The following is a 72,089-nucleotide window of genomic DNA, read 5'->3' as shown; positions in this document are numbered from 1 at the left end:
CACTTACTCTAGTACTCATGGTGTCATTTTGGGACATTTTTACTGTAGGAATTTGAAATAATGGCATACCAAACTTGAGTAAAGTGTGTACTTGGTAGTGTTTACACTACATTTAAAGTCCAATAAAATAAATAAATCAAATTGTTATCAAGTGCCACCCATACAGTCATGAAGAACCCTTACTCTAGTACACATGGTGTGATTTTGGGACATTTTTACTGTAGGAATTTGAAATAATGGCATGGCAAACTTATGTAAAATATCAATTCAGTGGTGTTTACTCTATTTTTAAAGTCCAATAAAATAAATAAATCAAATTGTTATCAAGTTCCACCCATAGAGTCATGAAGAACCCTTACTCTAGTACTCATGGTGTGATTTTGGGACAATTTTACTGTAGGAATTTGAAATAATGGCATGGCAAACTTATGTAAAATGTCAATTCGGTGGTGTTTACAGTACATTTAAGGTCCAATAAAATAAACACATCAAATTGTTATCAAGTTCCACCCATACAGTCATGAAGAACACTTACTCTAGTACTCATGGTGTGATTTTGGGACATTTTTACTGTAGGAATTTAAAATAATGGCATACCAAACTTGAGTAAAGTGTCAATTCGGTTGTGTTTAGACCACATTTAAAGTCCAATAAAATAAACACATCAAATTGTTATCAAATTCCACCCATACAGTCATGAAGAACACTTACTCTAGTACACATGGTGTCATTTTGGGACATTTTTACTGTAGGAATTTAAAATAATGGCATACCAAACTTGAGTAAAGTGTCTATTTGGTAGTTTTTACACTACATTTAAATTCCAATAAAATAAATAAATCAAATTGTTATCAAGTTTGACCCATACAGTCATGAAGAACACTTACTGTAGTAATCATGGTGTGATTTTGGGACATTTTTACTGTAGGAATTTAAAATAATGGCATGGCAAACTTATGTAAAATGTCAATTCGGTGGTGTTTACAGTACATTTAAAGTCCAATAAAATAAATAAATCAAATTGTTATCAAGTTCCACCCATAGAGTCATGAAGAACACTTACTCTAGTACACATGGTGTCATTTTGGGACATTTTTACTGTAGGAATTTAAAATAATGGCATACCAAACTTGAGTAAAGTGTCCATTCGGTTGTGTTTAGACCACATTTAAAGTCCAATAAAATAAACTCATCAAATTGTTATCAAGTTCCACCCATACAGTCATGAAGAACACTTACTCTAGTACTCATGGTGTGATTTTGGGACATTTTTACTGTAGGAATTTAAAATAATGGCATACCAAACTTGAGTAAAGTGTCCATTCGGTTGTGTTTAGACCACATTTAAAGTCCAATAAAATAAACACATCAAATTGTTATCAAGTTCCACCCATACAGTCATGAAGAACACTTACTCTAGTACACATGGTGTCATTTTGGGACATTTTTACTGTAGGAATTTAAAATAATGGCATACCAAACTTGAGTAAAGTGTCTATTTGGTAGTTTTTACACTACATTTAAATTCCAATAAAATAAATAAATCAAATTGTTATCAAGTTTGACCCATACAATCATGAAGAACACTTACTGTAGTAATCATGGTGTCATTTTGAGACATTTTTACTGTAGGAATTTGAAATAATGGCATGGCAAACTTATGTAAAATGTCAATTCGGTGGTGTTTACAGTACATTTAAAGTCCAATAAAATAAATAAATCAAATTGTCATCAAGTTCCACCCATACAGTCATGAAGAACACTTACTCTAGTACTCATGGTGTGATTTTGGGACAATTTTACTGTAGGAATTTGAAATAATGGCATGGCAAACTTATGTGAAATGTCAATTCGGTGGTGTTTACAGTACATTTAAAGTCCAATAAAATAAACAAATCAAATTGTTATCAAGTTCCACCCATACAGTCATGAAGAACCCTTACTCTAGTACTCATGGTGTGATTTTGGGACAATTTTACTGTAGGAATTTGAAATAATGGCATGGCAAACTTATGTAAAATGTCCATTCGGTGGTGTTTACTCTATTTTTAAAGTCCAATAAAATAAACAAATCAAATTGTTATCAAGTTCCACCCATACAGTCATGAAGAACACTTACTCTAGTACTCATGGTGTGATTTTGGGACATTTTTACTGTAGGAATTTAAAATAATGGCATACCAAACTTGAGTAAAGTGTCCATTCGGTTGTGTTTAGACCACATTTAAAGTACAATAAAATTAACAAATCAAATTGTTATCAAGTTCCACCCATACAGTCATGAAGAACACTTACTCTAGTACACATGGTGTCATTTTGGGACATTTTTACTGTAGGAATTTAAAATAATGGCATACCAAACTTGAGTAAAGTGTCTATTTGGTAGTTTTTACACTACATTTAAATTCCAATAAAATAAATAAATCAAATTGTTATCAAGTTTGACCCATACAGTCATGAAGAACACTTACTGTAGTAATCATGGTGTCATTTTGAGACATTTTTACTGTAGGAATTTGAAATAATGGCATGGCAAACTTATGTAAAATGTCAATTCGGTGGTGTTTACAGTACATTTAAAGTCCAATAAAATAAATAAATCATATTGTTATCAAGTTCCACCCATACAGCCATGAAGAACACTTACTCTAGTACACATGGTGTGATTTTGGGACAATTTTACTGTAGGAATTTGAAATAATGGCATGGCAAACTTATGTAAAATGTCCATTCGGTGGTGTTTACTCTATTTTTAAAGTCCAATAAAATAAACACATCAAATTGTTATCAAATTCCACCCATACAGTCATGAAGAACACTTACTCTAGTACACATGGTGTCATTTTGGGACATTTTTACTGTAGGAATTTAAAATAATGGCATACCAAACTTGAGTAAAGTGTCTATTTGGTAGTTTTTACACTACATTTAAATTCCAATAAAATAAATAAATCAAATTGTTATCAAGTGCCACCCATACAGTCATGAAGAACACTTACTCTAGTACTCATGGTGTCATTTTGGGACATTTTTACTGTAGGAATTTGAAATAATGGCATGGCAAACTTATGTAAAATGTCAATTCGGTGGTGTTTACAGTACATTTAAAGTCCAATAAAATAAATAAATCAAATTGTTATCAAGTTCCACCCATACATCCATGAAGAACACTTACTCTAGTACTCATGGTGTGATTTTGGGACAATTTTACTGTAGGAATTTAAAATAATGGCATACCAAACTTGAGTCAAGTGTCAATTCGGTTGTGTTTAGACCACATTTAAAGTACAATAAAATTAACAAATCAAATTGTTATCAAGTTCCACCCATACAGTCATGAAGAACACTTACTCTAGTACTCATGGTGTGATTTTGGGACAATTTTACTGTAGGAATTTGAAATAATGGCATGGCAAACTTATGTAAAATGTCAATTCGGTGGTGTTTACAGTACATTTAAAGTCCAATAAAATAAACAAATCAAATTGTTATCAAGTTCCACCCATACAGTCATGAAGAACACTTAATCTAGTACTCATGGTGTGATTTTGGGACATTTTTACTGTAGGAATTTAAAATAATGGCATACCAAACTTGAGTCAAGTGTCAATTCGGTTGTGTTTAGACCACATTTAAAGTACAATAAAATTAACAAATCAAATTGTTATCAAGTTCCACCCATAGAGTCATGAAGAACCCTTACTCTAGTACTCATGGTGTCATTTTGGGACATTTTTACTGTAGGAATTTAAAATAATGGCATACCAAACTTGAGTAAAGTGTCTATTTGGTTGTTTTTACACTACATTTAAAGTCCAATAAAATAAATAAATCAAATTGTTATCAAGTTCCACCCATACAGTCATGAAGAACACTTACTCTAGTACTCATGGTGTCATTTTGGGACAATTTTACTGTAGGAATTTAAAATAATGGCATGGCAAACTTATGTAAAATGTCAATTCTATTGAGTTTACACTATATTTAAAATACAATAAAATTAACAAATCAAATTGTTATGAAGTTTCACCCATACAGTCATGAAAAACACTTACTCTAGTACACATAGTGTTCTTTTGGGACAATTTTACTGTACAGATTTGAAGTAATATGATAACAAACTTGAGTAAAGTGTCTATTTGGTTGAATACAGACCCCTATTTGAAGATCAATAAAATTAAAAAGTCAAATTGTTATCAACTTCCACCCATACTGTTATTAAGTACACTTACTCTAGTACTCACTGTGTTATTTTTGGACAATTTTACTGTAGGAATTTAAAATAATGGGATGGCAAACTTATGTAAAATTTAAATTCTGTTTTGTTTACATCACTTTTTAAGTCCAATAAAATTAACAAATCAATTTGTTATTAAGTGCCACCCAAACTGTCATAAAGAACACTTACTCTAGTACACATCATGTAATTTTGGGACAATCTTACTGTAGAAATTTAAAATAATGGAATGGCAAACTTATGTAAAATGTTTATTCGGCTGTGAGACCACTATTTGAAGATCATTAAAATTAACAAATCAAATTGTCATCAAATTGTTATGCCACCCCTACATTCATAAAGAAAATTTACTTTTGTATTTATATTGTGATTTTGAGACAATTTTACTGTAGGAATTTAGAGTGACAGGATGGCAAATCTACATAAAGTGTATATTCAGTTGTGTTAAAACCACATTTTTAAATCCAATAAAAAACAAAATCAGTTCATCAAATGCGACCACTAGGATCATAAAGAGCACTTACTCTAGTAAGATCAATAAAATAAGCAAATCAAATTGTTATTAAATACCACTCTTACATTCATGAAGAACAATTAATCAAGTACTCGTTTTGTGATTTTTAAGACAACTTAACTGCTGAAATTTGGAGTAATAGCATCACAAAATTGCATAATTGGTTTTGTATAGACCTTGGGGGTCCAAAGTTTTAATAATCTGAAAATTGTGATAAACCATTAACAAATGATAAAATGAATGTAATACTACATGCTTTTAACAAAGTAATATTTAATTAGTACGTGTGTAATTAATAAATAAAATATTAACAAAAAAAGCAGTTGATATTTAAGTATTAATGTAATATTGTCATTTACTAATCAGTAAGTGACTGGTGCTTATAATGATATTTAATAAATTAAATCAGTGAGTAAAAAATATTTAGATATTATACTATATATATAGGCAAATAAACCCATTAAAAAATCAAAGCAAAATAAAGAGCATCAATGGAATTTGTCTGTCTATAATTATTTTTATGATTATTTATGTATGAATATATCTAAGTAGATATATATATATATATATATATATATATATATATATATATATATATATATATATATATATTATATATATATATATATATATATATATATATATATATATTTATATATATACTGTATATATATACATATATATACATATATATATATATATATATATATATATATATATATATATATATAGTATATGTATAATATCTATAGAATAAACTTATATAGATATAATAAAATCTAAAAAAGAATAAAAGTCCAGTCGACAGTTTAAAGTTTACTAAAATAAACAAATCAAATTATTAAATTACATAACTACATTTTAAAAAAATTACTTTTGTATTGAATAATTAAGACTTGAATAATCAAGTCATAATTCTTTACAAATATAGTTTAATTAAATGTAAGGGAATTCAAAAAGTAGTTCTAAAACAACCAAATAGATACTTTACAAAGGTTTGCCAACACATTAATATAATTTCCTACAGTAAAATGAAACTAATATTTCTAGTACAAGAATACATCTTCTACAGATCTTAGTGGTTTGACTTGATAGCAATTTAATTTGAGTATTTTATTGGACTTCAAAAATTAGTCAAAACAAAACTGAATACAAACTTTACATAAGTTTGGCAAGTCACTACATTATCAAATTCCTAGACTAAAAAATCTGAAAATGATAAGATGAGTACTAGCAAACGGGTTATTCATGAAGCTGGGTGGTGGGGGGCTCTTGATGACAATTTGATTTTCTAATTTTATTGGACTATAAACACAATCAAATAGAGACTTTAAGTACCAGTCCATTATTTTAAATTCCCATTTTAAATTCCTACAGTAAAAGTTTCCCAAAATCACAAGATACAGTTGGGCCAAAAAGTATTTAGTCAGCCACTGATTGTGCAAGTTCTCCTACTTAGAAAGATGAGAGAGGTCTGTAATTTTCATCATAGCTACACTTCAACTATGAGAGACAAAATGAGAAAAGAAATCCAGGAAATCACATTGTAGGATTTTTAAAGAATTTATTTGTAAATTATGGTGGAAAATAAGTATTTGGTCACCCACAAACAAGCAAGATTTCTGGCTCTCACAGACCTGTAACTTCTTCTTTAAGAAGCTCTTCTGTCCTCCACTCGTTACCTGTATTAATGGCACCTGTTTGACCTCGTTACCTGTATAAAAGACACCTGTCCACAGCCTCAAACAGTCAGACTCCAAACTCAACCATGGCCAAGACCAAAGAGCTGTCGAAGGACACCAGGAAGAAAATTGTAGACCTGCACCAGGCTGGGACGAGTGAATCTACAATAGGCAAGCAGGTTGGTGTGAATAAATCAACTGTGGGAGCAATTGTAAGAAAATAGAAGACATACAAGTCCATTGACCATCATCTCCCTTGGGGTCAAGGTCTTATCTCGTGGGGTCAAAATGATTATGAGAATGGTGAGCAAAAATCCCAGAACTACACAGAGGGACCTGATGAATGACCTGCAGAGAGCTGGGACCAAAGTAACAAAGGCTACCATCAGTAACACACTACGCCGAGAGGGACTCAAATCCTGCAGTGCCAGGCGTGTCCCCCTGCTTAAGCCAGTACATGTCCAGGCCCATCTGAAGTTTGCCAGAGAGCATATGGATGATCCAGAAGAGGATTGGGAGAATATCATGTGGTCAGATAAAACCAAAATGGAACTTTTTGGTTAAAACTCAACTCGTCGTGTTTGGAGGAAGAAGAATGCTGAGTTGCATCCCAAGAACACCATACCTACTGTGAAGCATGGGGGTGGAAACATCATGCTTTGTGGCTGTTTTTCTGCAAAGGGGACAGGACGACTGATCCGTGTTAAGGGAAGAATGAACGGGGCCATGTATCGTGAGATTTTAAGCCAAAACCTCCTTCCATCAGTGAGAGCATTGAAGATGGAACGTGGCTGGGTCTTCCAGCATGACAATGATCCCAAACAAACCGCTCGGGCAACGAAGGAGTGGCTCCGTAAAAAGCATTTCAAGGTCCTGGAGTGGCCTAGCCAGTCTCCAGACCTCAACCCCATAGAAAATTTGTGGAGGGAGTTAAAAGTCTGTGTTGCCCAAAACATCACTGCTCTAGAGGAGATCTGCATGGAGGAATGGGCCAAAATAGCAGCTACAGTGTGTGCAAACCTGGTGAAGACTTACAGGAAACGTTTGACCTCTGTCATTGCCAAGGTTATGTTACAAAGTATTGAGTTGAACTTTTGTTATTGACCAAATACTTATTTTCCACCATCATTTACAAATAAATTCTTTAAAAATCCTACAATGTGATTTCCTGGATTTTTTTTTTCTAATTTTGTCTCTCATAGTTGAAGTGTACCTATGATTTTTTTTTTTTTTTTTTATTATTATTATTTTTTTATTATTTAACCTTTAATTTTACTAGGCAAGTTATTAAGAACATGTTCTTATTTACAATAACAGCCTGGCAAGTAGAAGAATCTACTTGAGGAAGAGGACAACAACAAGGAGAAAAGAAGGAAAAAACGAAACAAAAATTATAATCATAATAGTAAAACAGTCAATTCATAGTTAAATCAGGGAAAGAGCCGGAGGCATACAGGATTGTATCATCTGCATATAAGTGAATGAGAGCATTTCCAGCAACAAGGGGAATATTATTAATGTATACAGAAAACAATGTAGGTCCTAATATTGACCCTTGAGGGACACCATTAGTAACCCAACGAGGGAGAGAAGAGACATTTTCTAATTTCACAATCTGTGACCTTAGAGAAAGATAGTCTGTAAACCAGGCTAAGGAATGATCTGTGATCCCTATGTTGCCCAACCTTTTTATCAGGATGGTGTGATCAACTGAATCAAAGGCTTTGGCTAAGTCAATAAATATTGCAGCACAATATTGCTTAGCATCCAGTGTAGATATAATATCATTTAAGACTTATGAAAATTACAGACCTCTCTCATCTTTCTAAGTAGGAGAACCTGCACAATCAGTGGCTGACTAAATACATTTTTGCCCCACTGTACATTCTAGAGTAAGTGTAGTTTATGAATCTAGGGGTGGCATTTGATAACAATTATACTTATAATTATAACTTGTTAATAATTAATTAGATTACATGAACACAACCGAATAGACATTTTACAAAAGTTTGTTATCACATTACTCCAAATTCCTACAGTAAAATTGTCCCAAAATCACACTATGTGTACTAGAGTAAGTGTTCTTTATGACTGTATGTGTGGAATTTGATAACAAGTTGATTTGTTTTGTTAATTTCATTGATCTTTAAATAGTGGTGTGTAAACAACCAAATAGACAATTTCCTCAAGTTTGTTATCCATTACGCCAAATTTATACAGTAAAATTGTCCCAAAATCACACTATGTGTACTAGAGTAAGTGTACTTACTGCCAGTATGGGTGGAACTTGATAACAATTTGATTTGTTAATTTTATTGATCTTCAAATAGTGGTCTAAACACAACCAAACTGACATTTTTCTTAAGTTTGACATCCCATTATTTTAAATTCCTACAGTAAAATTGTTCCAAAATCACACCATGAGTACTAGAGTAAGTGTTCTTCATGACTGTATGGATGGCACTTGATAACAATTTGATTTGTTAATTTTATTGGACTTTAAATGTAGTGTAAACACAACCGAATCGACATTTCTGTTCAGTTTGACATACCATTATTTCAAATTCCTACAGTAAAATTGTCCCAAAATCACAATATGTGTACTACAGTAAGTGTTCTTAATCCCAGTATGGGTGGAACTTAATAACAATTTGATTTGTTAATTTTATTGTACTTTAAATGTACTGTAAAAACTACCAAATAGACACTTTACTCAAGTTTGGTATGCCATTTTTTCAAATTCCTACAGTAAAAATGTCCCAAAATGACATCATGAGTACTAGAGTAAGTGTTCTTCATGGCTGTATGGGTGGAACTTGATAACAATTTGAATTGTTAATTTTATTGTACTTTAAATGTACTGTAAAAACTACCAAATAGACACTTTACTCAAGTTTGGTATGCCATTTTTTCAAATTCCTACAGTAAAATTGTCCCAAAATCACACCATGAGTACTAGAGTAAGGGTTCTTCATGACTCTATGGGTGGAACTTGATAACAATTTGATTTGTTAATTTTATTGTACTTTAAATGTGGTCTAAACACAACCGAATTGACACTTTACTCAAGTTTGGTATGCCATTATTTTAAATTCCTACAGTAAAAATGTCCCAAAATGACATCTTGTGTACTAGAGTAAGTGTTCTTCATGACTGTATGGGTGGAACTTGATAACAATTTGAATTGTTAATTTTATTGTACTTTAAATGTACTGTAAACACCACCGAATTGATATTTTACATAAGTTTGCCATGCCATTATTTCAAATTCCTACAGTAAAATTGTCCCAAAATCACACCATGAGTACTAGAGTAAGTGTTCTTCATGACTGTATGGGTGACACTTGATAACGATTTGATTTGTTTATTTTATTGGACTTTAAATGTACTGTAAACACCACCGAATTGACATTTTACATAAGTTTGCCATGCCATTATTTCAAATTCCTACAGTAAAATTATCCCAAAATGACACCATGTGTACTAGAGTAAGTGTTCTTCATGGCTGTATGGGTGGAACTTGATAACAATTTGATTTGTTAATTTTACTTTACTTTAAATGTGGTCTAAACACAACCGAATTGACACTTTACTCAAGTTTGGTATGCCATTATTTTAAATTCCTACAGTAAAAATGTCCCAAAATGACACCATGTGTACTAGAGTAAGTGTTCTTCATGACTGTATGGGTGGAATTTGATAACAATTTGATGTGTTTATTTTATTGGACTTTAAAAATAGAGTAAACACCACCGAATGGACATTTTACATAAGTTTGCCATGCCATTATTTCAAATTCCTACAGTAAAATTATCCCAAAATGACACCATGTGTACTAGAGTAAGTGTTCTTCATGGCTGTATGGGTGGAACTTGATAACAATTTGATTTGTTAATTTTACTTTACTTTAAATGTGGTCTAAACACAACCGAATTGACACTTTACTCAAGTTTGGTATGCCATTATTTTAAATTCCTACAGTAAAAATGTCCCAAAATCACACCATGTGTACTAGAGTAAGGGTTCTTCATGACTCTATGGGTGGAACTTGATAACAATTTGATTTGTTAATTTTACTTTACTTTAAATGTGGTCTAAACACAACCGAATTGACACTTTACTCAAGTTTGGTATGCCATTATTTTAAATTCCTACAGTAAAAATGTCCCAAAATGACACCATGTGTACTAGAGTAAGTGTTCTTCATGACTGTATGGGTGGAACTTGATAATAATTTGATTTATTTATTTTATTGGACCTTAAATGTACTGTAAACACCACCGAATTGACATTTTACATAAGTTTGCCATGCCATTATTTCAAATTCCTACAGTAAAATTGTCCCAAAAGGACACCATGAGTACTAGAGTAAGTGTTCTTCATGACTCTATGGGTGGAACTTGATAACAATTTGATTTATTTATTTTATTGGACTTTAAATGTAGTGTAAAAACTACCAAATAGACACTTTACTCAAGTTTGGTATGCCATTATTTCAAATTCCTACAGTAAAAATGTCCCAAAATGACACCATGTGTACTAGAGTAAGGGTTCTTCATGACTCTATGGGTGGAACTTGATAACAATTTGATTTGTTAATTTTATTGTACTTTAAATGTGGTCTAAACACCACCGAATTGACACTTGACTCAAGTTTGGTATGCCATTATTTTAAATTCCTACGGTAAAAATGTCCCAAAATCACACCATGAGTACTAGAGTAAGTGTTCTTCATGACTCTATGGGTGGAACTTGATAACAATTTGATTTGTTAATTTTATTGTACTTTAAATGTGGTCTAAACACCACCGAATTGACACTTGACTCAAGTTTGCCATGCCATTATTTCAAATTCCTACGGTAAAAATGTCCCAAAATGACACCATGAGTACTAGAGTAAGTGTTCTTCATGACTGTATGGGTGGAACTTGATAACAATTTGATTTGTTAATTTTATTGTACTTTAAATGTGGTCTAAACACAACCGAATAGACACTTTACTCAAGTTTGGTATGCCATTATTTTAAATTCCTACAGTAAAAATGTCCCAAAATCACACCATGAGTACTAGAGTAAGTGTTCTTCATGACTCTATGGGTGGAACTTGATAACAATTTGATTTATTTATTTTATTGGACTTTAAAAATAGAGTAAACACCACTGAATTGATATTTTACATAAGTTTGCCATGCCATTATTTCAAATTCCTACAGTAAAAATGTCCCAAAATCACACCATGTGTACTAGAGTAAGGGTTCTTCATGACTGTATGGGTGGAACTTGATAACAATTTGATTTGTTAATTTTATTGCACTTTAAATGTGGTCTAAACACAACCGAATAGACACTTTACTCAAGTTTGGTATGCCATTATTTTAAATTCCTACAGTAAAAATGTCCCAAAATGACACCATGAGTACTAGAGTAAGTGTTCTTCATGACTGTATGGATGACACTTGATAACAATTTGATTTATTTATTTTATTGGACTTTAAATGTAGTGTAAAAACTACCAAAAAGACACTTTACTCAAGTTTGGTATGCCATTATTTTAAATTCCTACAGTAAAAATGTCCCAAAATGACACCATGAATACTAGAGTAACTGTTCTTCATGACTGTATGGATGACACTTGATAACAATTTGATTTATTTATTTTATTGGACTTTAAATGTAGTGTAAAAACTACCAAAAAGACACTTTACTCACGTTTGGTATGCCATTATTTCAAATTCCTACAGTAAAAATGTCCCAAAATTACGCCATGACTACTAGAGTAAGGGTTCTTCATGACTGTATGGGTGGAACTTGATAACAATTTGATTTGTTAATTTTATTGTACTTTAAATGTGGTCTAAACACAACCGAATTGACACTTTACTCAAGTTTGGTATGCCATTATTTTAAATTCCTACAGTAAAAATGTCCCAAAATCACACCATGAGTACTAGAGTAAGTGTTCTTCATGACTGTATGGGTGGAACTTGATAACAATTTGATGTGTTTATTTTATTGGACCTTAAATGTACTGTAAACACCACCGAATTGATATTTTACATAAGTTTGCCATGCCATTATTTCAAATTCCTACAGTAAAATTGTCCCAAAATCACACCATGTGTACTAGAGTAAGTGTTCTTCATGACTGTATGGGTGGAACTTGATAACAATTTGATTTGTTAATTTTACTTTACTTTAAATGTGGTCTAAACTCAACCGAATTGACACTTTACTCAAGTTTGGTATGCCATTATTTTAAATTCCTACAGTAAAAATGTCCCAAAATGACACCATGTGTACTAGAGTAAGTGTTCTTCATGACTCTATGGGTGGAACTTGATAACAATTTGATTTATTTATTTTATTGGACCTTAAATGTACTGTAAACACCACCGAATTGACATTTTACATAAGTTTGCCATGCCATTATTTCAAATTCCTACAGTAAAATTGTCCCAAAAGGACACCATGAGTACTAGAGTAAGTGTTCTTCATGACTCTATGGGTGGAACTTGATAACAATTTGATTTATTTATTTTATTGGACTTTAAATGTAGTGTAAAAACTACCAAATAGACACTTTACTCAAGTTTGGTATGCCATTATTTCAAATTCCTACAGTAAAAATGTCCCAAAATGACACCATGTGTACTAGAGTAAGGGTTCTTCATGACTCTATGGGTGGAACTTGATAACAATTTGATTTGTTAATTTTATTGTACTTTAAATGTGGTCTAAACACCACCGAATTGACACTTGACTCAAGTTTGGTATGCCATTATTTTAAATTCCTACGGTAAAAATGTCCCAAAATCACACCATGAGTACTAGAGTAAGTGTTCTTCATGACTCTATGGGTGGAACTTGATAACAATTTGATTTGTTAATTTTATTGTACTTTAAATGTGGTCTAAACACCACCGAATTGACACTTGACTCAAGTTTGCCATGCCATTATTTCAAATTCCTACGGTAAAAATGTCCCAAAATGACACCATGAGTACTAGAGTAAGTGTTCTTCATGACTGTATGGGTGGAACTTGATAACAATTTGATTTGTTAATTTTATTGTACTTTAAATGTGGTCTAAACACAACCGAATAGACACTTTACTCAAGTTTGGTATGCCATTATTTTAAATTCCTACAGTAAAAATGTCCCAAAATCACACCATGAGTACTAGAGTAAGTGTTCTTCATGACTCTATGGGTGGAACTTGATAACAATTTGATTTATTTATTTTATTGGACTTTAAAAATAGAGTAAACACCACTGAATTGATATTTTACATAAGTTTGCCATGCCATTATTTCAAATTCCTACAGTAAAAATGTCCCAAAATCACACCATGTGTACTAGAGTAAGGGTTCTTCATGACTGTATGGGTGGAACTTGATAACAATTTGATTTGTTAATTTTATTGCACTTTAAATGTGGTCTAAACACAACCGAATAGACACTTTACTCAAGTTTGGTATGCCATTATTTTAAATTCCTACAGTAAAAATGTCCCAAAATGACACCATGAGTACTAGAGTAAGTGTTCTTCATGACTGTATGGATGACACTTGATAACAATTTGATTTATTTATTTTATTGGACTTTAAATGTAGTGTAAAAACTACCAAAAAGACACTTTACTCACGTTTGGTATGCCATTATTTCAAATTCCTACAGTAAAAATGTCCCAAAATTACGCCATGACTACTAGAGTAAGGGTTCTTCATGACTGTATGGGTGGAACTTGATAACAATTTGATTTGTTAATTTTATTGTACTTTAAATGTGGTCTAAACACAACCGAATTGACACTTTACTCAAGTTTGGTATGCCATTATTTTAAATTCCTACAGTAAAAATGTCCCAAAATCACACCATGAGTACTAGAGTAAGTGTTCTTCATGACTGTATGGGTGGAACTTGATAACAATTTGATGTGTTTATTTTATTGGACCTTAAATGTACTGTAAACACCACCGAATTGATATTTTACATAAGTTTGCCATGCCATTATTTCAAATTCCTACAGTAAAATTGTCCCAAAATCACACCATGTGTACTAGAGTAAGTGTTCTTCATGACTGTATGGGTGGAACTTGATAACAATTTGATTTGTTAATTTTACTTTACTTTAAATGTGGTCTAAACTCAACCGAATTGACACTTTACTCAAGTTTGGTATGCCATTATTTCAAATTCCTACAGTAAAAATGTCCCAAAATCACACCATGAGTACTAGAGTAAGTGTTCTTCATGACTGTATGGGTGGAACTTGATAACAATTTGATTTGTTAATTTTACTTTACTTTAAATGTGGTCTAAACTCAACCGAATTGACACTTTACTCAAGTTTGGTATGCCATTATTTTAAATTCCTACAGTAAAAATGTCCCAAAATGACACCATGTGTACTAGAGTAAGTGTTCTTCATGACTCTATGGGTGGAACTTGATAACAATTTGATTTATTTATTTTATTGGACCTTAAATGTACTGTAAACACCACCGAATTGACATTTTACATAAGTTTGCCATGCCATTATTTCAAATTCCTACAGTAAAATTGTCCCAAAAGGACACCATGAATACTAGAGTAAGTGTTCTTCATGACTCTATGGGTGGAACTTGATAACAATTTGATTTATTTATTTTATTGGACTTTAAATGTAGTGTAAAAACTACCAAATAGACACTTTACTCAAGTTTGGTATGCCATTATTTCAAATTCCTACAGTAAAAATGTCCCAAAATGACACCATGTGTACTAGAGTAAGGGTTCTTCATGACTCTATGGGTGGAACTTGATAACAATTTGATTTGTTAATTTTATTGTACTTTAAATGTGGTCTAAACACCACCGAATTGACACTTGACTCAAGTTTGCCATGCCATTATTTCAAATTCCTACAGTAAAAATGTCCCAAAATCACACCATGAGTACTAGAGTAAGTGTTCTTCATGACTGTATGGGTGGAACTTGATAACAATTTGATTTGTTAATTTTATTGCACTTTAAATGTGGTCTAAACACAACCGAATAGACACTTTACTCAAGTTTGGTATGCCATTATTTTAAATTCCTACAGTAAAAATGTCCCAAAATCACACCATGAGTACTAGAGTAAGTGTTCTTCATGACTGTATGGGTGGAACTTGATAACAATTTGATTTATTAATTTTATTGGACTTTAAAAATAGAGTAAACACCACTGAATTGATATTTTACATAAGTTTGCCATGCCATTATTTCAAATTCCTACAGTAAAAATGTCCCAAAATCACACCATGAGTACTAGAGTAAGGGTTCTTCATGACTCTATGGGTGGAACTTGATAACAATTTGATTTGTTAATTTTATTGTACTTTAAATGTGGTCTAAACACCACCGAATTGACACTTGACTCAAGTTTGCCATGCCATTATTTCAAATTCCTACAGTAAAAATGTCCCAAAATCACACCATGAGTACTAGAGTAAGTGTTCTTCATGACTGTATGGGTGGAACTTGATAACAATTTGATTTGTTAATTTTATTGCACTTTAAATGTGGTCTAAACACAACCGAATAGACACTTTACTCAAGTTTGGTATGCCATTATTTTAAATTCCTACAGTAAAAATGTCCCAAAATGACACCATGAGTACTAGAGTAAGTGTTCTTCATGACTGTATGGATGACACTTGATAACAATTTGATTTATTTATTTTATTGGACTTTAAATGTAGTGTAAAAACTACCAAAAAGACACTTTACTCACGTTTGGTATGCCATTATTTCAAATTCCTACAGTAAAAATGTCCCAAAATTACGCCATGACTACTAGAGTAAGGGTTCTTCATGACTGTATGGGTGGAACTTGATAACAATTTGATTTGTTAATTTTATTGTACTTTAAATGTGGTCTAAACACAACCGAATTGACACTTTACTCAAGTTTGGTATGCCATTATTTTAAATTCCTACAGTAAAAATGTCCCAAAATCACACCATGAGTACTAGAGTAAGTGTTCTTCATGACTGTATGGGTGGAACTTGATAACAATTTGATGTGTTTATTTTATTGGACCTTAAATGTACTGTAAACACCACCGAATTGATATTTTACATAAGTTTGCCATGCCATTATTTCAAATTCCTACAGTAAAATTGTCCCAAAATCACACCATGAGTACTAGAGTAAGTGTTCTTCATGACTGTATGGGTGGAACTTGATAACAATTTGATGTGTTTATTTTATTGGACCTTAAATGTACTGTAAACACCACCGAATTGATATTTTACATAAGTTTGCCATGCCATTATTTCAAATTCCTACAGTAAAATTGTCCCAAAATCACACCATGAGTACTAGAGTAAGTGTTCTTCATGACTGTATGGGTGACACTTGATAACGATTTGATTTGTTTATTTTATTGGACTTTAAATGTACTGTAAACACCACCGAATTGACATTTTACATAAGTTTGCCATGCCATTATTTCAAATTCCTACAGTAAAATTATCCCAAAATCACACCATGAGTACTAGAGTAAGTGTTCTTCATGGCTGTATGGGTGGAACTTGATAACAATTTGATTTGTTAATTTTACTTTACTTTAAATGTGGTCTAAACACAACCGAATTGACACTTTACTCAAGTTTGGTATGCCATTATTTTAAATTCCTACAGTAAAAATGTCCCAAAATGACACCATGTGTACTAGAGTAAGTGTTCTTCATGGCTGTATGGGTCGAACTTGATAACAATTTGATTTATTTATTTTATTGGACTTTAAATGTAGTGTAAAAACTACCAAATAGACACTTTACTCAAGTTTGGTATGCCATTATTTCAAATTCCTACAGTAAAAATGTCCCAAAATGACACCATGTGTACTAGAGTAAGTGTTCTTCATGGCTGTATGGGTGGAACTTGATAACAATTTGATTTATTTATTTTATTGGACCTTAAATGTACTGTAAACACCACCGAATTGACATTTTACATAAGTTTGCCATGCCATTATTTCAAATTCCTACAGTAAAATTGTCCCAAAAGGACACCATGAGTACTAGAGTAAGTGTTCTTCATGACTCTATGGGTGGAACTTGATAACAATTTGATTTATTTATTTTATTGGACTTTAAATGTAGTGTAAAAACTACCAAATAGACACTTTACTCAAGTTTGGTATGCCATTATTTCAAATTCCTACAGTAAAAATGTCCCAAAATGACACCATGAGTACTAGAGTAAGGGTTCTTCATGACTCTATGGGTGGAACTTGATAACAATTTGATTTGTTAATTTTATTGTACTTTAAATGTGGTCTAAACACCACCGAATTGACACTTGACTCAAGTTTGGTATGCCATTATTTTAAATTCCTACGGTAAAAATGTCCCAAAATCACACCATGAGTACTAGAGTAAGTGTTCTTCATGATTTTTTGGGTGGAACTTGATAACAATTTGATTTTTTTATTTTATTGGACCTTAAATGTACTGTAAACACAGCCGAATTGATATTTTACATAAGTTTGCCATGCCATTATTTCAAATTCCTACAGTAAAATTGTCCCAAAAGGACACCATGAGTACTAGAGTAAGTGTTCTTCATGACTGTATGGGTGGAACTTGATAACAATTTGATTTGTTAATTTTATTAATCTTCAAAGACAGGTATTTACACAAACAAATACACACTTTTTTTCATAAAAGAGCTGTTAAATGCTCTATGCATAGATTGTAACACACTTTTGTTTCTGCTACACTTTATGTGCATCAGAACTCGGTAGTCATGTATATGAAGCTGTAAATAGATTATTTCATCTTCGCAGCTGTATTACCGTATAATACGGTTTAAACGCGCAGTAAAAAATGAAGTGCAGATAGCGTGACCGAGATTTTTTAAAGTGCAGATGGCGTGACCGCGGTTCGGATTGAGTGACGAAACGTATCTCTACAACAAACCTGTGTCCAGATGAACTGATTCAACTTTGTGGATTTGTGTACCTGGATTATTGAGCATGCATCAACAGATTCTCATTTAAACACACAAACTGCTAGCTGCTCCGCTAACTGTTAGCATCACACATGATTCAGTACTGATGAAATGTAGAGCCAGAACTACAGCATGTACAACATATTGTGCTACAGAAGTAACAATGTAATTTATATAGCAGCAGTGATGTTAAAGAAGAACGTGCTAAAGTGCAATATTGTGCAGACATGCAGCTGATAATAGTCACTGAGTAGTGGAGTGTGTTTTTGGTGCTGTGTGTGTGAGTTTTGTGTTTAAGTGTGTGAGTTGGTGTTTTTGTATAAGTGTGTTTCTGTTTGTGTTAATGATTTTATTACAACACTTGCTCTTTAATATTATGTTTTTAACAAAGTTTAAAATCGATGATGATTTATAGTTTATTCCTTCATTCATTCACCTGATTGTAATCAATCACTTCTCTTTATTAGATTCTTTTATTATTTTAGATTCTCTTTTCATTTATTTAGATCTTAATTACTAGCTTTGTTTGATCTCATCTGTAAATCACTGTGAAGAATTGCGGTATATAAAAGCTTCTATATAAATTAACTTAACTAGATTAAGTTCTATTAGAGATCTTTTCTGCCTGATGCTGCTCAGTTCCACAATAGTTTTAACATTTTCACTATGGCAGGCCTTTACAACATCAAACTGGCTTCACCACCTTTACATTACAGATATCTGTAATTCATTTATGACTAGACATATTACTTCATTATATTTCGACTAGGTAAAATACCAGTTTGAGATATCTCTAATTACATTCTGACTAGTATAAATGACATAAGATTTACCGCTGAGTTGTATGGAGGCTCCAGTTCAGGATATCTGCTATTAATTACTGACTATCTCAAACGCACATTTCAAATATCTACAATTAAATCATGACTAGTCATAAAGTAAATTACACATATCTGGCTTTTTGTTCTGATTGGTCATAATTCCAATTAAAGATTTTAAATCTCATTATTTAAGATAACTTAAATGTATTGTTAGATATCTGAAACTAAGATTTGATTAGTGCAGATTAAATTAAAGATATCTTGAACATTTATTTTATCTAGACGGCTTTTGTGTATGTGTTATCTTGAATTATCATTCTGAATAGTCAGAGCGTGTTTGTAGATATCTTGAATAATTATTCTGTCCAGTCAAAATGTCCCAGATTTACGTAGCATTTTAGCGCCAAGTTTATTAAGCATCTTGGGATTGTTTGCATTTGCTAATTCTTGTGTTTTTAACAGGATTTATAAAACGGATAGTTCCGGTCCTAAAATCTGATTGGCTGAGCCGCGTTCAAAGCCGTTGTAAAATCCCCGATAAACGCACACCTAGGACCACCTCACATCATTCCATATTAATACGTCACTGAACAGAAAAAGTGAATGATATGTGCGCCCTCATGTTGCCTAGCAACACTGTTAATCGGACTAACTTGCGTCGCGGAATAATGCCGTATTGTAAGTTTATACACAATAAATACATTTATGAATTAAACATTGTTGTATTTATTGTGTTTTATGTTGACCGCCGTTTTATAAAAGCAATAAGCCACTCGAGACCGTGCATTACTGCTCTGATTTTAGCACGGGGAAAGAAGTTTTGGCCACTCCGCTTCGCGTTGTGCCAAAAAACGTCATCCCCGTGCTAAAATCACAGTAATGCACGGCCTCTCGTGGCTTATTGCTTTATTTTAGTGCTGCAGCACGTGCTCGAAAGGAATTAAGCAACACGTATCAAATGGTTTTACATCAATAAAAGAATTCACACGAGATTTATTTAAGATTAAAGATTTATTTATGAGCGCTGTACAATTAGCACATTTATTAATCTTCACTATGAATAAATAAATGTATAAAATGCATTTTAAAAATAAGGTTTGTAGTAGGTGGGAGAAACGAATGTGTGGTTTGACTAAAATAAATACATCATGTCAGACTTTAATAGATTTATTTATGTCCAATATAAAAGTATTATGGATTTATTTATCATAACTATAAATTAAAATATAAAAGTACTTTCTATAAAACAAGATTTGTAGGATGTGTGGGAATTTAATTACAGATCATCAGACGAAAGCCATTTCATGTTCAGACGGCCTGCCATATATTCACCCTGTTTACAGCCTCACGGCTTAAACAACAGGCAGTTAAAACAGTCTGAAAGACTTTTTTCCTGAATGTCCCTTTAACGAGGAATAAAATACATCCATCTATCCATCTGTCTATTAGATCTGTAATAATGCAGTCAGCAGAAGAGGGACACGTCACCCTGGAGGATCTACAACATGAAGGATTCCAGAAGAAACGAATTAAAAAGGAGGATGAAGATGATGATGATGATTTCTTCTGTAAGTAAATGTGGAGCACTTTTCCACCAAACAGTGGAGTGTGGTACAGTACAGTGTGGTACGGTACAGTGTGGTACGGTACAGTGTGGTACGGTACAGTAGTGTGGTACAGTACAGTATGGTACAGTGTGGTACAGTACAGTGTGGTACAGTACAGTGTGGTACAGTACAGTATGGTACAGTACAGTGTGGTACAGTACAGTGTGGTACAGTACAGTATGGTACAGTAGTGTGGTACAGTAGTGTGGTACAGTACAGTATGGTGCAGTACAGTGTGGTACCGTACAGTATGGTGCAGTATAGTACAGTATGGTACAGTGTGGTACAGTACAGTATGGTACAGTAGTGTGGTACAGTACAGTGTGGTACAGTACAGTATGGTACAGTAGTGTGGTACAGTACAGTGTGGTACAGTACAGTATGGTACAGTACAGTATGGTACAGTACAGTATGGTACAGTGTGGTACAGTACAGTGTGGTACAGTACAGTATGGTACAGTACAGTATGGTACAGTAGTGTGGTACAGTAGTGTGGTACAGTACAGTATGGTACAGTGTGGTACAGTACAGTATGGTGCAGTACAGTGTGGTACAGTACAGTATGGTACAGTACAGTATGGTGCAGTATAGTACAGTATGGTACAGTAGTGTGGTACAGTACAGTGTGGTACAGTACAGTGTGGTACAGTACAGTATGTTACAGTACAGTATGGTACAGTACAGTATGGTGCAGTACAGTGTGGTACAGTACAGTACAGTGTGGTACAGTACAGTGTGGTACAGTACAGTGTGGTACAGTATGGTACAGTACAGTATGGTACAGTACAGTACAGTGTGGTACAGTATAGTGAGGTACAGTACAGTGTGGTACAGTATAGTGAGGTACAGTACAGTGAGGTACAGTACAGTGAGGTACAGTACAGTGTGGTACAGTACAGTGTGGTACAGTATGGTACAGTACAGTGTGGTACAGTACAGTGTGGTACAGTACAGTGTGGTACAGTATGGTACAGTACAGTATGGTACAGTACAGTATGGTACAGTACAGTACAGTGTGGTACAGTACAGTGTGGTACAGTACAGTATGGTACAGTACAGTATGGTACAGTACAGTGTGGTACAGTACAGTGTGGTACAGTATGGTACAGTACAGTATGGTACAGTACAGTATGGTACAGTACAGTATGGTACAGTACAGTACAGTGTGGTACAGTATAGTGAGGTACAGTACAGTATGGTACAGTACAGTATGGTACAGTACAGTATGGTACAGTGTGGTACAGTACAGTGTGGTACAGTACAGTGTGGTACAGTACAGTATGGTACAGTACAGTGTGGTTAGTATTGGAGTCACTAATCAGTAGAAATAATAAGAGAATGTGGATAGTGGGATTAGAACCTGTACTGTACCGTACTGTCCTGTGCTGATACACTCCAGTCTGGATTTAAGTTTTAATCTAACTAGAATTTATTTGTGATTGGAAAATCAAACCCACAATCTTCAGTTTCCTCCAGTTGTTGAGTTTCTTCTTCACATTGATGAATTTCAGGTGAAGTATCTTTAATCCCGGTGGAACTCGTCCCTTCTGTGGAGCTGCTCTTCTCAGAGAACCAAGTGTGGAGGTTTCCAGATGAAGCCTGTGAAGAAGGAAGAACCTGAAGATAAAGATGAACTCAGTAAGATATTTTTATATTTTGAGTAAAATAAGAACATCTCTAATCCGAAGGTTGTATGTGGAAGCAAACGAAGAACCACTGAACATGAGACTGGTTTATAGTACATTACAGAGAAGATGCTCCAATCTGTCATCAATGTAAAGAAAGACTAACAATAAAACACATACTGATAGCATGCAAAACACTACACTCAGAAAGACTGAGGTTTTTTAAGGAAATACAAAATGTGCTTAAAGCTGCAGCACCAGGGAAAATAATGAATTTTTTAACATATTTAAATCTAAAACATCTTTTATAATTTGTTTAAATGACACAAAATGAAAAAACAACTTGAGTACCGCCGTATAAATGACCCCAGTGTGTCGGTATGGCGTTAAAAACTAATCAATCAATCAATATAGTACATTACTAAGTTAAGAGCTAACAAGCAAAACCAACTTACCTTCTGTTAGGGGTTGTCACAGCCAATCAATCTTCTCCATCTTGCTCCGTCCTGAACATCCTCATCTGCGCAAACCCGAACCATGTCCCTCTAATAAATTCACTCCCAATGAGAATCACAGCGTCTTCCTCTCTGGCATTTCCAGCTCCGTCTTCTGTCATTTAGTCAGTGCCACTGTCTCCAAGCAATCTAACCTCCATCTCTCCAGGCTCAACTTAACCTGCACACTTCTCCTGCTACAGATCACAGTGTCATCAGCAAACATCATATTCCTGTCTGACCTCGTCTGTCAGCCTCAAATTCCTCATACCCCAGTTCCTCTCTCGGCACTTTATCATGAGCTTCCTTTAGAAAAACACACATAGTGCAGCAGCTCCTTCTGTCCTTCCCTAAACTTCTCCATCAACATTCTCAAAATGCAAACATCAAATCTTACTCACAAATCCTGCTCCACAAACTTGTTTTCTTAATCTTCCATCACTCTTTCCCAGATCTTCATACTGTGGCCTGTCACCTTGATGACCCTGTAGTTGCAGCAGCTCTGCAGATCACCATTATTTTAAAAATCTGAACCATTACGCTTTTTCTCCACTCCTCAGGTATCCTGTCACTTTCAAAGATTTTGTTAAACAATCTATTTAAAAACTCCACGGCCGTCTCTCCTAAAGCTTTCCATGCTTCCACTGGTATGCGGTCTGTGCCAACTGCCTTTTTACTCTTCATTTCCTTTATAGCTGCCCCACGTCCTCCTTGTTAATCCAAGACTCTCCCTGGCTTAATATTTCTCATCAAACCTTTATTCATCAGCTCCTTAAAAAGACAAGTCATCATTTGTCAGTATGTTCCCATCTGCATCCTTCATCATTCTAACCTGCTGTACATCCTTCCCAGCTCTGTTCCACTTGTCTGGACAATTGCCTCAAGTCCTTTTCACCTTCCTTAATGTCCAACTTCTCATCTAGTTCAGCAAACACCCTTTTCTTTGCCCTTACCACATCTTCTTGTACTCCTGCCTCTTTGTCTCTGACTCCTCCTTCTTAAACTTTCCTGCATTTCACCTCCAAATCTCCCTTTCTAACTTTCTCTGTACAGATTTTACACAAAGTAAATTCCTAGCTTAACCACTTTGTGGTCATTGCCCAGTTGTCTTGCTCCCCTTCACCACCACCTAGTTCCTGTCTCACCTCTGAATTTGACACCAGTCTTTATCATTTACCTTCCCCATATCTGATCCTTGGTTCACCCTTCTTCCTCCTCCTCACCTCCAGAACCATCCTTTGGACCAGCATCTGGTGCTGTCTAACCACACTTTTTCCACCTTACAGTCTCCAGTTTCTTTGATGTTGCTTGTGCTGTGTAGTGTATATAGTCCACCTGTGTGCACCTTTCCCAATGAACCAGGACCAGGATACCGTTGACGGATAAGGCAGTACTTGCAATGGTGTTATGTCATTCTGGATTTGAGGCCAGTATTCAAAGCTAAACAACTTTATTAGGTTTTTATTCTACCCAAATGATCTTGTTCAAATTTAAAAAATAATGTGTCTCTGAGCGATATAAGAACTACTTGTTTGAATGTTGCCTGTCTGCATTTGGTGTGCAGCTGCACAGTTGTCCATAGTAGATGGTAACATAAAATATAATAAAATACAACAATGTTCAATTTATAAATTCAAAAAGCATTCTTCCGTGACCCCAGGTAGTTCGTTAAGTGTTGTTAGGCAACATGAGGGCAAACATAACATTCACTTTATCTTTTCAGTGGCGTGTTAATATGGAATGATGTGAGGTGGTCATAGGTGTGCGGATTTTACAGCTTTGAACGCGGCTCAGCCAATCAGATTTTAGGACCGGAACTATCCATTTTATAAATTCAGTTTTTATTAGGGATGCACCGATCCGATATTAAGATCGGATATCGCTCCCGATATTACCAAAATGAGCTGGATCAGATATCGGATAATTAGGCCGATCCATCGGTCCGATACGTTCACTTTAGTTCGTATGCGACGCGTGCTAAGCCCATACAGGACGTGCTGCTGACGTATGGCGTAGAACACAAACAAAAACAGCAACATGGAGCGAGCCAAAGAGTCAGCTGCATGGAGGTATTTCATGCTTGCTATGCCAACAAGTTGCCTCGCTGTCTTACTGTCTACATAAGCGGCTGCCTCAGTAGAGAGGATTCTAATAAGTCATCAACTTATAAGTCAGGTTATTCGAACGCGCTACTTACACAGCGATTCCATCGGGTTTAGCATTTAGCATCTTGCCATTAAAACCAATGAACTGAGGTAGCACAGCACTAACGCTAACGTCAATATTTCCCTTTATGTACCGATAACCGTTAAATTTCCTGACAAGCTTGAACTTGCAAATAAAAACACTCAGTACAAGTTTATACAAGTTAAAAATCAGTAATATTTTATTTACGTTTGATAATAACTCCATTCGTTTCTCCGCCCCGTCAGCCATGTTTATTCTTCTGTGAGAAAAGCGCACCCGACCCGCAATGAATGCTGGGATTGCTTTGGTCACCAAGGCAGTGTCGGATGCTCACTCGTTCAGTGAAAATAACAGAAATATTAAGATGCCTGTTTATTATTTTATTGACAAATAAATAGCAGTTCAGTACATTTATATCTGTGTTAATTATATTTTGTTTTGCAAACTTAGTAATGTTTAAGTCGATCCTGATGCCTTAAGTCTTTCCCACATAATAAAGTATACGGTTTATTAATTCAGGTATCGGATCGGTATCGGGTATTGGCCGATATGCAAAGTATATGTATCGGAACTGAAAAAGTTGGATCGGTGCATCCCTAGTTTTTATACTGTTCAGAGAGACGTGCATCTTGCCACAGAAGTTATAAATTCATGTCAGTACTTTGGTGTTTGATAATCTCCTCCCAACAGACCTCCTGTCCAGTCATTGACTGATACACTGGAACATCACATCTCTACTCTTGTGTCAGTTCTTGACGATGAGTCCAGCACAACATTGCTCTGACCCTTGCGATATCTAACTTTAAACGCTGAACTGAGCCAAGCATGTTGAGCAAGATGATGTTCAGGGTGATAAAAGACCCATGTAGACTGTTTCTAAAGCTAAATAAGCTTGCTCGGCATTACTTAGAGCCAGCATGGATCCAAGACCAATGTCACTCCCATCAGCTTGTATTATGAAAAGATAAAAGGTTAGGGTTGGTTTGCACTTTTTGAAGTGCTTTTTTCAAATCCCTAAAAGCATTCTGACACTGATGTAACATCCCCAAACGGAGCATGAAGAGGGGCAGCATTTTCAGAAAACTGTTGTCTGAAGCGATGCCAACGGACAAACCCTAGATTTTGCTGGGTAACAGAAGGCTTTGTACCGCTTCAACTTTTGTTTTAATATCACATTTATAAATCTTGGGACTTCAGGATCTTCTCCTTTTTTCTTACTAGATTATACTTTTTGTCTCACCGCTTCCAGCACACCAAACACCAGGTGATTGCTCACTGATGTACATGAAACAGAATTTTCCAACATACTTTTTCAACACTGTTCATCAGTGTCCGAAACGTGGCGGTGGTGATTGACAGACGTGTAAATGTGTACGCTGTTCTTTACAGCACAGACCATCTTGTGTAGATTACTCTGTATGTTCTGTATACCTCCACTCTTAACGATTTATGATTCTTTACTAATTCTGAAAAATTCTAAAATGTTGTTTACATATGATGAACAGAACATATAAATCTTATACGAATGCAGGCCGGTTTTCAACTGAATGGAATCACAGTGGAACTTCATGAAGGTGGGGGAGGGGGTCTGATGTAAACGTGTCATGTTGTAAGTGTGAGTGTTTGTACTGGGTTGATCACATTACAGGACTTTAGCCTCAGATCTCAGTTTAACATTTACTAATAATCTTTATTATTTATAATGTTATAAATGTATTTTATTATTTATAATGTTATAAATGTATTTTATTATTTATAATGTTATAAATGTATTTTATTATTTATAATGTTATAAATGTATTTTATTATTTTCTGCTTCAGAACTGAACAAGGATTTCTCCTGCTCCTCGTGTCCACGTTCCTCTACAACCCAAAATCACCTCCACAATCACATCAAGAGCTGCAACCATGATAAATATGATGCGCTGGTGAAGATTAAGACTGAACATGAGGATCTGATGCCCACCAGAAGCTCCAGTAATCAGCAAACGTCCTCTGGTACTGTCAGCATTAACACCTCTCTCAGTCCCACACAGGAAGAAGGAAACGTCTGCTCACAGTGTGGGAAGAGCTTCATGTACCTGAGCAGACTAAAAAGCCACCAGCGCATTCACACTGGAGTGAAACCATATCAGTGCTCACAGTGTGGGAGGAGTTTTACTCAAGAGTGCTCTCAAAACCCACCAGCACATTCACACTGGAGAGAAACCGTATCATTGCTCACAGTGTGGAAAGAGTTTTATTACACAGAGTGTTCTCAAAATCCACCAGCGCATTCACACTGGAGAGAAACCATATCGGTGCTCGCAGTGTGGGAAGAGTTTTATTACACAGAGTATTCTCAAAATCCACCAGCGCATTCACACCGGAGAGGAACCACATCAGTGCTCAGTGTGGGAAGAGCTTCAGGTTCCAGAATGTACTCCAAATGCACCAGCGCATTCACACTGGAGAGAAACCATATCAGTGCTCACTGTGTGGAAAGAGTTTTAATACACAGATTCATTTAAAAAAACATCAGCACATTCACACTGGAGTGAAACCATATCAGTGCTCACAGTGTGGAAAGAGTTTTAATACACAGAGTGAGCTCAAAAAACACAAGCGCATTCACACTGGAGTAAAACCATATCAGTGCTCACAGTTTGGAAAGAGTTTTAATAAACAGTGTAATCTCAAAAGACACCAGCGCATTCACACTGTAGAGAAACCGTATCAGTGCTCGCTGTGTGGAAAGAGTTTTAATGAACAGAGTGCTCTCAAAACCCACCAGCGCATTCACACTGGAGAGAAACCGTATCAGTGCTCACAGTGTGGGAAGAGTTTTAATACACAGAGTAATCTCAAAAGACACCAGCGCATTCACATTTTACAGATATGATGCTCACAGTGTGGGATCTGCTTTGCTTATTTATCAACACTTAGACACAAGTGTGACACATCAGATTGTACCAAACAAGTTAAAATATATAAATCCTCCTTGAGTGAGTAAGTGTCGGTGGAAAAAGTTAGCAATGAATTAATTATACTGTGTAATTAATTGCTAATAATCCATTACAGGGCACCACTGTCAGTTTTAAGGGAAATTACCAGGAAATCCAGATTAATAACAGATCAGTCACTTCCTGTAGGAGTAAAGTGATCTGCATGCTGCATCATTTGTGGGTGATTTAAATTTTGGAGGAGCTCTAAACTCCTAACTTTGAATAACTGTGTTGCCTCTTTTCAGCTCATATAAAGAGGTGTGGGGTGCAGGAGATGAACTTTCCTTAAGATCATGTGATGAAATAGGTGCTGCCCACCATGCAGGTTACTCACTTGTGGTCAGTAGGTGATGCTAAAGGCAACATTTTAAGTTGGCCCACAAAAGAAACTGATCTGATTGTAGAAGTGAACTCTTAATATCACTAACATAATAACAGAACTAAATCTAAATACTGATATATAGATTAAACAGCTCTAATACACAGAAATCAATACAGATGTGATTTAAGCATGCAGTACTAATGTTCTTTAGACTTGTGTACAGGATATTGGTATAACATCATTCCTAACACTATATCTTCAGTCACACACACTATTAAAATAGAAACGATACATAAAGTATATTTATGTCTGAGGCAAATTCATAGACATTGCAACAATTGCAGCAATCAGATCCCAATTCAGGTCACTGGAAAAATTGACATTAACAAATAAATTCATGGAATAGTTCTTCAGCGGTGTTCTGCTACACAAGTGTCTCCAGATAGATTGATGCTTTTTATCCAGCCAACTGTGGGGAAATGAAACACAGCACACTTGGTATTTTTTGCTCCCCAGTAAACTGAACTTTATTACTTTGCTAACATGCTAAAAGTTTAAATGTAAACCATTCTATGTAAAACACCTTAGTGGTAAACCGTGAAAGTCTCAATATTTAGGGATGCATCAATCCAAATGCATAATGTGCAACACGACATTAACCCATGTTAGAAATTCGGCATACAGGAGTCAGGAGACCGGGTCGTCATCCTAAGAGTCTTTATTGACACATAGAGATGTATGGCCGCAGCTTGGAAGACCAACAGAATCTGACTAGACATATTTTGGGGACACTTTATCTACATCAGAAATGAGGGGAGGTATTAAAAAAAGAGGAGGTTAAGGGGGGGAGACATTGGAACAAAGATTGGGGTAGTGTGATAAAAAGGGTGTTGGTTTTATAGCGGGTAATACAGGATGAAAGGATCAAACGGGGGTTCATTTCGGTATACAAAAAGGGGTGAGGAGGCCGCTCAGGTGGCGCAGCGGTAAAGTACGCTAGCGCACCAGAGTTGGGTTTCTAGATGCATCGTATCGAAACTTAGCTCTACCTTTCCGACTAGGTTGGGCGGCAGTATGAACAACGTTTGGCTGTTGTTCAGGGGCTTAAGGGTAGAGTCGGATCATAGGTCCTCATAACTGGTACAACTGCGGGTTGACTGACGGCGCCTGCACAGGGCTGAGGAATAACATTGAGGGGGGTGTGACCCTCCATGCGCGGTGTCTCTCGGTGTATGAACTCGGCTCGTGCAGGTGTAAAATGCAGGCTGTACTGATTGCGTGCCGGAGGGGGTGCAAGTCAGTTGAGTGGCGTCCTCAGTCGGCGGCAAAAGGTCGAACCAGTATAGAGGACATAATCAGGGTAATTGGACATGACTAGAATAGGGATAAAAATTGGGGGGGAAAAAGTGGGGAAAAAATAGATAATTAAAAAAAAAGGGGGTGAGGAGACAGGATTTAGGGGTATGAGGGAGACGGAAAAAGGTGAGGGGTGAATCTCTCACCCAAGATCTAAAACATAATTAAACAGTGTAAACCCAAATAATCATGTTATTTTGGTGTAGAATATTATTATTATTATATTAATTTTCTTGATCATAGGTTAGTCTCCAGTTTTAGTGCATAGACTTCACATAGTCTTTATTAACCAGAAAGTTTGTTCAGACTGTGTTTGCACCAGTTTTTATTCAAACCAATTATGTGTCTTCAACGGAGGGCTCTGCACAGTGAAAGAGTATGGAACAGTAGTAGCAAGATGGCGGAGTGTATACATTATGCACTCTGAGAGCGTTTGTGCTGTTGATTAAGATAGGAAAGCCTACTTACACAGTCAGGGTGATCCTGACCTGCTTAAATAAACTGTTTTTACATGTTGACACAGATGTTACTAATATAACTTGTTTTTGCATACAGCAGTTGCTACAGTTCAGGCAAATGGTCACCTGTTTATTTGTAGTAGATCTTGGAGTGTGTTTGCGTCAGTGGAAGAGTGGGTGTTTGGTCAGCGCAAAACCTTTTCCACTCATGCAAAAAGACGCTTAGCGCACAATCAAGTTTGGTATAGAAGTTAGGGGTCCATGTCAGCTTGTCAGAAACTCACCTGGGAGTGGACGCACTGGCCAGGATTTTTCCTGATCAGTTACTGCCAAGACTGCACAGGCCTCCCAGTCTAGAAGTGGCAGGATGATGATTGGTGAGGTTTTTTTTTTTTTGTCCTTTTGTAATGTGTTGCATGGATTAGTATTGTTATGGTCACTTATGTGTCATTTATGTATTTTGTTTGTTATTGGTTGTTTGTTAATAAAATATATAAATACATATCAAACCTTAATCCTCGATCTCATTACTAATTCCTAAAAGCTTCTGCCCTGTTTGAGGTAAAAATTAAATTTGATATTTGTTTTACTCAAGCAAAGTAGTGTGTGTGTGTGTGTGTGTGTGTGTTTGTTTGTGTGTGTGTGTGTGTCTAAGTTTGTGTATGTGTGTGTAAGTTTGTGCATGAGTGTGTGTGTGTGTATATATATATATATATATATGTGAGTGTTTGTGTCAGAATCAGGCTTTATTGGTCAAGTGTGCTCACACATACTAGTTTTATTTGTCATTTGTCTTTGGTTACAGGGATGCCTGCAGTGCACGAAAAATACAATAGACAGACAGACACTTTATTAATCCCGAAGGAAATTAAGGCCTCAGTAGCTAGTTACATTTATCAAAAAGTCAAAAGTAATAGTACACACTACAGAGATTCACATTATACAAACAAACGAGCAAGTCTCTGTATAACAACAACAGGACCTGGGGGTACATATGGAGATGTTTTTGTTTTACATCATAGGGTTGCTATAGATTATAAGTAATTAACAGCTGTGATATAGAAATCACTCACACACTTTCACAGAACGACAGCAACCCAACATCCCTGATCACCAGCATAGGCAGCTCTACACCAGTGGTCCTCTCTGCAGACCTGATGATGTGCTGTAGTCCTTCAGTGTTCAGTTGTATTGGGAGTATCAACATTTCACACAGTTCTGATGGTACATTTAAAGAAAAAAGTCTCCATATTGCTAAACTAACAACTAACTTAGCATTGATTGCTAACTAAAATTTAGCTATAATGAGAATATCAACATTTACCTCAGGTATGTTGGTACATTGGTTATAAATTACTCCATATTGCTAACACCACAACAATTACTATTAGCATTGATCGCTAACTGAAATTCTGTGTTCAGCTACATTGAGAATATCAACATTTACCTCCGGTATGTTGGTACATTGGTTATAAATGACTCCATATTGCTAATATAACAGTAATTACTATTAGCATTGATTGTTAACTGAAATTCTGTGTTCAGCTACATCCAGAATATCAACATTTACCTCAGGTATGTTGGTACATCGAATATGAATTACTCCATATTGCTAATATAACAGTAATTACTATTAGCATTGATTGCTAACTGAAATTCTGTATACAGCTACATTGAGGATATCAACATTTACCTCAGGTATGTTGGTACATCGGTTATAAATTACTCCATATTGCTTATATAACAGTAATTACTATTAGCATTGATCGCTAACTGAAATTCTGTGTACAGCTATAATGAGAATATCAACATTTACCTCAGGTATGTTGGTACGTTGGTTATAAATGACTCCATATTGCTAATATAACATTATTTACTATTAGCATTGATCGCTAACTGAAATTCTGTTTACAGCTACATCCAGAATATCAACATTTACCTCAGGTATGTTGGTACATCGGTTATAAATTACTCCATATTGCTAATATAACAATAATTACTATTAGCATTGATCGCTAACTGAAATTCTGTGTACAGCTATAATGAGAATATCAACATTTACCTCAGGTATGTTGGTACGTTGGTTATAAATGACTCCATATTGCTAATATAACATTATTTACTATTAGCATTGATCGCTAACTGAAATTCTGTTTACAGCTACATCCAGAATATCAACATTTACCTCAGGTATGTTGGTACATTGGTTATAAATTACTCCATATTGCTAATATAACAGTAATTACTATTAGCATTGATTGCTAACTGAAATTCTGTATACAGCTATAATGAGAATATCAACATTTACCTCAGGTATGTTGGTACGTTGGTTATAAATGACTCCATATTGCTAATATAACATTATTTACTATTAGCATTGATCGCTAACTGAAATTCTGTTTACAGCTACATCCAGAATATCAACATTTACCTCAGTTCTGTTGGTACATCGGTTATAAATTACTCCATATTGCTAATATAACAGTAATTACTATTAGCATTGATTGCTAACTGAAATTCTGTGTTCAGCTGTGCTGGAGTGTAGGTGGTGTGGTCACTGGGCTTCAGTGTAGGTGGTGTGGTCACTGGGCTTCAGTGTAGGTGGTGTGGTCACTGGGCTGGAGCTTAGGTGGTGTGGTCACTGGGCTTCAGTGTAGGTGGTGTGGTCACTGGGCTGGAGCTTAGGTGGTGTGGTCACTGGGCTTCAGTGTAGGTGGTGTGGTCACTGGGCTTCAGTGTAGGTGGTGTGGTCACTGGGCTTGAGTGTAGGTGGTGTGGTCACTGGGCTTGAGTGTAGGTGGTGTGGTCACTGGGCTGGAGCTTAGGTGGTGTGGTCACTGGGCTTAAGTGTAGGTGGTGTGGTCACTGGGCTTGAGTGTAGGTGGTGTGGTCACTGGGCTGGAGCTTAGGTGGTGTGGTCACTGGGCTGGATCTTAGGTGGTGTGGTCACTGGGCTGGATCTTAGGTGGTGTGGTCAGTGGGCTTGAGTGTAGGTGGTGTGGTCACTGGGCTGGAGCTTAGGTGGTGTGGTCACTGGGCTGGAGCTTAGGTGGTGTGGTCACTGGGCTGGAGCTTAGGTGGTGTGGTCACTGGGCTGGAGCTTAGGTGGTGTGGTCGCTCGACTGGAGTGTAGGTGGTGTGGTCGCTCGACTGGAGTGTAGGTGGTGTGGTCACTGGGCTGGAGTGTAGGTGGTGTGGTCATTGGGCTGGAGCTTAGGTGGTGTGGTCACTGGGCTGGAGCTTAAGTGGTGTGGTCACTGGGCTGGAGCTTAGGTGGTGTGGTCACTGGGCTGGAGCTTAGGTGGTGTGGTCACTGAGCTTGAGTGTAGGTGGTGTGGTCAATGGGCTGGAGTGTAGGTGGTGTGGTCACTGGGCTTGAATGTAGGTGGTGTGGTCACTGGGCTTCAGTGTAGGTGGTGTGGTCACTGGGCTTCAGTGTAGGTGGTGTGGTCACTGGGCTTGAGTGTAGGTGGTGTGGTCACTGGGCTAGAGCTTAGGTGGTGTGGTCACTGGGCTTGAGTGTAGGTGGTGTGGTCACTGGGCTTGAGTGTAGGTGGTGTGGTCACTGGGCTGGAGCGTAGGTGGTGTGGTCACTGGGCTGGAGCTTAGGTGGTGTGGTCACTGGGCTTGAGTGTAGGTGGTGTGGTCACTGGGCTAGAGCTTAGGTGGTGTGGTCACTGGGCTTGAGTGTAGGTGGTGTGGTCACTGGGCTTGAGTGTAGGTGGTGTGGTCACTGGGCTGGAGCTTAGGTGGTGTGGTCACTGGGTTGGAGCTTAGGTGGTGTGGTCAGTGGGCTTGAGTGTAGGTGGTGTGGTCACTGGGCTTGAGTGTAGGTGGTGTGGTCACTGGGCTGGAGCTTAGGTGGTGTGGTCACTGGGCTGGAGCTTAGGTGGTGTGGTCACTGGGCTGGAGCTTAGGTGGTTTGGTCGCTCGACTGGAGTGTAGGTGGTGTGGTCACTGGGCTGGAGTGTAGGTGGTGTGGTCACTGGGCTTCAGTGTAGGTGGTGTGGTCACTGGGCTTCAGTGTAGGTGGTGTGGTCACTGGGCTTCAGTGTAGGTGGTGTGGTCACTGGGCTTCAGTGTAGGTGGTGTGGTCACTGGGCTTGAGTGTAGGTGGTGTGGTCACTGGGCTGGAGCGTAGGTGGTGTGGTCACTGGGCTGGAGCTTAGGTGGTGTGGTCACTGGGCTTGAGTGTAGGTGGTGTGGTCACTGGGCTAGAGCTTAGGTGGTGTGGTCACTGGGCTTGAGTGTAGGTGGTGTGGTCACTGGGCTTGAGTGTAGGTGGTGTGGTCACTGGGCTGGAGCTTAGGTGGTGTGGTCACTGGGCTGGAGCTTAGGTGGTGTGGTCAGTGGGCTTGAGTGTAGGTGGTGTGGTCACTGGGCTTGAGTGTAGGTGGTGTGGTCACTGGGCTGGAGCTTAGGTGGTGTGGTCACTGGGCTGGAGCTTAGGTGGTGTGGTCACTGGGCTGGAGCTTAGGTGGTGTGGTCACTGGGCTGGAGCTTAGGTGGTGTGGTCGCTCGACTGGAGTGTAGGTGGTGTGGTCACTGGGCTGGAGTGTAGGTGGTGTGGTCACTGGGCTTCAGTGTAGGTGGTGTGGTCACTGGGCTTCAGTGTAGGTGGTGTGGTCACTGGGCTTGAGTGTAGGTGGTGTGGTCACTGGGCTTGAGTGTAGGTGGTGTGGTCACTGGGCTGGAGCTTAGGTGGTGTGGTCACTGGGCTTGAGTGTAGGTGGTGTGGTCACTGGGCTTGAGTGTAGGTGGTGTGGTCACTGGGCTGGAGCTTAGGTGGTGTGGTCACTGGGCTGGATCTTAGGTGGTGTGGTCACTGGGCTGGATCTTAGGTGGTGTGGTCAGTGGGCTTGAGTGTAGGTGGTGTGGTCACTGGGCTTGAGTGTAGGTGGTGTGGTCACTGGGCTGGATATTAGGTGGTGTGGTCACTGGGCTGGATCTTAGGTGGTGTGGTCGCTCGACTGGAGTGTAGGTGGTGTGGTCACTGGGCTGGAGCTTAGGTGGTGTGGTCACTGGGCTTCAGTGTAGGTGGTGTGGTCACTGGGCTTCAGTGTAGGTGGTGTGGTCACTGGGCTTGAGTGTAGGTGGTGTGGTCACTGGGCTTGAGTGTAGGTGGTGTGGTCACTGGGCTGGAGCTTAGGTGGTGTGGTCACTGGGCTTAAGTGTAGGTGGTGTGGTCACTGGGCTTGAGTGTAGGTGGTGTGGTCACTGGGCTGGAGCTTAGGTGGTGTGGTCACTGGGCTGGATCTTAGGTGGTGTGGTCACTGGGCTGGATCTTAGGTGGTGTGGTCAGTGGGCTTGAGTGTAGGTGGTGTGGTCACTGGGCTGGAGCTTAGGTGGTGTGGTCACTGGGCTGGAGCTTAGGTGGTGTGGTCACTGGGCTGGAGCTTAGGTGGTGTGGTCACTGGGCTGGAGCTTAGGTGGTGTGGTCGCTCGACTGGAGTGTAGGTGGTGTGGTCGCTCGACTGGAGTGTAGGTGGTGTGGTCACTGGGCTGGAGTGTAGGTGGTGTGGTCATTGGGCTGGAGCTTAGGTGGTGTGGTCACTGGGCTGGAGCTTAAGTGGTGTGGTCACTGGGCTGGAGCTTAGGTGGTGTGGTCACTGGGCTGGAGCTTAGGTGGTGTGGTCACTGAGCTTGAGTGTAGGTGGTGTGGTCAATGGGCTGGAGTGTAGGTGGTGTGGTCACTGGGCTTGAATGTAGGTGGTGTGGTCACTGGGCTTCAGTGTAGGTGGTGTGGTCACTGGGCTTCAGTGTAGGTGGTGTGGTCACTGGGCTTGAGTGTAGGTGGTGTGGTCACTGGGCTAGAGCTTAGGTGGTGTGGTCACTGGGCTTGAGTGTAGGTGGTGTGGTCACTGGGCTTGAGTGTAGGTGGTGTGGTCACTGGGCTGGAGCGTAGGTGGTGTGGTCACTGGGCTGGAGCTTAGGTGGTGTGGTCACTGGGCTTGAGTGTAGGTGGTGTGGTCACTGGGCTAGAGCTTAGGTGGTGTGGTCACTGGGCTTGAGTGTAGGTGGTGTGGTCACTGGGCTTGAGTGTAGGTGGTGTGGTCACTGGGCTGGAGCTTAGGTGGTGTGGTCACTGGGCTGGAGCTTAGGTGGTGTGGTCAGTGGGCTTGAGTGTAGGTGGTGTGGTCACTGGGCTTGAGTGTAGGTGGTGTGGTCACTGGGCTGGAGCTTAGGTGGTGTGGTCACTGGGCTGGAGCTTAGGTGGTGTGGTCACTGGGCTGGAGCTTAGGTGGTTTGGTCGCTCGACTGGAGTGTAGGTGGTGTGGTCACTGGGCTGGAGTGTAGGTGGTGTGGTCACTGGGCTTCAGTGTAGGTGGTGTGGTCACTGGGCTTCAGTGTAGGTGGTGTGGTCACTGGGCTTCAGTGTAGGTGGTGTGGTCACTGGGCTTCAGTGTAGGTGGTGTGGTCACTGGGCTTGAGTGTAGGTGGTGTGGTCACTGGGCTGGAGCGTAGGTGGTGTGGTCACTGGGCTGGAGCTTAGGTGGTGTGGTCACTGGGCTTGAGTGTAGGTGGTGTGGTCACTGGGCTAGAGCTTAGGTGGTGTGGTCACTGGGCTTGAGTGTAGGTGGTGTGGTCACTGGGCTTGAGTGTAGGTGGTGTGGTCACTGGGCTGGAGCTTAGGTGGTGTGGTCACTGGGCTGGAGCTTAGGTGGTGTGGTCAGTGGGCTTGAGTGTAGGTGGTGTGGTCACTGGGCTTGAGTGTAGGTGGTGTGGTCACTGGGCTGGAGCTTAGGTGGTGTGGTCACTGGGCTGGAGCTTAGGTGGTGTGGTCACTGGGCTGGAGCTTAGGTGGTGTGGTCACTGGGCTGGAGCTTAGGTGGTGTGGTCGCTCGACTGGAGTGTAGGTGGTGTGGTCACTGGGCTGGAGTGTAGGTGGTGTGGTCACTGGGCTTCAGTGTAGGTGGTGTGGTCACTGGGCTTCAGTGTAGGTGGTGTGGTCACTGGGCTTGAGTGTAGGTGGTGTGGTCACTGGGCTTGAGTGTAGGTGGTGTGGTCACTGGGCTGGAGCTTAGGTGGTGTGGTCACTGGGCTTGAGTGTAGGTGGTGTGGTCACTGGGCTTGAGTGTAGGTGGTGTGGTCACTGGGCTGGAGCTTAGGTGGTGTGGTCACTGGGCTGGATCTTAGGTGGTGTGGTCACTGGGCTGGATCTTAGGTGGTGTGGTCAGTGGGCTTGAGTGTAGGTGGTGTGGTCACTGGGCTTGAGTGTAGGTGGTGTGGTCACTGGGCTGGATATTAGGTGGTGTGGTCACTGGGCTGGATCTTAGGTGGTGTGGTCGCTCGACTGGAGTGTAGGTGGTGTGGTCACTGGGCTTGAGTGTAGGTGGTGTGGTCACTGGGCTTCAGTGTAGGTGGTGTGGTCACTGGGCTTCAGTGTAGGTGGTGTGGTCACTGGGCTTGAGTGTAGGTGGTGTGGTCACTGGGCTTGAGTGTAGGTGGTGTGGTCACTGGGCTGGAGCTTAGGTGGTGTGGTCACTGGGCTTGAGTGTAGGTGGTGTGGTCACTGGGCTTGAGTGTAGGTGGTGTGGTCACTGGGCTGGAGCTTAGGTGGTGTGGTCACTGGGCTGGATCTTAGGTGGTGTGGTCACTGGGCTGGATCTTAGGTGGTGTGGTCAGTGGGCTTGAGTGTAGGTGGTGTGGTCACTGGGCTTGAGTGTAGGTGGTGTGGTCACTGGGCTGGATCTTAGGTGGTGTGGTCACTGGGCTGGATCTTAGGTGGTGTGGTCAGTGGGCTTGAGTGTAGGTGGTGTGGTCACTGGGCTTGAGTGTAGGTGGTGTGGTCACTGGGCTGGAGCTTAGGTGGTGTGGTCACTGGGCTGGAGTGTAAGTGGTGTGGTCATTGGGCTGGAGCTTAGGTGTTGTGGTCACTGGGCTGGAGCTTAGGTGGTGTGGTCACTGAGCTTGAGTGTAGGTGGTGTGGTCAATGGGCTGGAGTGTAGGTGGTGTGGTCACTGGGCTTGAATGTAGGTGGTGTGGTCACTGGGCTTCAGTGTAGGTGGTGTGGTCACTGGGCTTCAGTGTAGGTGGTGTGGTCACTGGGCTTGAGTGTAGGTGGTGTGGTCACTGGGCTAGAGCTTAGGTGGTGTGGTCACTGGGCTTGAGTGTAGGTGGTGTGGTCACTGGGCTTGAGTGTAGGTGGTGTGGTCACTGGGCTGGAGCTTAGGTGGTGTGGTCACTGGGCTGGAGCTTAGGTGGTGTGGTCACTGGGCTGGATCTTAGGTGGTGTGGTTAGTGGGCTTGAGTGTAGGTGGTGTGGTCACTGGGCTTGAGTGTAGGTGGTGTGGTCACTGGGCTGGAGCTTAGGTGGTGTGGTCACTGGGCTGGAGCTTAGGTGGTGTGGTCACTGGGCTGGAGCTTAGGTGGTGTGGTCACTGGGCTGGAGCTTAGGTGGTGTGGTCGCTCGACTGGAGTGTAGGTGGTGTGGTCATTGGGCTGGAGCTTAGGTGGTGTGGTCACTGGGCTGGAGCTTAGGTGGTGTGGTCACTGGGCTGGAGCTTAGGTGGTGTGGTCACTGAGCTTGAGTGTAGGTGGTGTGGTCAATGGGCTGGAGTGTAGGTGGTGTGGTCACTGAGCTTGAGTGTAGGTGGTGTGGTCACGGCTGGAGCTTAGGTGGTGTGGTCACTGAGCTTGATTGTAGGTGGTGTGGTCACTGAGCTTGAGTGTAGGTGGTGTGGTCACTGGGCTGGAGCTTAGGTGGTGTGGTCACTGAGCTTGAGTGTAGGTGGTGTGGTCAATGGGCTGGAGCTTAGGTGGTGTGGTCACTGGGCTGGAGCTTAGGTGGTGTGGTCACTGGGCTGGAGTGTAGGTGGTGTGGTCACTGGGCTTGAGTGTAGGTGGTGTGGTCACTGGGCTTGAGTGTAGGTGGTGTGGTCAGTGGGCTTGAGTGTAGGTGGTGTGGTCAGTGGGCTTGAGTGTAGGTGGTGTGGTCACTGGGCTGGATCTTAGGTGGTGTGGTCAGTGGGCTGGAGTGTAGGTGGTGTGGTCACTGGGCTGGAGTGTAGGTGGTGTGGTCACTGGGTTGGAGTGTAGGTGGTGTGGTCACTGGGTTGGAGTGTAGGTGGTGCGGTCACTGGGCTGGAGTGTAGGTGGTGTGGTCACTGGGTTGGAGTGTAGGTGGTGTGGTCACTGGGTTGGAGTGTAGGTGGTGCCCAAGTCTTATAGGAAAATGTGTGTTAATAAATATTTTCTGAATAAATCAAGTAAACTTTGATCAGCTGCCTGAGTTTCATCACAACAATTTAAAGCACACACATCACCCATCATATCACCAAGAACATTTTGGACCTCCAGTATTTTAAGTGCAACTTGCAGGTTAACGTCCACATTTAATTAATGTAGAGATATGTGTATAGATGTGACATCAAAGGTGAATTGTCTGGTAAGAAATATTAAAAGCATTTACAAACTTCTCTATGTTCATTTCATACTAACATTATCTGTAAACATATAATCATTAAAAGTTATGAGTTTATTATAGTGCAGTTCAGCACAATAACAGCACAATAAACTAAGTAACTGCACCAGGATTTTAACTCGGCATTTAAAAAGCACACAGTCAACTAACTGCGGTAAAGTTGGTTTCATATTCGCATATTCGGATTTCTTTCTTCAATAGCTTTTGAACAGTGCGTGCTAAAAAGGATTTTAATACAATCATCAAATTGCTCCAAAACAAGTTGTATTTTATCAAGTGTAACCCACATTACATACTACAACTCTTATACTGACACTTTTACCCTTTATTACATAATAAAAACAGATTTTTATTCATAACTTCAATAGCATTTAAAGTATTCAGCATATTAATAACTTCAATATTTATCAAAATATTTATCATATTGCTCTAAAACAAGTTGTATATTATCAAGTGTAACCCACATCACATATTACACCTCTTGACAGTGTCAGTTTTAGAGGTGTAGTATGTAATGTGGGTTACACTTGATAAAATACACCTTGTTTAGGAGCACGTGTGTACGGTTTAGGACAGTTAATGTAAGAGTTGTAGTTTGTAAAATGAGTATTTTTATTAAACACAAAAGATTAAATAAAAGATAAATGAACCAATATATGTGGTGTAGCATAAGGGGTTGGAATGAAATACATCTTGTTTTGAAGCAATATATTACCAACAAGATTGGGATTTTCACAAGAACCTTTTATTACAGGCCTGCAGATGTTAAAATCACCGGTATAAGAGGTTTAGTAAGTCATATATTAATAAAATAAGGAGTGAAGTGCCTTTTCCCTCGCTGATCTTGTGTTTTTACTGTGTATTGTAATGTGTAGACGGTTCCTCAGCACTCGCTGTGCTCACGGCTGCATGTAGAACACATGCTGTGTGGATCTCAGAAGACAAACATTTGTGAAGTAAAGTAAAGTTGTAGCTGCTGGCCTTGGATGTCAACAACGATCGTTTGTTATTATTAAGCCTATAGCAGCATCGTTCAAAAGCTATTGAAGACAGAAATCCGAATATGTGAATATGAAACCAACTTTACCGCAGTAGTCAACTAACGTCAGCTAACAGACTGTTAATGCTAATGTTAAGGATTAGCTAACGGGAATGCTGAGACCTGTGTTATTTTCGGCTTTCTAAAATAACTACTCATTTTAATAACATTTCAGGCATAGTATAGACATTATTGTTTATTATTATAAACTGTTTAAGTTTATGACTTACCATCGAACTTCAGGGTTTAGCAGGGCGCCGCTTCACCAACGTCTTTTTTTATCCATTTCTCAATTTCCAGATAACAGTTTAGCCGTTGACGAGATCTTCCGTCGTCTGATTCTTGTGTGCTTTAACGAGCCCTGACTCAATAACACATGTGGCAGGAAGTTCATCTTTAAGCAGATACACAGCGCGTACGTTGACAGACTCATTTCTGAGAATGAAATAACTGAAACCTGACTACATTTGTATTTGGCGTGGTTCACCTGACGTAAAGCTCTGTGTGAAGGCAGAGACGGCTGGTAAGGCTTGGAGGCAGTGACACTGAGCTGGAGGTGGCAGAGACGAGGACACTGTGGCTCTCACTGGTAGTGACGAGGATGGAGAAGATCAGGAGGGAGTTTATTATAACGATGGTGCAGGTGGGATGTTTTGAAGTTGGTGAGGTGAGATTGAGATGGTTTGAGCATGTGCAGATGAGGGATGAGAGTTATATAGGGAGCTTCATGGATGTAGTGAGGGAGAACATGCTGACTAGCTTACTGTTTTTTCCCAAATTCAAACATCAGAATAGGAAATCGCAAGACTACAGAGATGGTGGTTAGGGTTAGGTTAGGGATAGGGGTTTAGGGTTACCAGAGGAACAGAAGCCCCCCCATTCCGGTTTTCATACAGGGAAAGGAGGTGGAGCTGGTGGACTCCTACAGGTACCTTGGGGTACATATAAACAACAAACTGGACTGGACACAGAACACGGATGCCATCTATAGGAAAGGACAGAGTAGACTGTTTTTTCTGAGGAGGCTGAGGTCTTTCACTGTGTGTAACAGACTGCTGAAAGCTTTTTATCAGTCTGTGGTTGCCAGCGCCCTCTTTTTTGCTGTGGTGTGCTGGGGTGGTGGCATCAAGGCTGGAGATGCCAACTAAATAAGCTGGTCAGAAAAGCCAGTTCTGTTGTGGGTCTACAGTTGGACAGTCTGGAGGTAGTATGTGAGAGGAGAACAAAGGATGAAATCAGGGCCATCCTGGATAATCCTTCTCACCCTCTCAATGAGGAACTATGGAGGCTGGGTAGTTCATTCAGTCATAATTTCACCAAAGAGCAAGACGGAGCTCTTCAGACGTTCTTTTGTGCCAACTGCCATCAGACTGCATAACAATAGCAGAATACACAGACACCCCCCCCCCCCCCATACAATAACTCAAGACCCCCCCCCCTTTCCCAGCACTGGACTCTATGTTTCATTATACACATATACACTACATTGCCAAAAGTATTCGCTCACCTGCCTTCACACGCATATGAACTTAAAGGTATTATTTAGGTGGTGGATGATTCTCAGCACTGCAGTGACACTGACATGGTGGTGGTGTGTTAGCAAGCCCGGAGTGGCTAATCGGGAGATTCGGGAGGATTCCCGATGGGCCGGCTCATGTCAATCCCGAGTTTGGGCCGGTTGGATGGGAAAAATAATTTTGACACTAATTTGTCACTTATGTAATCTTTTTCTTTCATTCATTCTCCATGCATCTGACAGCGCAGCCCCTACATCACAGTAGATTAGATGGGTTCTACCATCTGAGGGAATTCCCCCCTCCCACATGTTTCAGTTGGTTTGGCCCACGAGGCGTCTTTTCTGGAGCGCCGGTAAAAGTAAACAGAACAGCGCAAACCATCAGTCGGTGGATTTTGTAGAACCCAGTACACACCATTAATCACAAATATCCAGTTTCAAGCTGAAAATAATAAACATAATTTGAAGTGTAATATATTAAATACCCTAACTCATTAATGGAATGTTTTTGTTCCGACGCTACTGTACTGATGATAACCTTCTGATGATAAGCTACTGACTACTGAAGGGACAGGTAGAGGATAGTCTAACAAAGTTATTTAAACTAAGATAGTTATTTGTAATGTAAAATATAACGTAGAGAATATACATGATATGTGTTAAATTATTCAAACATTCAGAAAGATGTCCGAATTTATTTTAACAAATGGAGAGAAATAGCCTAAATCACGATCAATTTTACACCATTATAATATAGGCTAAAAAAAACTTCAAGCATGTTATGTTATTCAGCAAAATAGTTTTTTTTCGTTTCAGAGCAGCAGATAAGCCAGTCTGATCCTGCTGGTGAACTGAGTAGGCATGGAGAGGCCAGGACTACAGAGACAGGTAGAGAGAGTAAAAATTAACTTAAATTAAAAAAATTAAATTAAAAATTAAAAAACTAACAGATGTGATGGATTCTAAATGATACCCAGTACCCAGATATTCAGAATGCTGAAAATGCATTAAAATCAGCCCAAATGAAATAGGTAAACAGGAACTCTTGGAGGCCTTCATGTTAATGTACACAGAGAAGGAAATTCTCATGTCTATAGACAATGACACCGTTATTAATAATTAAGTTACAGAAACCAGTGCACTGCTTAGGAGGCTTTTGATGCTGTAGGTAACCTACTAAATATGCGTGTAGTGAAGCTACTTAAGAGTTTAGTGTAAACCTGACAATAGAGCACCTCTCTGTTGGGAAGACAAATGCAATTTTAATTTCAAATTATTTTTATTTCAACTTATTGCTCCTGTACAAATGTAAATACGTTTTCATCTTTATCAATTTTTTTTTTTTACCTTTTAAATCTTTATGTGATTTAAATTTGAATTAAACATGTTTAAGTGAAGTGTTTTCTGTTAACTAACCAACATATACCTGAACTTATATCCAATAAAAAGGCATTGTAAGAGCTAGCTGCTGTTTTATTTATTCAAATTCCTCCTCCATGGAAAAAGTGGGCCGGGTTTGGGCATAAAACTCCTGGGCTGAAAAAGGGGCCCACTCCGGCCCTGTGTGTTAGTGTGTGTTGTGCTGGTATGAGTGGATCAGACACAGCAGTGCTGCTGGAGTTTTTAAACACCTCACTGTCACTGATGGACTGAATCGTCCACCAACCAAAAACATCCAGCCAACAGCGCCCCGTGGGCAGCGTCCTGTGACCACTGACGAAGGTCTAGAAGATGACCGACTCAAACAGCAGCAATAGATGAGCGATCGTCTCTGACTTTACATCTACAAGGTGGATTGACTAGGTAGGAGTGTCTAATAGAGTGGACAGTGAGTGGACATGGTTTTTTATAATTTCCTTATTTTTTATTTTTATTTACTCTATTTACTGTACTTACACGGTACTGGAGCTGCTGTATTACTCGAATTCCCCTCATGGGGATCAATAAAGGAATCTGATCTACCCCACTGGACTCTGTAACACTGTAATACACAGGAAACAGTCAAACTCAGATTAACAGATTGTAAAAGTTATCAGAAAGAAAGAACAGAGTTAGAGAAGCGTGTTGGAGAACTAAACATGACATTAGAGAAACTGCTTGGAAGAACGTCTAGGACTGACTGTAGTCCACTCTAAAGCTACCTGAGAGATACGGAGATAATGGAGGTTTATTACTGCTGAGCTGCTGTTCAACTCCAGTCCAGTTGGTGACGCTGGTGCGTCTTAAGTTGTTCTGCCAACGGCCATTAAACCTCATCAGAAGAACAAGAAGCTGCTGTGTTTGTACTGTAGAGCCTCATCTGTAAGTAAAATATGTATTTAATTATAATCCTTATATTTAATTATAACCACATTCTAATTAATAATAAAACTAGAGTTCATAATAAAACATCACTGTGAGGATTTGAGGAGCTTTAACTCCAGTTTCATTTAAACACACAAACTATTAGCTGCTCCGCTAACTGTTAGCATCACACATGATTCAGTACTGATGAACCGATTCATTTGAACCGATGAATCAGTCGATCCTTCATTATTAAATGTAACATTTTTATATAAACGCGTTACATTTTCAGCTTAGTTTACAGTTTTTAATGTTTTATACAAATACACCGAGTTCCTGTAGCTTTGTTTACAGGTTTTATAGTTTTATAGTAGAAATATTAGTACAGCACTATTTTACTACAGTAAACATGGTATTCTAGGGGACAGTTTAATAAGACTATGTGACACACTTTGTATCTTTTAGATCGTTAAAAATATTAGAAAATCACGGTGATTTGATGGTAAATAACCCCTGTGCGGTCTTCAATCTGTCTTCTATCTGTCTGTCTGTCTGTCTGTCTATCTATTAATCTGTCTATCTATCTATTAGATCTGTAATAATGCAGTCAGCAGAAGAGGATCACGTCGCCCCTGTGGATCTACAACATGAAGGATTCCAGATACAAATAAAAGAAGAGGAAGATGAAAGTTACTTCTGTAAGTAAATATGAAACAATATGCCATGTTTCCACTAGTCTGTGCGGTACAGTACAGTATGGTACAGTACAGTGTGGTACAGTACAGTATGGTACAGTACAGTGTGGTACAGTACAGTGAGGTACAGTACAGTACAGTATGGTACAGTATGGTACAGTACAGTATGGTACAGTACAGTACAGTATGGTACAGTATGGTACAGTACAGTATGGTACAGTACAGTGTGGTACAGTACAGTGTGGTACAGTACAGTGAGGTACAGTATGATACAGTACAGTATGGTACAGTACAGTGTGGTACAGTACAGTGAGGTACAGTACAGTGAGGTACAGTACAGTGTGGTACAGTTTGGTACAGTACAGTATGGTACAGTACAGTGAGGTACAGTACAGTGTGGTACAGTACAGTATGGTACAGTACAGTGTGGTACAGTACAGTGAGGTACAGTACAGTGAGGTACAGTACAGTATGGTACAGTACAGTGAGTTACAGTACAGTGAGGTACAGTACAGTATGGTACAGTACAGTGTGGTACAGTACAGTGAGGTACAGTACAGTGAGGTACAGTACAGTATGGTACAGTACAGTGTGGTACAGTACAGTTTGGTACAGTACAGTATGGTACAGTACAGTGAGGTACAGTACAGTGTGGTACAGTACAGTATGGTACAGTACAGTGTGGTACAGTACAGTGAGGTACAGTACAGTGAGGTACAGTACAGTATGGTACAGTACAGTGAGGTACAGTACAGTGAGGTACAGTATGGTACAGTACAGTGTGGTACAGTACAGTGAGGTACAGTACAGTATGGTACAGTACAGTATGGTACAGTACAGTGAGGTACAGTACAGTATGGTACAGTACAGTATGGTACAGTACAGTGTGGTACAGTACAGTGTGGTACAGTGTGGTACAGTACAGTATGGTACAGTACAGTGTGGCACAGTACAGTGTGGTACAGTACAGTGTGGTACAGTACAGTATGGTATAGTACAGTGTGGTACAGTACAGTGTGGTACAGTGTGGTACAGTACAGTGTGGTACAGTACAGTATGGTACAGTACAGTGTGGCACAGTACAGTGTGGTACAGTACAGTGTGGTACAGTACAGTGTGGTACAGTGTGGTACAGTACAGTGTGGTACAGTACAGTGAGGTACAGTACAGTATGGTACAGTACAGTATGGTACAGTACAGTATGGTACAGTACAGTATGGTACAGTACAGTGTGGTACAGTGTGGTACAGTACAGTGTGGTACAGTGTGGTACAGTACAGTATGGTACAGTACAGTATGGTACAGTACAGTATGGTACAGTACAGTGTGGTACAGTACAGTGTGGTACAGTGTGGTACAGTACAGTGTGGTACAGTGTGGTACAGTACAGTGTGGTACAGTACAGTGTGGTACAGTACAGTGTGGTACAGTGTGGTACAGTACAGTGTGGTACAGTACAGTGTGGTACAGTACAGTATGGTACAGTACAGTGTGGTACAGTGTGGTACAGTACAGTATGGTACAGTACAGTGTGGTACAGTGTGGTACAGTACACTATGGTACAGTACACTGTGGTACAGTACAGTGTGGTACAGTACAGTGTGGTACAGTACAGTGCGGTACAGTATAGTACGGTACAGTGTGGTACAGTACAGTGTGGTACAGTACAGTAAGGTACAGTACAGTATGGTGCAGTACAGTTTGGTACAGTACAGTATGGTGCAGTACAGTTTGGTACAGTACAAGGAAGTACAGTACAGTGTGGTACAGTACAGTATGGTGCAGTACAGTTTGGTACAGTACAGTATGGTACAGTACAGTGAGGTACAGTACAAGGAAGTACAGTACAGTGTGGTACAGTACAGTATGGTGCAGTACAGTTTGGTACAGTACAGTATGGTACAGTACAGTGAGGTACAGTACAAGGAAGTACAGTACAGTGTGGTACAGTACAGTACAGTGTGGTACAGTACAGTGTGGTGCAGTACAGTTTGGTACAGTACAGTGTGGTGCAGTACAGTATGGTACAGTAGAGTGAGGTACAGTACAAGGAAGTACAGTACAGTGTGGTGCAGTACAGTTTGGTACAGTACAGTGTGGTGCAGTACAGTATGGTACAGTAGAGTGAGGTACAGTACAAGGAAGTACAGTACAGTGTGGTACAGTACAGTGTGACTGAACATCAGTTGAACATCGGGCCCAGGCCATCGGACTGTACATCAGTTCCACAGGAAACTTTAACCCGGCAGTAAATGAACTGAGAGAAAAAGCTCGCAGGGCGTCTACGCCATAAAACGTCAAACATTCGTGGAAAATCCGATTCGAATCTGGCTTAAAATTTTTGAATCAATAATTGAACCGATTGCTCTATATGGCAGTGAAGTTTGGGGTTCGCTTACACACCATCAATTCCATAATTGGGACAAACATCCAATAGAGACCCTGCACACAGAGTTCTGTAAAAGCATCCTGAAGGTGCACAGACACACCACGAACACACACACCAACACACCACTAACACACACCAACACACCACCAACACACCACTAACACACACAACCAACACACACTAACACACCACTAACACACACACCACTAACACACACAGACACACCACGAACAATGCGTGCAGGGCAGAATTAGGCCGATTTCCTCTAATTATCAACATACAGAGAAGAGCATCAACTTCTGGAACCATCTAAATGAGAGCGACCCCCAAACTTATCATTATAAAGCCCTGAAACACCAAGAGCTGAGCAAACATACCAGTCCCCTCATCCAACTGGTCCTGAGTCACTACACCCACACACCACTAACACACACAGACACACCACGAACAATGCGTGCAGGGCAGAATTAGGCCGATTTCCTCTAATTATCAACATACAGAGAAGAGCATCAACTTCTGGAACCATCTAAATGAGAGCAACCCCCAAACTTATCATTATAAAGCCCTGAAACACCAAGAGCTGAGCAAACATACCAGTCCCCTCATCCAACTGGTCCTGAGTCACTGTACCCATACACCACTAACACACACCGACACACTAATAACACACACAGATACACCACTAACACACACCGACACACTAATAACACACACAGATACACCACTAACACACACCAACACACCACTAACACACACCGACACACTAATAACACACACAGATACACCACTGACACACACAGACACCCTAATAACACACACAGATACACCACTAACACACACCCATACACCACTAATACACACAGATACACCACTAACACACACCGACACACTAATAACACACACAGATACACCACTAACACACACCGACACACTAATAACACACACAGATACACCACTAACACACACCAACACACCACTAACACACACCGACACACTAATAACACACACAGATACACCACTGACACACACAGACACCCTAATAACACACACAGATACACCACTAACACACACCCATACACCACTAATACACACAGATACACCACTAACACACACCGACACACTAATAACACACACAGATACACCACTAACACACACCCATACACCACTAATACACACAGATACACCACTAACACACACCGACACACTAATAACACACACAGATACACCACTAACACACACCGACACACTAATAACACACACAGATACACCACTAACACACACCGACACACTAATAACACACACAGATACACCACTAACACACACCGACACACTAATAACACACACAGATACACCACTAACACACACCCATACACCACTAATACACACAGATACACCACTAACACACACCGACACACTAATAACACACACAGATACACCACTAACACACACCCATACACCACTAACACACACAGATACACCACTGACACACACAGACACCCTAATAACACACACATATACACCACTAACACACACAGACACCCTAATAACACACACAGATACACCACTAACACACACCGACACACTAATAACACACACAGATACACCACTAACACACACCGACACACTAATAACACACACAGATACACCACTAACACACACCGACACACTAATAACTCACACAGATACACAACTAACACACACAGATACAGCACTAACACACACCGACACACTAATAACACATACAGATACACCACTAACACACACCCATACACCACTAACACACACAGATACACCACTAACACACACCGACACACTAATAACACACACAGATACACCACTAACACACACCGACACACTAATAACACATACAGATACACCACTAACACACACCCATACACCACTAACACACACAGATACACCACTAACACACACCGACACACTAATAACACACACAGATACACCACTAACACACACCGACACACTAATAACACACACAGATACACCACTAACACACACCGACACACTAATAACACACACAGATACACCACTAACACACACCGACACACTAATAACACATACAGATACACCACTAACACACACCCATACACCACTAACACACACAGATACACCACTAACACACACCGACACACTAATAACACATACAGATACACCACTAACACACACAGATACACCACTAACACACACCGACACACTAATAACACATACAGATACACCACTAACACACACAGATACACCACTAACACACACAGATACACCACTAACACACACCCATACACCACTAACACACACCGACACACTAATAACACACACCCATACACCACTAACACACACAGATACACCACTAACACACACCGACACACTAATAACACACACAGATACACCACTAACACACACAGATACACCACTAACACACACCGACACACCACTAACACACAGATACACCACTAACACACACAGATACACCACTAACACACACCCATACACCACTAACACACACCGACACACTAATAACACACACCCATACACCACTAACACACACAGATACACCACTAACACACACCGACACACTAATAACACACACAGATACACCACTAACACACACAGATACACCACTAACACACACCGACACACTAATAACACATACAGATACACCACTAACACACACAGATACACCACTAACACACACCGACACACTAATAACACACACCCATACACCACTAATACACACAGACACTCTAATAACACACACAAACACATTACTAACACACGCCGACACACCACTAACACACACTAACAAAATAAAGACTCAGGAACAGGAGAAATCTGCAAACCCAGTTAGAATAAACCAAATTACACACAAACTCAGAACTAAATATCTGAATTATTGGGAAACTGAAACTAAATCTCAAAGTAAAATGCAGTTATTTATTATTTGTTATTATTTGTTATTATTTGTTGTTATTTGGCCCTAAACAGACACTACAGTGCAGCAGATTATCTGAGCACAGTATCCGACCCTAAATTAAGAAACACCCTGACGAGGTACAGACTGAGCACACACGACCTGGCCGTGGAGACGGGGCGACACACCCGGTCCTGGCTGCCCCGGGAGGAGAGGTTGTGCCAGCACTGCACTCTCAGTACAGTAGAGACGGAGCTGCACTTCCTCACCCGGTGTACCAAGTACCACCACGTCCGCTCCCAATTCTTCCCTAAATTTAATAACGTCATCCCCAACTTCACCTCCCTCCCAGACCCCGACAAACTGCCCCACCTACTGGGGGAGCACAGAGAGAGCTGCACACTAGCAGCACTCTATACTTACACCTGCCACCAGGTGAGGGACAGTGGGTGACCATGTCTCATACACACACACACACACACACACACACACACACACACGAACAAACTGATCATTTTTTTACTACCTCATTAATGTAAATATTAAAATTTTTTATTGTTATTATTTTGCACTGTTTTTGTTGATATTTTATTCTATTTTATAATTGTTTTGCACATGTAACTGTTCTGTATATTTTTGTTCTTATTGTTATTTTTATTATTTCTCTGTAACTTGCTTTGGCAATACGAATGTCCTTATTTGTCATGCCAATAAAGCTTCTTTTGAGTTTGAGTTTGAGTTTGTGTGGGTACAGTATGGTACAGTACAGTGAGGTACAGTACAAGGAAGTACAGTACAGTGAGGTACAGTATGGTACAGTACAGTGTGGTACAGTACAGTATGGTACAGTACAGTATGGTACAGTACAGTTTGGTACAGTACAGTATGGTACAGTACAGTTTGGTACAGTACAGTGTGGTACAGTACAGTGTGGTACAGTACAGTATGGTACAGTACAGTGTGGTACAGTACAGTTTGGTACAGTACAGTGTGGTACAGTACAGTGTGGTACAGTACAGTATGGTACAGTACAGTTTGGTACAGTACAGTATGGTACAGTACAGTGTGGTACAGTACAGTTTGGTACAGTACAGTGTGGTACAGTACAGTGTGGTACAGTACAGTATGGTACAGTACAGTGTGGTACAGTACAGTGTGGTACAGTACAGTATGGTACAGTACAGTATGGTACAGTACAGTATGGTGCAGTACAGTGAGGTACAGTACAGTATGGTACAGTACAGTGTGGTACAGTACAGTATGGTACAGTACAGCGTGGTACAGTACAGTATGGTACAGTATGGTACGGTACAGTATGGTACAGTACAGTGAGGTACAGTACAGTATGGTACAGTACAGTGTGGTGCAGTAAAGTGAGGTACAGTACAGTGTAGAAATCTTTAAATCCAGGTTAAAAACTTTTCTTTTTTCTTGTGCATGTGATTGAGCTTGAAATTTTTACTATTACCCAAATTTTACCATATTTCTTTTAGTTTTTCATCTCTCTTGTTTTAATTTTACATTCTCTAAACTGTAGGGTATATTTTACTATAATTTCCTTTAGTTTTAATGTTCTTAATTCCTTATCGCTCTTGTTTTAATTTCATATTTCATAAATTGTTTTAATTTTTTAATGCTCTTAATTTTTATCTCTTATTTGTAACTAAATGTTTGCAAGAAGTCTTTCTGAGGTTCTAGATCTCAGGAATGTTTTAATGCTTTTATTTTTTCTTTATGTAAAGCACTTTGAATTGCCACTGTGTATGAAAGATGCTATACAAATAAACTTGCCTTGCCTTGCCTTGCCTTACAGTATGGTACAGTACAGCGTGGTACAGTACAGTGTGGTACAGTACAGCGTGGTACAGTACAGCGTGGTACAGTACAGCGTGGTACAGTACAGTGAGGTACAGTACAGCGTGGTACAGTACAGCGTGGTACAGTACAGCGTGTTACAGTACAGTGAGGTACAGTACAGCGTGGTACAGTACAGCGTGGTACAGTACAGCGAGGTACAGTACAGCGTGGTACAGTACAGCGTGGTACAGTACAGTATGGTACAGTACAGTGTGGTACAGTACAGTGAGGTACAGTACAGTATGGTACAGTACAGTGTGGTACAGTACAGTGAGGTACAGTACAGTATGGTACAGTACAGTGTGGTACAGTACAGTACAGTATGGTACAGTACAGTGTGGTACAGTACAGTGAGGTACAGTACAGTGAGGTACAGTACAGTGTGGTACAGTACAGTATGGTACAGTACAGTATGGTACAGTACAGTGTGGTACAGTACAGTGAGGTACAGTACAGTGAGGTACAGTACAGTGTGGTACAGTACAGTATGGTACAGTACAGTGTGGTACAGTACAGTACAGTATGGTACAGTACAGCGTGGTACAGTACAGCGTGGTACAGTACAGTATGGTACAGTACAGTGTGGTACAGTACAGTGAGGTACAGCACAGTATGGTACAGTACAGTGTGGTACAGTACAGTGAGGTACAGTACAGTATGGTACAGTACAGTACAGTGAGGTACAGTACAGTGAGGTACAGTACAATTTGGTACAGTACAGTATGGTACAGTACAGTGTGGTACAGTACAGTACAGTATGGTACAGTACAGTGTGGTACAGTACAGTACAGTGTGGTACAGTACAGTGTGGTACAGTACAGTACAGTATGGTACAGTACAGTATGGTACAGTACAGTACAGTGAGGTACAGTACAGTGAGGTACAGTACAATTTGGTACAGTACAGTGTGGTACAGTACAGTATGGTACAGTACAGTGTGGTACAGTACAGCGTGGTACAGTACAGTGTGGTACAGTACAGTGTGGTGTGGTAAAGTGTGGTACAGTAAACCACTACCACCATCACCAGTAGCTGACAGCAGGCTCCGATGGCATCCCTGCTGAGGTTCTGAAGGCAAATCCAGCAGACACAGATGCTACAGTGTGGTACAGTACAGTATGGTACAGTGTGGTACAGTACAGTGAGGTATAGTACAGTGTACAGTACAGTACTGCTCTACATGACCTTCATGGATTTTGAGAAAAAGAGCGTGGACAGGGACACCATCTGGAAGCTGATGCAGCACTACTGGATGCAACGCTACGGGATTCCACCCAAGTTCATGAGCATCATCCAGCAGGTGTACAAGGACTCCACCTGCCAGTGAAGACTGGAGTGAGGCATGGCTGCAATCTCTCGCCGACAATCTTCCTGATGGTCACTGACTGGATCATAAGAACAACCAATGGCACCAGTACGGGTGACCTTTACCAAGCAACTCGAAGACCTAGACTTTACTCTTCTGATCACATCACTCTTCTGTCCCACAAACAACAACATGCACAGGCCAAACTCACATGGCTTTCTGGAGAAACAAAAAAGATTGTCCTGAATATGAGCATCAGGAAGAATGAGGTGATTAAGATCAACAACAAGCAGAACCTCCCACTCCAGCTGCAGGGAAAGAGCATCCTGGACATTGACCACTTCACAAACATGGGGAGCGTAGTCAACAAGCACGGCGTTGCAGATGAAGACGTTCGAAACCGAGTCAACAAAGTCAGGCTCACATGTGGAACTCTGAGGCACTGTCCCTGCGCAGCAAGATCTACATCCTCAACACCAATGTGAAGGCGGTCCTCCTGTACGTTTGTCACTTGGCGAGTGACAAACACCATCACCCACAAGCTTCAGACCTTCAGTAACAGATGCCTGCACCACATCCTCAGCATCAAGTGGCCTGAAAAGATCTCCAACAGCCGACCTGTGGGCAGGAACCAGCCAGAACTCCATCAGCCAGGATGTGAAGAAACGGAAGTGGAGTTGGATTGGCCATACCCTACACAAACCGGCCCGGTAACGTCACAAGACAAGCCCTGGACTGGAACAGGGGAAACGCAGAGTGGGAAGGCCAAAACAGACGTGGAGGAGATCATTCAAGGGCGAGGCAAGAGACCTGTCATGGACCCAGCTGAGGAGGGACCCACAGAACAGAGTCCACTGGAGGGGTGTGGTTGTGACTCTTTGCTCCACAAGGAGCCTCCAGGCATAATGATAATGAATCAGTAGAAATAATAAGAGAATGTGGATAGTGGGATTAGAACCTGTACTGTACCGTACTGTCCTGTGTTGATACACTCCAGTCTGGATTTAAGTTTTAATCTAACTAGAAATTATTTGTGATTGGAAAATCAAACCCACAACCTTCAGTTTCCTCCAGTTGTTGAGTTTCTTCTTCTCATATTGATGGAATTTCAGGTGAAGGATCCATAATCCCTGTGGTCATCTCTGAGGAACATCTCACCCCAGTGGATCAACAGTGTGGAGGTTTCCAGATGAAGCCTGTGAAGAAGGAAGAAGATAAAGATGAACTCAGTAAGATATTTGTATTAAATAGAATCAGAGGAACCTGTGATGAAGCATCATACAGTGAAAGCTTGTATTGTGCTCATGCAGATCAGTGTGAGCAGGAAATGATGAATGCAGGATGAATCACGTTACAGAACTTTAGCATCGGATCTCAGTTTAACATTTACTAACAATCTTTATTATTTATAATAATAATAATAATAATAATAGAATTTTATTTATAAGCGCCTTTCAGGATACACAAGGACACTTTACACATCAAAGAAATTAAAAGAAAACAACAGAAAAGGTATAAAACGAGTAATAAAACAAAGAAAGTAAATAGTACTACTGCGCATATATATAAATAAGTGAGAATAAAAACAAATTAAAAACAAGTATTCAATAAAACTAAGAATTATGGAAAGCAGTTCTGAAGAGATAAGTTTTTAATTGCTTCTTAAAGATTGGCAAGGAGGAACATGAGCGGAGATAAAGGGGGATGGTGTTCCATAACTTTGGGCCAACAACACTAAACGCTCTTTCACCGTACATGCGCAGCTTGACAGGAGGTACAGAGAGCAAGCTGGCATCAGCAGACCGGAGCGAGCGTGAAGGACAGTATCTGGTCAGCAGAACAGAGAGATAGTCAGGAGCCAGACCATGCAGGGACCATGCAGGGACACACAAAGCAATCCAGGCTGTTCTCATACATAGTCCCCCGATGGTGGAACAAGCTTCCAGCCACTACCAGAGCAGGGGCGTCCCTCGCTACGGTAAAGAAACTCCTGAAGACCGAGCTCTTCAAGGAACACCTTCTCTCCTAACACCTCTAACACACTAACACCTCTAACCTCATTCTTATTCCCTCCCCTCCACTCTTCCTCCTCTAGTTCTTCTTCCTCTTTGTCTATGCCACTTTTCTGGCCTGGTAATCTAGCAAATCATTTCGTTTATTTATTTCTTTTTTTTCTTATTTTTATATTATTTATGCTGTTTTTAGAGATGTACTCCATTTATTGTAAGTCGCTTTGGACAAAGGCGTCGGCTAAATGTAAATGTAATGTAATGTAATGTAATGAATACTAAGAGGAGTATTTTGTAGTTTATGCGATATTGGACTGGAAGCCAGTGCAGGTCTTTTAGTATAGGAGTGATGTGTTGCCAAGAGCTTGTATGTGTGAGAACTCTTGCTACAGAATTCTGAACATACTGTAACTTCTTGAGACTGCGGGAAGGAAGCCCAATTAATACAGAGTTACAGTAGTCCAACCTGGATGTGATGAAAGCATGTATGAGGGTTTCAGCTACAGAGTTAGGAAGAGAAGGACGTAGTCTGGCAATATTTTTTAGGTGGAAAAAGGCTATTTTAGTTACGTTGTTTATATGAGCCTCCAAAGTAAGTGTGGAGTCCAGTATAACGCCAAGATTGCGGACCTGGGCCACAGAGGACATAATGAACCCTGGGATAGATATTGTTGGTTGGCCAATCTTCTTAAATGTAGAAGGTGATGCAATAAGAATGGCTTCAGATTTGTTGTTATTCAATTTCAGGAAGTTCTTAGCCATCCATTTTCTTATATCAGTTAAACAGCTGATCAGTGCATCAGGAGGTAACGTATCAGAGGGTTTAGTGCATATGTAGATTTGAGTATCATCCGCATAACAGTGGAACTGAAGACCATGTTGTCGGATGATATCACCCAGAGTAAACATGTAAATTATGAAAAGAAGAGGGCCGAGTACAGAACCCTGCGGGACACCATGAGAGAGAGGTACGGTATCCGACCTGAAATTGCCCAGAGAAACAAACTGCTGCCTGTCAGTAAGATATGACCGAAACCACGCCAGTGCCATGCCAGTGATCCCTATCCAGCTCTCCAGCCTGTGTAGCAGTATGTCATGACAAACCGTGTCAAATGCTGCAGTAAGATCAAGCAGTACCAGAATGTTAACTAGGCCAGAATCAGCTGCCAAGAGTAAATCATTCATAACCCTCACAAGGGCAGACTCAGTGCTGTGGTTAGCTCTAAAACCAGACTGAAATGGCTCAAAGAGGTTATGGGAAGTCAGGTGCTCCTTGAGTTGACATGAAACTGCACGTTCAAGTAGCTTACTCAGGAAAGGTAGGTTAGATATGGGACGATAGTTGTTGAAATCATCAGGCACAAGTCCCGGCTTCTTTAACACTGGAGTAATGCTAGCAAGCTTTAAGTTAGTGGGAACAAGTCCAGAGCTGAGAGAAGCATTTATGATCTTAGTGATAAGAGGACAAAGCGATGGCAGACATGCTTTAACCAGGGTGGTTGACAAGGGGTCCAGAATACAAGTAGTCGATCTGAAGCCCTTAATAAGCCTAGCTACAGAGCTAACATCAGTAGGATGGAAGAAGGACAAACAGTGGTTAACAGGAGGACATGGCTCAGTACGATCCAGGGGGCAGGTAGCAGAATGAAACTCTGAGTAGATGTTACTAACCTTCCCAATAAAAAAGGACAAAAAGTCGCTACAGAGAGCTGTTGAGGGAGTTAGTGGGAAATTATTGGCAGGCCGCAGCAGTTTATTTACTGTAGAGAAAAGAGCTCTAGGGTTTCCCTGGCAGTTAGTGATGTTAACGGAATGAAAATCAATCTTATTTAGAGCAGTTTTATATGCAAGGATATGATCCTTATAAGCAACCGCATGAATTGTCAGTTTAGTTTTTTTACTGAGGCGCTCGAGTTGGCGGCCTTGTGCTTTCATTAACCTGAGCTCTGGAGTAAACCAAGGGGCAGAGTGGCGAAAGGTCACAACACGTTTTTGAAGAGGAGCATGCAAATTAAGTGTAGCTGAAACTATGTTATTGTAATGAATGACAAGGTCGTCCGGAGATGTCAAAGTCAGGGGAATAGAGAACTGATCAAGGGTATTCATAAGAACAGCGGGGCTGGCATTTCTATGATTCCTAAAAACAATGGTGCGAGGGGCATGCTTTCTTGTAGAATGGAGTGATAGCAATAGGTCAAATGCCACAGCTCCGTGATCAGAAACATGGAACTCTGTAACATGCAAATTCGAAAGGGAGACAGAGGGAGTAGAACAGACCAGGTCCAGGATATGACCATGAGAGTGAGTGGGGGAAGCCACATGTTGAGTGAGGTCAAAACAGTGCAGCACATTAAGAAAATCAGCGGCATGGACACATTTCCCTGAGTCAATGTGAATGTTAAAATCACCCAACAGTATCATTGATGGAAATAACGGACAGAGCGAAGCTAACAATTCAGACAGCTCCGATAAAAAAGTAGGTACAGAAGTTGATCTAGGCGGACGATAAACCAGCAATATCAATAAAGGCTTTGACCCAGCTATTTTCAGAGCAAGACATTCAAAAGAGGTAGTAGGCTGAAGAAACACTGTATGGACCCTGTAGGTAGAGCGATGAAGAACTGCCAGTCCACCTCCGCGACCAGTTATGCGCGGCTTATCAATATACTGAAAGCCAGGGGGGGTGGCTTCATTCAGTGCCAGGTATTCACCTGGTTGCTGCCATGTTTCAGTCAGCAGAATAAAATCAAAGTTATTGTCCAAAATGACGTCAGCTATAATAGGCGCTTTGTTGTTAATGGAGCGTACATTAAGCAGAGCGAATTTAGCGGTAGAACACAGGGCGTGGCCATGCATGGCTGACCAATCAGGAATCTTCAGAATTTGCAGCAGTAGAGAATGATCCACTGAGCGTTGAGGTTTGGAACAGCGGCGGCTCAAGCTCCAGATGCAGGGGATAAATCCAGGTTTTGTCGCTTGATAGCTCCAGAATGGAGTGGAGCGGGAGCCACGGTGAATGTAGCGTGGACGACGAGCTATTCCCAAGTGTAAACAGGTATGAAACACAGCAGGAGGAAGCCTGTAGTTCATGTCCTTAAGCTGTATAAGTTCGCTGGCAGTATATGTGGTTGCCATAGTGATTTGCAGAAGCACTTCGGGACCCCGAATGACACAGAAAACTATTCCGATTAACACCAGGACACCCTCAGCGACAACAGCTGCTGGGAGCTGGCTAATAAAACTCATTATGACATACTACAGAAACACAGCCAAGTAAATACATAAAGTAAATACACCACGTTAGCCTACTAGTCACAACCGCTAGCCTACGTCGTGATAAAGCAGTTTTATTTACTCATCAAGACATAAGGAGGAACAAACACACCACAGACGAGAGAGTACAGACTTACTCGGATGAAGCTGGTTTGTACCGGGCGGGTAGTGAAAGAGAAAGCTCGTGTTAGGCAGGTATCAGTGTACATATATGAGTAACAGCACGGCAAACAGCAGATAGCAGGCGAACAGCAGCGGCAGCAGGTCCAGCCGGGTTTTAGATGTTCCAGTGTAAACTTACGGCAGATAGTCCAGTAACGTTATGTGTCCAGACACCTAACACCTAAAAGACCCTAAAACATAAAAACAACTAAAACAAAAAACAAAAAGAAAAGAAAGAACCAGAGCAAAGCGGCAGCCAAACGCGCACAGCGTACTTGCAACCCAGAAAAGTATAAATGTATTTTATTATTTATAATGTTATAAATGTATTTTATTATTTATAATGTTATAAATGTAGTTTATTATTTATAATGTTATAAATGTAGTTTATTATTTATAGTGTTATAAATGTATTTTATTATTTATAATGTTATAAATGTATTTTATTGTTTATAATGTTATAAATGTAGTTTATTATTTATAACGTTATAAATGTAGTTTATTATTTATAACGTTATAAATGTACTTTATTATTTATAATGTTATAAATGTATTTTATTATTTATAATGTTATAAATGTAGTTTATTATTTATAACGTTATAAATGTACTTTATTATTTATAACGTTATAAATGTACTTTATTATTTATAATGTTATAAATGTACTTTATTATTTATAATGTTATAAATGTATTTATTATTTATAATGTTATAAATGTATTTATTATTTATAATGTTATAAATGTATTTTATTATTTATAATGTTATAAATGTATTTTATTATTTATAACGTTATAAATGTACTTTATTATTTATAATGTTATAAATGTATTTTATTGTTTATAATGTTATAAATGTAGTTTATTATTTATAATGTTATAAATGTATTTTATTATTTATAATGTTATAAATGTATTTTATTATTTATAATGTTATAAATGTATTTTATTATTTATAACGTTATAAATGTACTTTATTGTTTATAATGTTATAAATGTAGTTTATTATTTATAACGTTATAAATGTATTTTATTATTTATAATGTTATAAATGTATTTTATTATTTATAATGTTATAAATGTATTTTATTATTTATAACGTTATAAATGTACTTTATTGTTTATAATGTTATAAATGTATTTATTATTTATAATGTTATAAATGTATTTTATTATTTATAATGTTATAAATGTATTTTATTATTTATAACGTTATAAATGTACTTTATTGTTTATAATGTTATAAATGTATTTTATTGTTTATAATGTTATAAATGTAGTTTATTATTTATAACGTTATAAATGTATTTTATTATTTATAATGTTATAAATGTAGTTTATTATTTATAATGTTATAAATGTAGTTTATTTTTTATAATGTTATAAATGTATTTTATTATTTATAATGTTATAAATGTAGTTTATTATTTATAATGTTATAAATGTATTTGATTATTTTCTGCTTCAGAACTGAACAACCATGATAAATATGATGATGCGCTGGTGAAGATTAAGACTGAACATGAGGATCTGACGCCCACCAGAAGCTCCAGTAATCAGCAAACGTCCTCTGGTACTGTCAGCATTAACACCTCTCTCAGTCCCACACAGGAAGAAGGAAACGTCTGCTCAGATTGTGGACAGAGCTTTAGGTTACAGAGTGAACTCAAACGACACCAGCGCATTCACACTGGAGAGAAACGATATCAGTGCTTAGAGTGTGGGAAGAGTTTTAATCAACAGAGTGATCTTAAAATACACCAGCGCATTCACACTGGGGAGAAACCGTATCAGTGCCTAGACTGTGGAAAGAGTTTTTATCAACAGAGTGCTCTCAAAAAACACCAGCGCATTCACACTGGAGAGAAACCGTATCAGTGCTCAATGTGTGGAAAGAGTTTTAATACAGTGGGTAGTCTCAAAGAACACCAGCGCATTCACACTGGAGAGAAACCGTATCATTGCTCAGAGTGTGGTAAGAGTTTTATTCAACAGAGAAATCTCAGAAGACACCAGCGCATTCACACTGGAGAGAAACTGTGTCAATGCTCACAGTGTGGGAAGAGTTTTAATCAACTGAGTCATCTTAAAAGACACCAGCTCATTCACATTGAAGAGAAACCGTTTGAGTGCTCACAGTGTGGGAAGAGTTTTATTACACAGATTCATCTTGAAATACACCAGCGCATTCACACTGGAGAGAATGCATATCAGTGCTCACAGTGTGGGAAGAGTTTTATTACACAGAGTCATCTCAAAAGACACCTGCGCATTCACAGTGGAGAGAAACCGTATCAGTGCTCACAGTGTGGGAAGAGTTTTACTCATTTCAGTCATCTAAAATCCCACCAGCTCACTCACACTGGAGAGAAACCGTATCAGTGCTCACAGTGTGGATACAGTTTTAATACACAGAGTAAACTCAAAATACACCAGCGCGTTCACACTGGAGAGAAACCATATCAGTGCTCACAATGTGAAAAGTGTTTTACTAATCAGAGTAACCTCAAAATACACCAGCGCATTCACACTGGAGAGAAACCATACAAGTGCTCACAGTGTGAAAAGAGTTTTACTCATCATAGTGCTCTCAAAAAACACCTGCGCATTCACAGTGGAGAGAAACCGTATCAGTGCTCACAGTGTGGGAAGAGTTTTACTCATTTCAGTCATCTAAAATCCCACCAGCTCACTCACACTGGAGAGAAACCGTATCAGTGCTCACAGTGTGGATACAGTTTTAATACACAGAGTAAACTCAAAATACACCAGCGCGTTCACACTGGAGAGAAACCATATCAGTGCTCACAATGTGAAAAGTGTTTTACTAATCAGAGTAACCTCAAAATACACCAGCGCATTCACACTGGAGAGAAACCATACAAGTGCTCACAGTGTGAAAAGAGTTTTACTCATCATAGTGCTCTCAAAAAACACCAGCGCATTCACACTGGAGAGAAACCGTATCAGTGCTCTGACTGTGAGAAGAGCTTTAATATACGGAGTGACCTCAGAAGACACCAGCGCGTTCACACTGGAGAGAAACCGTATCAGTGCTCACAGTGTGGGAAGAGTTTTAATACACAAGCTCATCTCAAAATCCACCAGCGCATTCACACTGGAGAGAAGCCGTATCATTGCTTACAGTGTGGGAAGAGTTTTATTACACAGAGTCATCTAAAAAAACACCAGCGCGTTCACACTGGAGAGAAATCGGATCAGTGCTGAGAGTGTGGGGAGATTATTGTTTAGTATAAATGAACCCACAGGTTCTGCGTTCATCTGCTCACTCACACATCTTCACTCCAGCTCTCTGTCGTGTGTGTTTCATTAAGTGTGTGTGTGGAATACCCCCCAGGTGGATTACTGCTGTATCCAGGGTGTTTTAATGCGTAAATATTGAGAGGATGTGATGTAATACTGATCTGCAGGAAGCGCTTACTGAAAATAAATAAATGGATCACTTTGTTGTCTCGTATTGACTATCTTGTTACCTGCTAGGGTTAGAGTTTAGGGTTAGGAGTTAGGTTTAGGGGTTGGGTTTAGGGTTAGGAGTTAGGTTTAGGGGTTGTGTTTAGGGTTAGGTTTAGGGTTAGGAGTTTGGTTTAGGGGTTGAGTTTTTGGTTTAGGGTTAGGTTTAGGTTAGGGGTTGGGTTTCGGGTTTAGGGTTAGGAGTTAGGTTTAGGGTTAGGTTTAGGGTTAGGGGTTGGGTTTAGGGTTAGGGGTTGGGTTTAGGGTTAGGTTTAGGGTTAGGGGTTTGGGTTTAGGGTTAGGTTTAGGTTAGGGGTTGGGTTTCGGGTTTAGGGTTAGGAGTTAGGTTTAGGGTTAGGTTTAGGGTTAGGGGTTGGGTTTAGGGTTAGGGGTTGGGTTTAGGGTTAGGTTTAGGTTAGGGGTTTGGGTTTAGGATTAGGATCAGTGTTGAGTTTTCGTCTACATCTGCTTACATTCTTCCGTTATGTTCTTAGCAGAGGATTGCTTTAAAGTCATAGTTTCCAGATCAGTATCAAAGATGGAACATCTCACCTTATTGGTGTCGTCATAGCACTGACTGTGGTGAACTCTTGGAAGATCACTCACTGCTTCAGCATTTAGCGGACGCTTTTGTCAAAAGTGACTTAAAGTACTGGGACAGTATACAGTCTGAGCAATTGAGGGTTAAGGGCCTTGCTCAAGGGCCAAACAGTGGCAACCTGGCAGTGTTGGGGCTTGAACCAGTGACCTTTTGATTACTAGTCCAGTACCTTAACCACTAGGCTACGTCAAACCTAGGTCTTTTGGTAACTCACTGACTGCGGTGGACAGCAGAAACGTCATAATTTTTTTTATTGTGGTAGCTTCCTGTCTCCTGGCAACAACATGACGTTCAGTTGAAGTAGTTCTACACTCTTCACGTTTCACAAGAAGCATATTTACATCTTTTCATTCTGTTTTTTTTTTTTGCATTAAATAATGTTGTGGGTTTATAATGAATTAATATGATTGTAATGGTAATAAGTGTAGTGTATTTCTTGTTTTTAATAAAGAATTTTTTATCATGTTTTTAAGTGTAAATGATTTGCTTGTATTAGTGTCACTTTTTTTATAGATTTATTAGCATTATTTATTGACACTAACCCTACTGATAATAAACCGTAGACGAGGCAGCTCCTAGTTAGATGCACAACAGAAAACTTGACTAACTCTTAGAACAACAAAGATAAACTTAGACCGTTTTTAGATTCAAAATAAACAGGTTGGTGAGTCTTTCCTTAACTAAACATTACTGAAACTAACCTGACTGATAATAAGCTATAGACAACGATGAACGATGCTTTTGTATGTGCTAAAGTGAGAGGAAAAGAGTCTACCTGACAGTAGTGAGGGCTGCTTTGTTGTAAGGCTTGGAGGCCATGACACTGATGAAAAGACAGAAGCAGGAACTGGAGGTGGCAGAGATGACGAAGCTACTTCTATTTCTAATACCTAAGTGCATTACAGAAATAACATTCATAGAATCTGTGTCAGCCATGTTCCAGCAGCTTCTAACTCATAACGCTTCCCCCAGACCAGATATTCCTTCAGCATGAAGTACTTATTGACCTTTAAACAGAGACCACTGCTTCATTTACTTTTTAATGGATGCAGTCAAATGAATAAATGATAAATAATTTTGATAGTTATATTGATGGATTAGCTGTTCAACCAGCATTACCAGTTTAAATCAACATGAATCAGCTATATTTAGCCAGCATCGAGATCAAACTCCAGTCCAGTTGGTGGCGCTGGTGCGTCTTAAGTTCTGCCAACCGCCATTAAACATCAGAAGAACAAGAAGCTGCTGTGTTTGTACTGTAGAGCCTCATCTGTAAGTAAAATATGTATTTAATTATAACCCTTATATTTAATTATAACTACATTCTAATTAATAATAAAACTAGAGTTCATAATAAAACATCACTGTGAGGATTTGAGGAGCTTTAACTCCAGTTTCATTTAAACACACGAACTGCTAGCTGCTGTGCTAACTGTTAGCATCACACATGATTCAGCACTGATGAACCGATTCATTTGAACCGATCCATCAAAATGAATCAATTGAGCGGAACTGATTGAGTTTCTTCATTATTAAATCTAACATTTTTATATAAACATCATATTTTTAACTTTGTTTACAGGTGAACTTTGTTTATAATTTAACTTTGTTTATAGTTGAACTTTGTTTATAGTTGAACTTTGTTTATAGTTGAACTTTGTTTATAGTTGAACTTTGTTTACAGTTGAAATTTGTTTGCTTCTAAATCGGGGGACCGTAATACATGGTTGCTTCAGTTTATTACAATAACAATGGCCAGTTAAAACTGTCTAAAAGAATTTCCCTGAATTTCCCTTCAATGTTAAATAAAGTACATCCAATTATTTATCTATCTGTCTGTCTCTCTGTCTGTCAATCTATTAGATCTGTAATAATGCAGTCAGCAGAAGAGGGACACGTCGCCCCGGAGGATCTACAACATGAAGGATTCCAGAAGAAAATTATAAAAAAGGAGGATGAAGATGATGATGATGATTTCTTCTGTAAGAAAATGTGGAGCATGATGCCACTTTTTCACCAGACAGTATGTTACAGTACAGTATGGTACAGTACAGTATGGTACAGTACAGTGTGGTACAGTGAGGTACAGTACAGTGTAGTACAGTACAGTGTGGTACAGTATGGTACAGTAGTCAAGTCAAGTCAACTTTATTTATATAGCGCTTTTTACAATAGACATTGTCTCAAAGCAACTTTACAAAATCCAGGACCAGCAGATACAAAAACCCCTGTTGAGCAAGCCGAGGGCGACTGTGGCAAGGAAAAACTCCCTGAAAATTACAGGAAGAAACCTTGAGAGGAACCAGACTCAGCAGGGCCCATCCTTCTTGGGTGGTCTGGAGGAAACTTTAAATAAATACACGATTTACACAGAGCATACAAACACAGAATTAAATGATCTAAAAGTTATAACTGGTAATAAATAGATAAATAGATAAATAATAATTGAGTTGTTCTTCGCTCCAGTCTTCAATAAAGTCTGTAGTGATTTCTTGTCATTCTTGGTGCAATTACTCCAGACCCGTCACATCCGGCAGGAGCAGCAGTGTTGTCACGGCAGTCTCGACTTTAATCCTTAACCTCGGCGGGTAAACAGGTTTCCATCAGAATGCCTTTGGAGTAAAACAACAGAGAATGTAGTTAATAATGTACAATGCTAGTTGAGTAAAACAGTTTTACAGAGAGTTTTAGACTCCGGCAGCCCTAATTATTACAGCATAACTAAAAGGGAGAGCGAGCAGGTAACAAGGTCATGAAGGCTTTCACAGGACATCAGCGCCCATCTCCCCACCGTCATCAAACCTGAGTGATCGGATAAGAGAGGCAGGACGACAGCAACCCAACATCCCTGATCACCACAAGTTTCTATCACCAAGAACCCCCAAGCTCTGCGCCTTTGTCTATATTAATCAAAAGCCTGAGAAAATAAATATGTTTTCAGTCTAGACTTAAACATTGAGACTGTGTCCGAATCCCGAACAGAGGCAGGAAGATTATTCCAAAGTTGTGGAGCTTTGTAAGAAAATGCTCTTCCACCAGCTGTGGTCTTTTTAATTTTAGGAACTATAAGTAACCCTGCATCTTGTGAACGAAGTGGCCGCGCTGGGTTGTAGTGATTAATAAGTTCACTCAGATACTGTGGTACAGACCATGTAGCGCTTTATAGGTTAGTAAAAGTATTTTGTAATCAATGCAGAATTTAACTGGCAGCCAGTGTAGAGATGATAGAACAGGAGTAATATGATCAAATTTTTTAGTTCTAGTTAGCACTCGAGCTGCTGCATTTTGAACTAACTGGAGTTTGTTTATGGATCTACCAGAGCATCCAGTTAGAAGAGCATTACAATAATCTAACCGAGAAGTTATAAACGCATGGATCAGTTTTTCAGCGTCATTAACAGATAGTATATTTCTTATTTTACAGATATTACGCAAATGATAGAAAGCAACTCTAGTAATATTATTAATGTGTGTATCAAAGGAAAGATCTGAATCTATTGTGACACCCAAGTTTTTTACATCTGGGCTGGGAGTAACAGAGAACGTGTTTAGGTTTAGCACCAGGTTAGAGAACTCGTCCCTCACAGCTTTAGAGCCAACAAGTAAAACCTCAGTTTTATCTGAATTAAGTAAAAGAAAATTACACGACATCCAGTTTTTTATGTCGTTTACACTTTAATCTTCTATCTTACTGATTGTGTCAGTATCATTTGGTTTGGCTGATATATACAGCTGTGTGTCATCTGCATAGCAGTGAAATTTTATGCCATGTTTATGAATAATTTCACCTAGTGGAAGCATATAGAGTTTAAATAATAGCGGTCCCAGTACCGACCCCTGTGGAACACCACACTTTACTTTTGTAGTTTCTGAGCATAAACAAATTGCGAGCGGTCAGTCAGATATGATTGAAACCAAGAGAGTGCGAGTCCTTTAACACCTACTGTATTTTCTAGCCTCTCCAGTAAAATGTTATGATCGACCGTATCAAACGCTGCACTAAGACAGTACAGTGTGGTATGGTACAGTGTGGTACAGTACAGTATGGTACAGTACTGTATGGTACAGTGCAGTGAGGTACAGTACAGTATGGTACAGTACAGTATGGTACAGTACAGTGTGGTACAGTACAGTATGGTACAGTACAGTATGGTACAGTACTGTATGGTACAGTACAGTGTGGTACAGTACAGTGTGGTTAGTATTGGAGTCACTAATGAGTAGAAATAATAAGAGAAAGTGGATAGTGGGATTAGAACCTGTGCTGTACTGTACTGTCCTGTGCTGATACACTCCAGTCTGGATTTAAGTTTTAATCTAACTAGGATTTATTTGTGATTGGAAAATCAAACCCACAACCTTCAGTTTCCTCCAGTTGTTGAGTTTCTTCTTCTCATATTGATGGAATTTCAGATGAAGGATCCATAATCCCTGTGGTCATCTCCGAGGAACATCTCACCCCAGAGGATCAACAGTGTGGAGGTTTCCAGATGAAGCCTGTGAAGAAAGAAGAAGATGAAGATGAAGATGAACTCAGTAAGATATTTGTATTGAATAGAATCAGAGGCACCTGGGATGAAGCATCATACAGTGAAAGCTTGTATTGTGATCATGCAGATCAGTGTGAGCAGGAAATGATGAATGCAGGATGAATCACGTTACAGGACTTTAGCATCAGATCTCAGTTTAACATTTACTAACAATCTTTATTATTTATAATGTTATAAATGTATTTTATTATTTATAATGTTATAAATGTATTTTATTATTTATAATGTTATAAATGTATTTTATGATTTATAATGTTATAAATGTATTTTATTATTTATAATGTTATAAATGTATTTTATTATTTATAATTTTATAAATGCATTTTATTATTTATAATGTTATAAATGTAGTTTATTATTTATAATGTTATAATTTTTTTTTATTATTTAAAATGTTATAAATGTAGTTTATTATTTATGATGTTATGAATGTATTTTATTATTTATAATGTTATGAATGTAGTTTATTATTTTCTGCTTCAGAACTGAACAAGAATTTCTCCTGCTCCTCGTGTCCACGTTTTTCTACAACCCAAAATCACCTCCACAATCACATCAAGAGCTGCAACCATGATAAATATGATGATGCGCTGGTGAAGATTAAGACTGAACATGAGGATCTGACGCCCACCAGAAGCTCCAGTAATCAGCAAACGTCCTCTGGTACTGTCAGCATTAACACCTCTCTCAGTCCCACACAGGAGGAAGGAAACGTCTGCTCACAGTGTGGGAAGAGCTTTAAGTACCTGAGTGGTCTCAAGATACACCAGCGCATTCACACTGGAGAGAAACCGTATCAGTGCTCACAGTGTGGGAAGAGTTTTAATGCACAGAGTAATCTTAAAAAACACCAGCGCATTCACACTGGAGAGAAACCGTATCAGTGCTCACAGTGTGGAAAGAGCTTTAATGCACAGAGTAATCTTAACAAACACAAGCACATTCACACTGGAGAGAAACCGTATCAGTGCTCACAGTGTGGGAAGAGTTTTAATAATCAGAGTGCTCTCAAACAGCACCAGCACATTCACACTGGAGAGAGACTGTATCAGTGTTCACAGTGTGAGAGGAGTTTTAATCAACAGAGTGTTCTCAAAATACACCAGCGCATTCACACTGGAAAGAAACCACATCAGTGCTTACAGTGTAAAAAAAGTTTTAACACACAGAGTCATCTCAAAGAACACCAGCGCATTCACACTGGAGAGAAACCGTATCAGTGCTCACAGTGTGGAAAGAATTTTAATCGTCAAAGTAATCTCAAAACTCACCAGCGCATTCACACTGGAGAAAAACCATATCAGTGCTCACAGTGTGGGAAGAGTTTTTATACACAAGGTCATTTCATAATACACCAGCGCATTCACACTGGAGAGAAAGCGTATCAGTGCTCACAGTGTGGGAAGAGTTTTACTCAACAGAGTTATTTCAAAATACACCAGCGCATTCACACTGGTGAGAAACCGTATCAGTGCTCACAGTGTGGGAAGAGTTTTAATACACAGAGTAAACTCAAAATACACCAGCGCATTCACACTGGAGAGAAAACGTATCAGTGCTCACAGTGTGAAAAGAGTTTTATTTATCTGAGTAATTTCAAAATACACCAGCGCATTCACACTGGAGAGAAACCGTATTACTGCTCACAGTGTGGACAGAGTTTTATTCAACAGAGTACTTTCAAAAATCACCAGCGCATTCACACTGGAGAGAAATCACATCAGTGCTCACAGTGTGGAAAGAGTTTTATTCAAGCGAAAAATCTCAAAATACACCAGCGCATTCACACTGAAGAGAAACCGTATTAATTCTGACAGTGATTTAATGACCGAACACAGCGCTGAAATGTTTGCAGGTTAGAACTTTTTTTTTGTGGTGGAAACATGCTGAACCTGTATACAGTTCGTGACCCAGAACAGAGCTCATTCCATGTCGGTTGAAATGGGCTGTGACTGTGTCGGACAGCAGAACCGTCATATTTTTATTGTGGTAGTTTCCTGTCGTGTACCAGGGACATGATGTTCAGTTGTAGTTCTACTCGTTTCACGTTTTACAATAAACATTGTGTTGTTGTTTTTTTGCAATATTGTTGCGGGTTTACAATGAATCGATGTGATTGTAATGGTAATAAATTCAGTTTATATTATTATTACTATTTATTTTAAGAACTATTGTGTTTTTTAAATGTAAAACATTTGCTTTTATTAGTATCACTTTTTTATGAATGTCGTTTAGCGCAGGACTGATAGACTCACAGAGACATACTGAGCATCATTTACTGAAACAAACCCGACTGATTATAAACCACAGACGAGGCAGCTCTTAGTGAAACACAACAGAAAACTTGACCAACTTTTAAAACAACTAAGACAAACTTGGACAATTCTTGACTTAATATACTTGATATGTTCAAGAGAGACGGCAGTGGTGTTTTTAACTAGATTGTTTAACAAAATCTTGGAATGTGAGAGGATGCATCATGCCTTTGTACACCAGTCAGGCATAACATTATGACCCCTGACGGGGGGGGGGGGGGTATATTAGGCAGCAAGTGAACATTTTATTCTCAAAGTTGATGTTAGAAGCAGGAAAAATGGACGAGCGTGAGGATTTGACCTAGTTTGATGAGGACCAAATTGTGACGGCTAGACGACTGGGTCAGAGCATCTCCAAAACTGCAGCTCTTGTGGGGTGTGTCCCGGTCTGCAGTGCTCAGTGTCTATTAAAAGTGGTCCAAGGAAGGAACAGTGGTAAACCGACGACAGGGCCATGGGCGGTCAAGGCTCATTGATGCACGTGGGGAGCGAAGGCTGGTCCGTGTGGTCCGATCCAACAGACGAGCTGCTGTAGCTCAAACTGCAGAAGAGGTTCATGCTGGTTCTGATAAGAAGTGTCAGAATATTACACAGAAACACCAAACTGTGATGCACATGATGTACTACTATTACAACTAAACTCTAATGTATTTATATAGAGCTTTTTACGATAGACATGGTCTCAAAGCAACTTTACAGAATCCAGGACCGACAGACCAAAAAACCTCCTTTTAAGCAGCAGAGGGCGACAGTGGCAGGAAAAACTTAAATTACAGGAAGAAACCTTGAGAGGAACCAGACTTGGCAGGGATCTCCATCCTCCCTGGGTGGCCACTCCACTCTGTTTGCACCCCACATTACACTTGACCCCACATATTGAAACTTGTCTACTTTCATCACCTCAATTCCTTTTTTTTTATCCTTTGTGCCACCCTCCATTTTATTCAAGCAGATTTACTCCTGCTAACTTTTAATCATCATGTTCCTGTCTGACCTCATCTTTCACCCTTAAATTCCTGATACCCCAGCTCCTCTCATACACCCTTTTCTTTGCCCTCACCACATTTTCTTGTACTCCTGCCTCTTTGGAGATTCCAGGTCTTTTTTGCCAACCTCTTTCACCTTCCCTTCCCTCATTCCACCTCCAAATCTCTTTTTTCTCTGTTCAGATTTTAGACCAATCACCTTCCTAGCTGATTCCTGCACCACTTTGTGGTCATTGCTGAATTTGACTTCTTCCATTACCCTCCCCATATCTGATCCTTGGTTTGTAACCGATTTCCCTGCAGTTCCATAATGAATTTAAATGTTATGCTGACCAATCGGGACTGATAATGAGATAGAGAGTTGAGGAAAAAGGGATAAAAGAAAAAGGACACTGGACCAGAGGGGAGAAAACAAAACCGGCTGTTTAATGTTGTTTAGAGATACGGATTGAGGAAACGCTGTTTTCATGCTCAATACGGATTTGTAATTTTCATGGCTTTGGAGTTCCTAACCACATGCTTCTCCTACTTAGAAAGATGAGTAGGTTCTCCTACTTAGAAAGATGAGAGAGGTCTGTAATTTTCATCATAGCTACACTTCAACTCTGAGAGACAAAATGAGAAAATCCAGGAAATCACATTGTAGGATTTTTAAAGAATTTATTTGTAAATGATGGTGGAAAATAAGTATTTGGTCAATAACAAAAGTTCAACTCAATACTTTGTAACATAACCTTTGTTGGCAATGACAGAGGTGAAACGTTTCCTGTAAGTCTTCACCAGGTTTGCACACACTGTAGCTGGTATTTTGGCCCATTCTTCCATGCAGATCTCCTCTAGAGCAGTGATGTTTTGGGGCTGTCGCTGGGCAACACGGACTCCACTAATTTTCTATGGGGTTGAGGTCTGGAGACTGGCTAGGCCACTCCAGGACCTTGAAATGCTTTTTACGGAGCCACTCCTTCGTTGCCCGAGCGGTGTGTTTGAGATCATTGTCATGCTGGAAGACCCAGCCACGTTC

General features: G+C 39.4%; 1 protein-coding gene and 1 long non-coding RNA gene across 2 annotated transcripts; both read left to right on the top strand.

Annotated features, from left to right (window-relative positions):
• The first annotated feature begins 20,707 nt into the window (after positions 1 to 20,707).
• LOC134300324 (uncharacterized) lies at positions 20,708 to 27,054 on the top strand. The gene is made up of 3 exons (XR_010007342.1): positions 20,708 to 20,805; positions 22,356 to 22,482; positions 26,972 to 27,054. It is a non-coding gene; the product is annotated as an uncharacterized LOC134300324 (long non-coding RNA).
• Positions 27,055 to 44,536: 17,482 nt separating this feature from the next.
• On the top strand, positions 44,537 to 62,749 carry LOC134303382 (zinc finger protein 420-like). Its single transcript, XM_062988781.1, has 5 exons — positions 44,537 to 44,550; positions 45,124 to 45,230; positions 54,815 to 54,931; positions 60,614 to 61,053; positions 61,180 to 62,749. Exons 2-5 carry the CDS (start codon positions 45,134 to 45,136, stop codon positions 62,371 to 62,373), a joined length of 1,848 nt encoding a protein of 615 aa, XP_062844851.1. The 5' UTR covers positions 44,537 to 44,550; positions 45,124 to 45,133; the 3' UTR covers positions 62,374 to 62,749.
• Positions 62,750 to 72,089: the final 9,340 nt, after the last annotated feature.

The sequence above is a fragment of the Trichomycterus rosablanca genome, chromosome 2, assembly GCF_030014385.1.
Source record: "Trichomycterus rosablanca isolate fTriRos1 chromosome 2, fTriRos1.hap1, whole genome shotgun sequence".
NCBI classification, from domain to species: domain Eukaryota; kingdom Metazoa; phylum Chordata; class Actinopteri; order Siluriformes; family Trichomycteridae; genus Trichomycterus; species Trichomycterus rosablanca.
The sequence above is the reverse complement of the archived record's forward strand: the minus strand, read 5'-3'. Positions and strand labels throughout refer to the sequence as shown.

What these genes read in the sequence shown, in the direction of transcription:
- LOC134303382 (XM_062988781.1), top strand. Translation starts at nt 45,134, where the DNA reads ATGCAGTCAGCAGAAGAGGATCACGTCGCCCCTGTGGATCTACAACAT. An exon ending in AGAAGATAAAGATGAACTCA is followed by an intron (nt 54,932 to 60,613) that starts GTAAGATATTTG and finishes TTTCTGCTTCAG; the next exon opens with AACTGAACAACCATGATAAA. An exon ending in GTGGAAAGAGTTTTAATACA is followed by an intron (nt 61,054 to 61,179) that starts GTGGGTAGTCTC and finishes CACACTGGAGAG; the next exon opens with AAACTGTGTCAATGCTCACA.